The 72,089-nt window shown below is 47.7% G+C and overlaps 1 protein-coding gene and 2 pseudogenes across 1 annotated transcript; all 3 read left to right on the top strand.

Moving 5' to 3' along the window:
• The first annotated feature begins 23,410 nt into the window (after positions 1-23,410).
• On the top strand, positions 23,411-24,702 carry LOC147967213 (ethylene receptor 2 pseudogene; annotated as a pseudogene).
• Positions 24,703-27,238: 2,536 nt separating this feature from the next.
• Positions 27,239-65,136, top strand: LOC147967212 (uncharacterized; annotated as a pseudogene).
• Positions 65,137-66,200: 1,064 nt separating this feature from the next.
• Positions 66,201-67,467, top strand: LOC147967211 (uncharacterized). Its single transcript, XM_087531070.1, has 5 exons — positions 66,201-66,523; positions 66,612-66,785; positions 66,874-66,984; positions 67,069-67,133; positions 67,244-67,467. Exons 1-5 carry the CDS (start codon positions 66,201-66,203, stop codon positions 67,465-67,467), a joined length of 897 nt encoding a protein of 298 aa, XP_087387196.1.
• The last annotated feature ends 4,622 nt before the right edge of the window (positions 67,468-72,089 follow it).

Raw genomic sequence — 72,089 nt, 5'->3', positions numbered from 1 at the left:
GGATCAACTTGTGTGTTTCTGGGGTGCCTCTGCCTCAGTATATAAAGGAGCCAAGGGGGGAGGGGGGCGCCGGCCAGGAGGAGGGCGCAGGAGGAGTCCTACTCCTTCCGGGAGTAGGACTCCCCCCCAATCCTATTCCAACTAGGATTCCCAAGGGGGAAAGAGGGAGAGGGGTGGCCGGCCACCTCTCCTAGTCCTAATAGGACTAGGGGAAGGGGGGAGGTGCGCAGCCCTTATGGGCAGCCCTTTCATCTTTCCACTAAGGCCCAATAAGGCCCATATGGCTCCCGGGGGGTTCCGGTAACCTCCCGGTAATCCGGTAAAATCCCGATTTCACCCGGAACACTTCCGATATCCAAATATAGGCTTCCAATATATCAATCTTTACGTCTCGACCATTTTGAGACTCCTCGTCATGTCCGTGATCACATCCGGGACTCCGAACAACCTTCGGTACAACAAAATGCATAAACTCATAATATAACTGTCATCGTAACCTTAAGCGTGCGGACCCTACGGGTTCGAGAACAATGTAGACATGACCGAGACACGTCTCCGGTCAATAACCAATAGCGGGACCTGGATGCCCATATTGGCTCCTACATATTCTACGAAGATCTTTATCGGTCAGACCGCATAACAACATACGTTGTTCCCTTTGTCATCGGTATGTTACTTGCCCGAGATTCGATCGTCGGTATCCAATACCTAGTTCAATCTCGTTACCGGCAAGTCTCTTTACTCGTTCCGTAATACATCATCTCACAACTAACATATTAGTTGTAATGCTTGCAAGGCTTATGTGATGTGTATTACCGAGAGGGCCCAGAGATACCTCTCCGACAATCGGAGTGACAAATCCTAATCTCAAAATACGCCAACCCAGCATCTACCTTTGGAGACACCTGTAATGCTCCTTTATAATCACCCAGTTACGTTGTGACGTTTGGTAGCACCCAAAGTGTTCCTCCGGCAAACGGGAGTTGCATAATCTCATAGTCATAGGAACATGTATAAGTCATGAAGAAAGCAATAGCAACATACTAAACGATCGGGTGCTAAGCTAATGGAATGGGTCATGTCAATCAGATCATTCAACTAATGATGTGACCTCGTTAATCAAATAACAACTCATTGTTCATGGTCAGGAAACATAACCATCTTTGATTAATGAGCTAGTCAAGTAGAGGCATACTAGTGACACTTTGTTTGTCTATGTATTCACACATGTATTATGTTTCCGGTTAATACAATTCTAGCATGAATAATAAACATTTATCATGATTATAAGGAAATAAATAATAACTTTATTATTGCCTCTAGGGCATATTTCCTTCACCGTGAGCATATAAAATGGATGCGAAACCGCAATTGCATGAGTTCTATGCTCTCTTTGGATCAAAGGAGGCCACGACGGAGAAACTGTGAAGGGTTCGTGACGAACAGGAAGAACACCGACGAACTCGAGAAAACCCTAATGTGGATCTGAGATGAGAGGAGGCGAGAACTTACAGCGTCGAGGCTCTTGCGAAGGGTCGCCGCCGTTTCTCTGGACTGGCTCAGGTCGATGCAGCGGCCGGGGTTGAGGAAGACAAGGTGCGTGGCGGCGAAGCTCGAGCGGCAGAGGGTGCGAGAGGAAGAAGACGAGGAGAAGAAGAATGAGGACCTGGTCGTGCCCATTTATAAGGAAGGACTTAAAGCGGGCGCGAGAAACGAGGAGGTTAAAAAATGGTTATCCAGCTAACCAGATGCCTCGATTTTCGGGATGGTCATTAAAGATAAAGATCCGTTGAGATACGGCGGAGCGAGATATTAATGAAATAAGAAGATGACGTCATGGCGGGTTATCATGAATCCAGAAGATGACGTCATGGCGGGTTATAATTTTCTTTGTGTAGATAAGGCGGAAGATTTTCTGAGGCATTGATGATTGACATGAACCGGTCCAAATCAATCTGGGGCCTAATGTTGGGGATATAACTATTGGTGTAACCCACCCAGGAGGGGCCGGGTTACACCGGACGAATCATTGCATAAAGCCTAGGTCACACTCCGAAGATGGCGGTTCAAGTAAGGGCCAAAGGCCCAATGGCGACTTAAGGCCCGTAGTGATAACCCGCCGTCATGGCATGACTTGTATCGTAAGGAAAGATTAACTAGTCGCCGAGCCGGACACTGTTTATGAGCCGGCCGGGACTCTGTGAGCCGCCTGGTGTCGACCCGTGTATATAAGGGGGCGGCCCAGCGGCGGCTCAGGGCAGGCACTAGTAGAAAACGGACCATTAGTACCGGTTTGTAAGGGCCTTTAGTGCCGGTTATGGAACCGGCACTAAAGTTTCGGCACTAAAGGCCCCCCCTTTAGTATCGGTTCGGCACGAACCGGCGCTAAAGTGCCACCACGTGGCGTGAGCTCGCGCCCTGGTACGGGGGACCTTTAGTACCGGTTGGTGTTACCAACCGGTACTAAAGGTTTTTTTTATTTTTTTTTAAAAAATTTTGGAAAACTTTTTTGTTTTTTTTTATTTTTTCTGAATTATTTGATGATTTAGTCTCTAATCACCTCTCTTAACTGCTCAAGTGTGGATCACTCATTCCAAATCATCTAACTTCCCGACCGGTCACCCATCCCTCTCACTACTCCAGCCCGAGCACGCTTAACTTTCAGATTCTATTCTCCTTCGTTTCCGAGTCTGCACTTGTTGTTTTCCTAACAATAGTAAGATGTCAATCCTATTAACCTTCAGGAATTTTGCTTGAGCATGAAGTGACACATTTCACTGTTTGAGTTTGAAACTATTGTTTTAAAAACAATAATTATTTAGTAACACTAATATTTCTTGAATAATTAGTTTGACCATTGTTTGACCACAGTTTGACCAGATTTGACCAAAATTGAAATAACTAAAATAATTATTTAGTAACACTAATATTCTAGAATAATTAGTTTGACCATTGTTTGACCACAGTTTGCCCACTGTTTGAATATTTTTCAATTTTTTCCACTCTAGATCTTAAAAGCCCCATAACTTTTTTTCTATTAGGTTTTTGAGGATTTTGCAAATGTTTAACGGGGTTCCCCCAGTTAAATTCGGATGTAACTTTTCGAGTAGATGATTTTTCATATAAAAAACTTTTTCATCCGAGTTAGTATGCAAAAGTTATGCCCATTTTTACAAATTTCAGAGAGATTTTGCAAATAAAGTCAAAATTCACATTTGCAAATTTTCCCAACAACTAGACCACATATCACATGAGAAACTTATTTTCTTTTATTTTTTTGACATTTCTATTATTTTCTTTTATTTTTTTAAAACTGAAAAGGCGATCCAAGGGGGGGGGTAGAGTTTGAAAATGGGACCTTTAGTACCGGTTCGTGGCACGAACCGGTACTATAGGTTAGACCCCTTTAGTACCGGTTCGTGGCACGAACCGGTACTAAAGGTTAGACCTTTAGTACCGGTTCGTGCCACGAACCGGTACTAAAGGTGATCGTGGGGCCCCGGCCTGACGCCAGCCTGCCACCACCCCTTTAGTACCGGTTCGTGCCGCGAACCGGTACTAAAGGTTCAACACGAACCGGCATTAATGCAAATCCGTTCGAACCGGCACTAATGGTACCATTAGTACCGGCTCAAATACAAACCGGCACTAATGTGCTTCATGTTTGACCCTTTTTCTACTAGTGAGGTAACATCAAATCGAGGACTAGGTCAAGCGGATTCGCTCCCTGGTCTTCGAAACCTTAGTAAACACCCTCAACTGGACTAGGCTTTTACCTTCACCGTAAGGGGCCGAACCAGTATAAACCCTCATGTCCTTTGTCCCGATTAACCCCTTCTTGCTTCCTAGTTGCGATGGCTCTACGACTAAGTCCTTCTGCTAGGACATCTGCCGTGACAATTCCACGACACTACTCGCTCCTGTAGTTGCTTGCTTTAGCAGGGAACTAGTGCTGCCTGAAGATGATACACTAACAACTTTATTTTGTGTTGATGGATTAGCTTTAGCTGCTGTCACAACTAGATATGGATATCTTCCTTTAGATGCAATCAAAATTCACAAAGAAGATGGCAGAACACCTGTAACTCACGGCAAGATGAGCGACGGCGGCGGAACGGGTCGAGCCGCGGCGGCGGAACGGGTCGAGCGATGGGTGATGAGGGCAGCACGCCGGGGCAGATGCACGGCGAGTCAACGACGATGGAATTTGCGGCGCCTGTGTGAGGAAGCCGGCGAGGCGGCGGCCCTGCTTGCCTCGCGTTCCTCTGTTTCGATCGAAACTGATCGCTAGGTTCGATCGAACCTGTTGACCGGGCAGAAAAGACCAAAGGGCAAAATCGTCCAAAATATTGTGACGTGTAGGCCCATACCAGAAAATTGAGAAAAAAACCCAGTTTGTGCCATTTTATCCAGCAATGAAGGAAAAGCGTGTCATTTAATCAAACAAAAAGAAAAGTGTGCTATTTCCTCAGGGTACGAGGAAAGACATGCTATTTTATCAAATTGCTCAAAAAAAAAAAAAACAATCGTCCCAAGCCCCACTCTCTCCCACACAGATCCAGATCTGGATCGAGATCCCCTCCCCTCCCCTCCACCGCCGGCCTCCCCTTCCTCCACCGGTGGATTAGATGCATTGCAGGGGCAACCACCGACGCTGGCCACACACCACCAACACCACCGTCTCCCTTCCTTCCTGAGAAATTGGATCCCCCCACACCCCGTGCTTCTTCTCCACGGATCCGCGCTTCTTCTCCATGGATCCACGACGGAGGAGCAGATTCGCCCGATTCCGGTCCGCCTCGCCACGACCATGACCACCGCGTCCTCGGCCTCGCAGGACACGAGGAGGAGAGGAGGGAGCAGGGCGACCTCCGACGGCGATCTGACCATCCTCCTGGGTCTCACCGGCACCCCCCTGGAGGCCGCCAGCCCGCCGTCAGTGCGGGGCCCATGGCACCACTTCCTCGTGCTCCTCCTCAACATCTGGTTGGGGAGCCTTTGCTTCTCCCCGTTCCACAATGTTTTGGAATTTTTGCCCATGATATTTATTCATATGTTGTACTATTTGGCACAGGCTCATATGTTCATAAGAGTTATCTGTGATGTTGCTTGCACGGTTAAAAAAATCATATCATTTGTTGGCACTTTGTCTATGTGTTTTAATATTGTGTGTTTTGATTTTGTGATTTGGGTGCATTGTTTCCTGATTAACATGAATTTAGTTAATACATCACCTTAATTTGGATGAATTACTGACCATGGTGAGCAAGATCTAAACAAGCAAGGCACTTATTAATTTGGCACTGTTAATTAAGAAAATTTGATGAAGCACACACTGTTCATTTCAGCAGCACTCTCTGCCTTTGCATGTGAATTAATGGATCTGGCACCCTTTTTATACAAATCAATGGATATGGCACTTAGTGTTATGAATCTTATGAACAAGTTAACGTCACTCATGTGTATGATATGCATGCATACTTGGAACATTATGATATGTATGCATACTTGAATGGTAGTAACTTGAATGCATCAATATCAGTGCTATAGAGTTGTTATCCGAGCTAGTTCTGTTTACTCTTAATATAGGTCTATTAGTCACCAATACTTACCTGCTATGCTATAGTGGACCTAATTAATGGTAGTCATCGGCGGCGGCGGCGTTGGGTTGTGGCAGCTAATTAAGTCATGGAGATGGAGATGAGCCAGAGCCACCCACAGTGCTTCAACCTTTCTTCTCTGGCGGCGGTGGCGTTGCTCGGCCTCGACTACAAACCGACGAGGTGAGCTCCTACTCCTCTCTGTGGGTGGCTCTGGTTCATGGTGGTGAGAGTGAACTCACTTCACAGATTCTTTCAATCTTCAATTGTTTTGGTTTTTGAGTATTTGGGCCAGCATATATAAAGGATATGGTCGCTTACTTAAATATGTGTGTTTACTCAAAACTGTCAAAATATCTAGAAAGAGAGTGAACTCACTTCACAGATTCTTTCAATCTTCAATTGTTTTGGTTTTTGCATTACAGATTCTTTCAATTATATCGCTCTGATTGATCATGTACTGCTACTAATTGATCCTCTATTGATGCTGATTCTTTAGACTAGCCCATGTCTTGGAAATCTGGGCTGATTCCAGATTCTCCAAGTGCTAGCCAGCTCCAAACGCAAAGCGTCTTCATTTGGAAGATGCAACATTCTACCAGAATCCATTCTCCTACTCTTTTTCTTGTACTGTATGTCAGCCATTCTTCACACATTGCTCAACATGTTATTGTGCTGGGCAGAGTTAATTTTACCTTGGATGTGTATATATCACCTCATTTCATTAAATTTTTCCTGGTTAACATAATGATTGGCTGCATCCTGTACCACAACACCCTGTCTGGTTATTCGCCGTATAATTGTCACACAACTGGTTTCAACTAAAATACTCGCACTGCCAATGTTGGGTGCAGATCATAGATATAATTTCTGCATTGAAGGGCTTAGCAGACATGATTTCAGCGTATCGTTGGCTTATCTTTTTGCGTGGGATGCCTGGCATATCTGATGGGTGCCAAACGAATATATCCCAGTTGTCATGAAGGAACTGGCGCAAGGCTGCATCTGTTTCTGGATCTAGGTTAGCTCTGATGACCGCCGTTTTATTTGGGTCTGTCGGATGTACCTAGAATTTGACGGTTTCGTCCGCGGGTTTGAACGAGGTGGACTATTGCCTTTTCGCGAGGACAACGTCGTCGCTGTCCACCGAGGAATGCAACGCAGTTAATTCTTCAGCAGCTAGCGCTTCGGATAGTGCTTTGAGGGCCAGTGTCGTAGTCTTGTTTTCGGCCCGGAGAGAAATGTCCGGATTGCTTGTTAAGGTGATAACCCCTTTCGGACCTGGCATCTTAAGCTTCCGATATCCATAATGTGGTATTGCGTGGAAACAAGTGAAGGCGTTACGGCCCAGGAGGGCGTGAGAGCCACTTTTGAAGGGCACTATATGAAAGAGCAGCTCTTCGGAACGATAGTTGTCAGGAGTGCCGAACACTACGTCAGTAGTACGGAGCCGCTGCAGCGCGCCTCTTTTCACGGGATAATTCCTCTGAAGGTGGTGGAGCTCGGCTCGATGCGGCATCTGTCAAACTGCATTTTGTCCAACGTATCTTCGTATATTAGGTTGAGCCCACTCCCCCATCCATTAATACTTTATTAAGTCAGAAACCATCCAAAATTGGGCCTAAGACTAGGGCCGTGGAGACCCTTGTTATACTGACTTTGGGCCGGTCCTCCTTGTTAAACATGATTGGGGTATCTGCCCAGGCTACTGCGGGTTGCGCATGATATATACCTGTTCGAGCTCCCGGAGCGCTCGTTTTCTTTGGTTGTTAGACGCGTAGGTCTCGTAGATCATGCAGATCGTGTTGTCTATGGTGGACGATGTACGTCCCTTATCGAGTAAGGAGCTTTTCAGGACGTCGATGCCGCTCTTGGCTACCTGTCGAACTACCCAACATGCCCGAAGGCTGTGCGTGGGTTTTGCATTGGGCAAGGCCAGGTGAATGGGGCATGGCCCATCCATCAGGTCACTGAAAACCGATCCGTGACCCGGTGGGTACTTCTTTTTCTTTTCGAATGGCTCACCCCGTTGGTAAGAACTTCGCTTGTCCCGAACTGGCCTCAGTGAGCTGACAGAGACTGAGTGCAGCTGATACTGTTGTGCCTGCCAGGCGTCTTCCATTGCGCAATACTTTCCGACTATGTCATATAGTTCGTGGAAGTTCCGGATCTGTCGGCGCCTGATAGCGTTGAGTAATCCTTCACTGTTGCAATTGTGTTGGAAGATAGCCATGACTTCGGAGTCGTGACAGTTCGGTATTTTAATCATGGCCGTCAAGAATCTTATCCAGAACTACCGAACCATCTCCTCCTTCGATTGCTTGACGAGTGTTAGATCCCAAACGTCCAATATCACTAAGTTGTCTGGGATGAATTCGACATGGGCGGCGGGTGGGATTAAAATTTTCATCCCAAACGGACCGGGATCCGGCTCCCTTTGCCTGCTATCCTGGGCCGCCATGGGGCAATCCGAGCTCGCCTGTGACGCCCCAGATTCAATCATACACTAATCATACATGCAAACGTGTACGATTAAGATCAGGGACTCACGGAAAGATATCACAACACAACTCTAAAAATAAAATAAGTCATACAAGCATCATAATACAAGCCAGGGGCCTCGAGGGCTCGAATACAAGTGCTCGATCATAGACGAGTCAGCGGAAGCAACAATATCTGAGTACAGACATAAGTTAAACAAGTTTGTCTTAAGAAGGCTAGCACAAACAGGGATACAGATCGAAAGAGGCGCAGGCCTCCTGCCTGGGGTCCTCCTAAACTACTCCTGGTCGTCGCCGGCAGCCTGCACGTAGTAGTAGGCACCTCCAGAGTAATAGGAGTCGTTGCCGATGGTGGCATCTGGCTCCTGGGCTCCAGCATCTGGTTGCGACAACCGGGTAGAAGGAAAAGGGGGATAGCTAATCCTGTCGAAGACTACGCTTCTGACCACCTCCATCTTGCAGCATGTAGAAGAGAGTAGATGGTAAGTTCACCAAGTAGCATCGCATAGCAATATCCTACCCGGCGATCCCCTCCTCGTCGCCCTGTTAGAGAGCGATCACCGGGTTGTATCTGACACTTGGAAGGGTGTGTTTTATTAAGTATCCGGTTCTAGTTGTCATAAGGTCAAGGTACAACTTCGGGTCGTCCTGTTACCGAAGATCATGGCTATTCGAATAGATTAACTTCCCTGCAGGGGTGCACCACATAACCCAACACGCTTGATCCCATTCGGCCGGGCACACTTTCCTGGGTCATGCCCGGCCTTGGAAGATCAACACGTCACAACCCTACCTAGGCACAACAGAGCGGTGAGCACGCCGGTCTAATCCTAAGCGCACAGGGGTCTAGGCCCATCGCCCATAGCACACCTGCACGTTGCGTACGCGGCCGGAAGCAGAACTAGCCCCTTTAATACAAGAGCAGGCTTACGTTCCAATCCGGCGCGCGCCGCTCAGTCGCTGACGTCACGAAGGCTTCGGCTGATACCACGACGCCGAGTGCCCATATCTTTCCAACGTAGTTGGTTAGTGCGTATAGGCCAAATGGCCAGACTCAGATCAAATACCCAGAACTCGTTAAGCATGTTATTTAGTAACCGCGAACGCCGACCAGGGCCAGGCCCACCTCTCTCCTAGGTAGTCTCAACCTGCCCCGTCGCTCCGCCACAAAGATCCACACAGAGGGCCGTCAGGACAAAGGTCCTTTCAGCCCCCAATCCTTGAATCACTCGCGGGTACTCACGACATGTATCATGTATAAGTATATAATATATACCCGTGATCACCTCCCGAGTGATCACGGCCCGATAGTATAGCATGGCAGACGGGCAAGAATGTAGGGCCACTGATGGAATACTAGCATCCTATACTAAGCAGGTAGGATTGCAGGTAAAGGTAACAACAGTAGTAGCAAGGACAGGCTATGCATCAGGATAGGATAAACGGAAAGCAGTAACATGCTACACTACTCTAATGCAAGCAGTATAGAGAAGAATAGGCGATATCTGGTGATCAAGGGGGGGCTTGCCTGGTTGCTCAGACAAGAAGAAGGGGTCATCGTCGACGTAGTCGATCACAGCGGCATCGGCAGCGATCTCGGGGTCTACCGGAGAGAAGAGGGGAAAGAAACAGTAAATACATAGCAAGCAAGTGCATAACAAGACATAACATGGCAAAGCGCAGCGCTAGGAGTGTTCTAATGCAGTGCTACACGATACTGGCGAAGGGGGATAACATCCGGAAAGTTTTCCCGGAGTTAGCCATTTTCGGACAAATGAACCGGAGGGGGAAAGTTGCATGTTCTCTATGCTAGGGATGTGTGGTGGACGAACGGAGTGCGTAACCGGATTCGTCTCGTCATTCTAAGCAGCTTTCATGTAGAAAGTATTTTCATCTGAGCTACGGTTTATTTTATATGATTTTCTAAAGTTTTAAATCATTTTCAGGATTTATTTAATTATTTTAATTCAACATTATCCAGAACAGTGCTTGTTGACGTCATCATGACGTCAGCATGATGTCAGCAGTCAACAGAGGTTGACTGGTCAACCTGACACGTGGGTCCCACATGTCATACTTGTTTATTCTAATTTAGGATTTAACTAATCTAATTACTATTTAATTAGTTAAACAATAGTTAATTAGGTTAACTAATCAGGATTAATTAAGTTAATTAATTTAGTTAATTAATTAATTAATATTTATTATTATATATATATATATATTTTCGTTCAGGGGCTAGGCCCACTTGTCATAGGCCCATGGGGCCAACAGGGTTAACGGGCGCGAGGTGTGGGCGTGGGCACCCGTGCACCCGAACGGGGCGACAGGGGCGCCGGCGGTGGCCGTAGCCCGGCGCAGCGGGGCGAGGCCGTGGCCTCGGCGAGGCTCGTGGGCCGGTGCGGGAGGAGCGGTGCGGGGCGGCGGTGAGCGCTGCCACGCGTCGGGCCGCGACGTCAGCGGCGGGCGATGCCGCGGAAAGCAGCAGCGGCAGTGCAGCAGCGGGGCGCGCGTGGGGAAGGGCGCGTACGGCGAGGGCGAGGGTAGCGGGGTAGGGGCACAATCATGTGCGCGGGGGCGGGGGGGCATGCCCAGGGAGCGACAGGCGTGAGCCGGGCAAGCCTAGTGCGCGGTCGGCGCGCCGTGGCCATGCGCGGGCATCGGGACGGCCGCGGTGAGCGCGAGGACGCGGGCCGGATCCGGTGACGGGAAAAAGGGGGAAAAAGGGGGGCGCTCACGAGGGGAATGTAGGGCACAGGGCAGTGGGCTTGGGGAAGTTCGGGGTGGCCGGCGATGGAGAGGCGGGGAGGCGAGGCGACGACGACGAGGTCGGGGCGGGGATGAGGACGCGGTCCAGCGGCGTCGTGGCTCCGACGAGGAGGGTTCCGAGCGGCGATGGCGTCGGAGCCGAGCCCGAGTTCCAGATCGGGGCAGAGGGGACGAGGCAGCGCGGACGGGCGTCGGGGTCGGCTCGGGGGCGAGGTGAGGCAGTGGCGGCGAGGTCCGACAACGGCGACAAGGTGGCGGGGCGCGAGGAAGGAGCTGCGAGGCATCCGGCGAGGGGAGGGTCTTCGGACGGCGGATGGCGGGTCGGGCGCGGGGGCGCCCAGATCGAGCGGGGGAGGAGGGGGACGTGCGAGAGAGAGGGGATCCAGAGAGAGGAGTGGGGCGTGTGGGAGGGGAGTGGTGGTTGCTGTGGGTTAGGATTTCGTGGATGGGGAATAAGGGGAGTGGGGTGGCCGGTGGGCCTTTTGGGCTGGTGGCCTATGGGCTAGCCAGGCCATTCGGCCCAGGGGGAAGGGGGTTTCTTCCTTTTTCTCTTTTGTTTCAGTTTTTTTGTTTTTATTTATTTTCTGTTAATTAGTTTTCTATTTTATTTTCTATACATATTTGTTTTATAAAATATATAAGTAGTACCCAAATTAATGTTTCAAAATACCCCGATGCCACAAAAAGTTTGGTGACAAAATAAAACTGTTTAGTATTTTATTAATTGTAAAAGGCATGTAATTAATTGTTTTTGCTACTGTCATAATTATTTTAGAGCCTTTAAACACTTCTTCAGACTTTGGTTTCGCCACCACAATTACCTATGATTTATCCGACACATTTAGGACATTTTTGTTTTAGCGTTTCAAATTTTTTGTTGTTTGCTTGATTTTGAATTTGAATTGTTTTCGAACTAACGCAAGATTAGCAACAGTAATCGAGGTGACGTGGCATCATTAACAGGGAATTACTGTAGTCTGATTATTCGGGCGTCACAATTCTCCTCCACTATAAGAAATCTCGTCCTGAGATTTAAGAGGGGAGTAAGGCGGAAAGTTTTGGTTACGAAATTCTAACGAATCTTTTCGGTCTTGGTTGCTCTTCTCGAAGAGGTCGATCCATACCGTTGATGTCTCCATTCCTATTCATCAATGCATCATGATGAAGTTGTCATCCTTCCTTCAGGATCTTCACTATACTTACGAAAAGGTGAGAAGGGAAAACCCTATAAGGACGGATTCTAACAAGATCAAGCATCAGACGGTTAACTCAGGGGAAGAAGCATAAGCATCTCTTGAATTGAAACTTAAGAAGATGTCGAGAGCAAAGTAAGAAGGTACCATGAGAAGTTTCAGACGGATAGGCAAGCGTTCGATGCCTAATCAGAAGGTGAAAGGGGTTCAGAGCAACGAGAATAAGTATTGCGTCTGATACTTGAATAGATCACTTGGCAGGTGGCCCGTGAGTTACAAAAGAAGTCAAGCGCGAGGAATAACTTTGGAAACCGGGGGCGTACAGGAGAGTCGGGTTTCGATCCTATGTAACTGTGGGTTATGGGCCCACCATGTGGTTAAAAGTAGGAAAAGCGTTGATATCTTGTACGGTCATGATGGCAAGACATGTCAGAGGGTAGCCTATTAGTTATGTTGGCAACAATGTCGATACCAAGGGTGAGGGACGAAGAGAACCATTTTCCTGCTCGTTGAATGAGGCGGACCATTAGGCAAAGTTCTCGTCCATCGGTGGCTACCGAAATGTCATCAATTATAGTAATAGGGTCTTACTGGCAGAGTTGTACCACGAGGTGCTTACCTAAGCAGGGAATTACCACTGCTCAGTTAAGTAGATTATAAGAAAGTTTGAACAAAACAACGGAAAAGGAAAATGTGTTTAAACACATATATCAGGGGTATATCCTTCCCAAAGTCAAGCAGAGGATGATATCCATGATAGGATCTAAAGTAGAAAACCCTTTAGGTAAGGGGAGAGAAATTTCATGACATTACCTATACAACGGTGTTTGGATAATTGAGAAAGAAACATTTAGCATTGGGCTTCAAATGTTCTTGTTGAAAATCGGAGTACCATAGACATCCTTTGAGATAGCATTGATATGGTCATCAAGTGAAGATCAGAATTAGGATACAGGAAGGATCCATCAGGAACAACTTGTAGAATAAGTCTTACAATTTCCTCATGGAAGAATGGATAACCTTGCTGAAAAGGAAACTATAACAACAGGTCCTCCGGCTAGGGGTGCTGGGCATGACATCACCTTACCGGGTCATATAAAGACCAATGTTATAACTCTTGGAAATATGTTCCAACCATCATATCTGACTGAGATTCAGATCTCATCGGTGTAAGGATACCTCAGACTCGGGATGCCTGAGAAGAGAGGTGCAACACAAATTGTCGAGATGACATTGTAAGATTCTCAGGAATTGAACAGTGGGAGCGAGTTCCGAAACGAGAGTTCATCCTTAAACTAAGGAGAGGATGAGGTGGGTGGCTAATGGACTCAGCAACAACTCATCGAGATTTCCAAAAAGATGGATTTCCACAATTATGTGATCAAGGAGAGATCATTTGTCAGATCAAATGATATAATGATTTATGCTCGAGGAAAACATACACAATCAAATATTGGTTGAAAAGTGCACCCATAATATGGGCTTAGGTAGCATGATCAATGTTAGAATGGTGATTCAATAACCAATAGTCTAAGAATGAAATATCGACCATTAACTTCAAAGCAATAGGGTTGCTAGAAGTTTTGAAGTCGCACATCATAGTTCGATTGTCGGTTTTCCGGTTAGAAATAACACGGGGACCAAGGAATGAACGGATATGGCACAAGGTATCACCTGCATCAAGAATTCTTAAGAGGTTGTGAAATCCTCACGACATTCTTGACATAAAAGATGGCAATACTTCAAGGTAAAGAAGAACAAATGCTGGATAGCAAGGATCCCAAGGTATAACACAAAACACGAACAAGTTTGTGTTGAACGGAAGACAATCGAGTGGTCGATGATAACACAAATCATCGAGGGCAAGGATGGTATTTCTCATCATGAATTCAATTGATATCCTTGAGGAGCTCGGAATGTGGATGATGATCATGACACATTTGTCGAGAGGTTTCATGAAGATATAATCGCTCATCGACGACATCAAGAAAAAGGAAGGATGGAGCGAAAAGTTATTGAAACCACGGATACGACACAAACTCGGAACCAAGATTGTTGTTCAAGGTGAAATGATATGACGAGGAAAGTCGACGTAAGCTTAGCTCATCGTCGATAATTGTGCTTCGGAAAGAAGGACCAGATAGCACAGTTAAAAAGTTGCACGATAATGATATAGCCGATAAGGCTAGGAATGACTTGAAGGATTATTAAACTCGTAAGCAACGTAAATTACTTAGAGTTATTGAATCGGAGTGCGGAATTGATTCACTCATCAGTGTTCTCGGTTGACGACAACCTAGAACCCAGAAAAATAGGAATTGGTGAGAAATAACAGTTGATGAAGAACCCATAAGAAGTTATGCAGTTCCATGATATTCTCGTGGTACCAGAGGGTATACTCAAGGGTAGAGCGGAATAGAGGTTGGAGAAGTGAAATCATTTCCAGAGGCAAACACTTAATCTTGTCCAAGAAATGGGATCAAAGAAGAACAATATGGTCGAAACAACGATTGCAAAAGACCAAATCTCAGATGTAAGATGAACTTTACCAAGGGGACAATTTATTTTAAGAGAAGCTTTCATGATAAGATCTACATCGTGTCCATGGGCATGAACACAAGTTCAAGGTCGACTCCCACTTCTCCAATGCATAACCTATCATTCACTCCTCATTTTCGATGGAGTTGTAGTGTTGAAATTTTATCTGGCAAATCACCAGGAGAATGTGACTCGTGAAAACTTTTCGGGTTCACACGGTTTTAGAGAAGGTATAGGTTCAACCCATCGGGGCATCTTAGAAACATATACCACAAGCTTCAAGAGTAAATATCACCAGCTCGAAAGCAGAGCAAGGTTGAGAAAGTAGAGGATACAATTTACCAAAGGCATTATGTATCCGAGGGAAGGCTCACAAGGTTATTGAATATGAAGGACGTCGTCGGATAAAATCCATTAAAGGATCTGCCGGTCCATAACAGAGCTGATGTGAGCATCGGCACACAACCAGAGGAAGTAACAATGCAAAGGCATTGGATTATAGAAACAATTGACTAATCCAGAGCTGAAATGCAAAGGAATTATGATTTTCAAATCAAGGGATCAAAAGCAATGTTCTGATTAGGGATGGATAAGTTGAATAGTCTTAGGGGTACAATCGACGGCAATTGGATTGGTTGAGAACCAGCTCATGTTTAAAATGACGTCTGAGCTGGAAAGATAATTTAAAAGGATCAACTGATGATTGCGTGCATTCGCACTCATGTTGAATCAATAGGATCAAAATGACGATGCCTAAGGATACTAACGAATATCGCCAGACATATGGAAAGCATCCATAATGCAAGCAGACAAGTATTGCAGAGCAATAAGCTACTAAGGATTTTTGGAGGATCGAATAGTATTTCGAAGACCATTGTGAAACACATGAACAACTGGGGGATGAGCGGATACTCGAAAAGGGCGAGAAATTATGCGTAAGGGTATTCATGTGGCAAAGAACTGCAAGGCGGTAGGTACCAAATATTCTAGGAACAATAAAGAGGAGTTCAGGGTATCTTGTAATAACAAGATCAACTGGGAATAAAAGTAAGAACGACAAGTGTATGTATTTATCTATAGGGATATTTCGGTGGTAGAGAATTGCAAAAGCAACGGGCACAAAGTCTCAAAAGAGTATCAGAGAGTAACTTCGAAATCTTCTGGTGCAGGCGGCGATCATCTGGACTGAAGGGGCTCTCCGGGAGAAAGTGTTTTCGAGAACCTAAAGTTAGATTTTTTTGAAAATCATTTAACCCGAATAGAAGAGAGATTAGAATCCCAGAGTATAGACGAGGAATAAAAGATCCTAATACCATCCAATGGCGACGTGGGCCCGTAAGCCCACAGCCATGTTAGTAAAAGTTTAGCGATGACTAGACTCAACTTCGGCGAAAGAGTTGGAAAGGGGGATTCCTACAAGCAGTTGGCTCTGATATCAACTTGTGACGCCCCCGATTCAATCGTACATTAATCATACACGCAAACGTGTACAATCAAGCTCAGGGACTCACGGGAAGATATCACAACACAACTCTAAAAATAAAATAAGTCATACAAGCATCATAATACAAGCCAGGGGCCTCGAGGGCTCGAATACAAGTGCTCGATTATAGACGAGTCAGTGGAAGCAACAATATCTGAGTACAGACATAAGTTAAACAAGTTTGCCTTAAGAAGGCTAGCACAAACAGGGATACAGATCGAAAGAGGCGCAGGCCTCCTGCCTAGGATCCTCCTAAACTACTCCTAGTCGTCGCCGACAGCCTGCACGTAGTAGTAGGCACCTCCAGAGTAGTAGGAGTCGTCGTCAATGGTGGCGTCTGGCTCCTGGGCTCCAGCATCTGGTTGCGACAACCAGGTAGAAGGAAAGGGGGGGGGAAGAGGGGGGAAAAGCAACTGTGAGTACTCATCCAAAGTACTCGCAAGCAAGGATCTACACTACATATGTATGGGTATATGTGTAAAGGGCCATATCAGTGGACTGAACTGCAGAATGCCAGAATGAGAGGGGGATAGCTAATCCTGTCGAAGACTACGCTTCTGGCCACCTCCATCTTGCAGCATGTAGAAGAGAGTAGATGGTAAGTTCACCAAGTAGCATCGCATAGCAATATCCTACCCGGCGATCCCCTCCTCGTCGCCCTGTTAGAGAGCGATCACCGGGTTGTATCTGACACTTGGAAGGGTGTGTTTTATTAAGTATCCGGTTCTAGTTGTCATAAGGTCAAGGTACAACTCCGGGTCGTCCTGTTACCGAAGATCACGGCTATTCGAATAGATTAACTTCCCTGCAGGGGTGCACCACATAACCCAACACGCTTGATCCCATTCGGCCGGGCACACTTTCCTGGGTCATGCCAGGCCTTGGAAGATCAACACGTCGCAGCCCTACCTAGACACAACAGAGCGGTCAGCACGCCGGTCTAATCCTAAGCGCACTGGGGTCTGGGCCCATCGCCCATAGCACACCTGCACATTGCGTACGCGGCCGGAAGCAGAACTAGCCCCCTTAATACAAGAGCAGGCTTACGTTCCAATCCGGCGCGCGCCGCTCAGTCGCTGACGTAACGAAGGCTTCAGCTGATACCACGACGCTGAGTGCCCATATCTTTCCCACGTAGTTGGTTAGTGCGTATAGGACAAATGGCCAGACTCAGATCAAATACCCAGAACTCGTTAAGCGTGTTATTTAGTAACCGTGAACGCTGACCAGGGCCAGGCCCACCTCTCTCCTAGGTAGTCTCAACCTGCCCCGTCGCTCCGCCACAAAGATCCACACAGAGGGCCGTCAGGACAAAGGTCCTTTCAGCCCCCAATCCGTGAATCACTCGCGGGTACTCTTCGAGCAGACCCGACTTTAGCCACGACATGTATCATGTATAAGTATATAATATATACCCATGATCACCTCCCGAGTGATCACGGTCCGATAGTATAGCATGGCAGACGGACAAGAATGTAGGGCCACTGATGGAATACTAGCATCCTATACTAAGCAGGTAGGATTGCAGGTAAAGGTAACAACAGTAGTAGCAAGGACAGGCTATGCATCAGGATAGGATAAACGGAAAGCAGTAACATGCTACACTACTCTAATGCAAGCAGTATAGAGAAGAATAGGCGATATCTGGTGATCAAGGGGGGGCTTGCCTGGTTGCTCAGACAAGAAGAAGGGTTCGTCGTCGACGTACTCGATCACAGCGGCATCGGTAGCGATCTCGGGGTCTACCGGAGAGAAGAGGGGAAAGAAACAGTAAATACATAGCAAGCAAGTGCATAACAAGACATAACATGGCAAAGCGCAGCGCTAGGAGTGTTCTAATGCAGTGCTACACGATACTGGCGAAGGGGGATAACATCCGGAAAGTTTTCCCGAAGTTAGCCATTTTCGGACAGATGAACCGGAGGGGGAAAGTTGCATGTTCGCTATGCTAGGGATGTGGTGTGGATGAACGGAGGGCGTAACCGGATTCGTCTTGTCGTTCTAAGCAGCTTTCATGTAGAAAGTATTTTCATCTGAGCTACGGTTTATTTTATATGATTTTCTAAAGTTTTAAATCATTTTCAGGATTTATTTAATTATTTTAATTCAACATTATCCAGAAGAGTGCTTGCTGACGTCATCATGATGTCAGCAGTCAATAGAGGTTGACTGGTCAACCTGACACGTGGGTCCCACATGTCATACTCTATTTATTCTAATTTAGGATTTAACTAATCTAATTACTATTTAATTAGTGAAACAATAGTTAATTAGGTTAACTAATCAGGATTAATTAAGTTAATTAATTAACTAATTAATTAAAAAAATTATTATTTTTATATTTTTTTCGTTCAGGGGCTAGGCCCACTTGTCATAGGCCCATGGGGCCAACAGGGTTAACGGGCGCGGGGTGTGGGCGTGGGCACCCGTGCACCCGAACGGGGCAACAGGGGGCGCCGGAGGTGGCCGTAGCCCGGCGCGGTGGGGCGAGGCCGTGGCCTCGGCGAGGCTCGTGGGCCGGTGCAGGGCGGCGGTGAGCGCTGCGGCGCGTCGGGCTGCGACGGCAGCGGCGGGCGATGCCGCGGAAAGCAACAGCGGCAGTGCAGCAGCAGGGCGCGCACGGGGAAGGGCGCGTACGACGAGGGCGAAGGTAGCGGGGCAGGGGCACGATCATGTGCGCGCGGGGGGGGGGGGGGGGGGCATGCCCAGGGAGCGACAGGCGCGAGCCGGGCAAGCCCAATGCGCGGCCGGCTCGCCGTGGCCATGCGCGGGCATCGGGACGGCCGCGGTGAGCGCGAGGACGCGGGCCGGATCTGGTGACGGGGAAAAAGGGAAAAAGGGGGGGTGCTCATGAGGGGAACGTAGGGCACATGGCAGTGGGCTTGGGGAAGTTCGGGGTGGCCGGCGATGGAGAGGCGGGGAGGCGAGGCGACGCGGAGCGGCTCCGGTGAGCGGCGTCCGACGACGAGGTCGGGGCGGGGATGAGGACGCGGTCCGTCGGCGTCGTGGCTCCGGCGAGGAGGGCTCCGAGCGGCGATGGCGTCGGAGCCGAGCCCGAGTTCCAGATCGAGGCAGAGGGGACGAGGCAGCGCGGACGTGCGTCGGGGTCGGCTTGGGGGCGAGGTGAGGCAGCGGCGGCGAGGTCTGACAACGGCGACAAGGTGGCGGGGCGCGAGGGAGGAGCTGCGAGGCATCCGGCGAGGGGAGGGTTTCCGGGCGGCGGATGGCGGGTCGGGCGTGGGGGCGCCTAGATCGAGCGGGGAAGGAGGGGGACGTGCGAGAGAGAGGGAATCCAGAGAGAGGAGTGGGGCGCGTGGGGGGGGAGTGGTGGTTGCTGTGGGTTAGGGTTTCGGGGATGGGGGATAAGGGGAGTGGGGTGGCCGGTGGGCCTTTTGGGCTGGTGGCCTGCTGGCTAGCCAGGCCATTCGGCCCAGGGGGAGGGGGGTTTCTTCCTTTTTCTCTTTTGTTTCAGTTTTTTGTTTTTATTTATTTTGTGTTAATTAGTTTTCTATTTTATTTTCTATACATATTTGTTTTATAAAATATATAAGTAGTATCTAAATTAATGTTTTAAAATACTCCGATGCCATAAAAAGTTTGGTGACAAAATAAAACTGTTTAGTATTTTATTAATTGTAAAAGGCATGTAATTAATTGTTTTTGATACTGTCATAATTATTTTAGAGCCTTTAAACACTTCTTTAGAGTTTGCTTTCGCCACTACAATTACCTATGATTTATCCGAGGACATTTTTGTTTTAGCGTTTCCAATTTTTTGTTGTTTGCTTGATTTTGAATTTGAATTTAAATCGTTTTCGAACTAACGCAAGATTAGCAACAGTAATTGAGGTGACGTGGCATCATTAACAGGGAATTACTGTAGTCTGATTATCCGGGCGTCACATCGCCATCGGGGCGTTTTCTGGCCTAATCCAGGCGGCGGGGTGCTCCTCGGGATCTTCCGTGATCGGCGCTTTCGGAGCCCGAAGCTCGGGTGCGGCCGTTGGTTTTCCTGAGGGCTCCTCTGTGGACGCGACTAAATCTGGCGGGATATAGATTTCCCTATCATCCAGATCCCAATCTGGTCATAGATCGAGATTGGTCCGTGATTCCACCCCATAGCTTGGATCCAATCTAAGACCGCGTTTAAAGACGTCAGGTCGGCTGGATCCATATCTTCGGCGTCTCTAGGGTCAACCCTGAGACGGTTTGTCTTGGAGGTAACCGAAGTCGCCCCAGAGTCTGGATGAATGAGTTCGGGTGATGAGATGAGGTTAGGACCAAGCGACGGCAAAGGGTTTGATGCCAAAGCATGTCGACATTCAATCGCAGAGCCAGCATGTCATGTTCGCCGGCATTGAGGTGTGTTTGCAAGCATGACAAAAGGCGCGCGGTGACAACTATGATACGTACGTGTGTCGCCCGTAACTTGTACTATTAAAATTTCCATTGATATTTTAGTTATAAAATAGAACACTCTCTAAGGTGGAATATATATACAGATACCCAGTACTTTTTAGGTGGAAGAAAAATGGAAAGACCACTTTGATTGTCGAAAATTGGAAGACCTGAATATATATGCGGTTCCCATTTCCTATTAGCAATATGCATGTAGCGGTAAGACCTTATCAGTCCCCGATTCAGTCCATATATTTAATCCTACAAGTAGGCTAAATCTTACTATTGTTTTTATTATTCGACTCAATGTAGTGTTGGAAAGGAGTGGCCAGAAAGGTTCCCGGCCGGTACGTACGTGTGCATCTACAGACTAAATGGGTTTGGTTTCATGGCAAAGGGTGACAACATCTAATCGTGCCATGTGTTCACCGGCAAGGAGCACACCACAAGTTCATAAGGCTGTAAAAACTATGTGAAGCGAGATGTGGCCTTGGATGAGCAATATTAATTATTGTGTAATTTTTATTGTTTCTTCATGAATATCAAAACATATGCATGTGCACATTTTACTGTGGCCCAATTAATTTGAGCGGGGGGGTGTATAACACCACACTATTAAAGAACAGTTGCACAAAATAGTGCAATTAAAAATATTAAAAAAGTATTATAGATATTAGAAGAAATTGAGAGTTCTACAGTACCACAGTTAAGTACAACCACACAAAAACACAATTACATCAAATGCAAACTAAAATATTTAAAAAGGTGAAAGTTCAACCAGAACAAAGAAAAGTGCAATTGCACAACAAGAGTGTTTTTTTAGGGCAACAAGAGTGTTGTTGTAATAAACACAAACTAAAATAGTAAACAAATATAAATGAAAATCTCGCGTCCGGAACTTTAAACATTTATGGTTTTGAAATTTCTGTATTTTAAATGACGTGTTTCAGTTATATTTAAAAAGAGCTTAGTAATAATTTATCATATACTTTATGTATGCGTCATTATAGGGCCAACAACACACGCAGAACGCTTCATGTTTAGTTGTACTCCCTCCGTCCCATAATATAAGAGTGCAGTGTCAAAAACGTTCTTATATTATGGGACGGAGGGAGTAGAAAGGGAAAAAGTCAATATATGCCAGTATATATGAGTGAGGATTAGGGAAAATACACAAGAGCTCCTGATCGCTCCACCCCTATATGATTATTAAATTTTAAAATACCAAACTTAAAAAAAAACTGGAATCTTGTGATATCAAATTTGGCTGCCCTATCCACCCCGTCCGAAGTTTCGCAAAAAATACCAGAAAATATATCCATGGGGAAGAAACTCAATATAAACTACGATCCATCCAAACAGTTTCTTTGTATATATAGGAATTTGTTGTCTTTTTACTGAGAATACCACGAATGTAATTTTTTCATGAAACTTCACACGGTAGTATATTGCGCACCTAGGATTGATATGCCAAAATCCCAGGTTTATTTTGGATGTTCCAATATATTTATGAATTTAGTGCTCATATTGGGGGGAAGGGGGGGGGGGTATTCAAAAGTCCTTACGATAGTAGAACAACTGCTGATCCAAACTTTGAAAAAGATATGATAGTATGTGTTACATTCGGCCAGACGAGAAGTATAAAAAAGAAAAGACCTCATATTTTTTCAAGGCATGAATGAAAAAGCGAATATCCATTTATGAGCCCAGCTCATCTGCACCCGTTCAAGGAAAAAAATCACAAAAAATAAAAATAAAAAAAACTTCAAAAAGAATTGCGTGATACATAATTTGATACGTGAGGTGCGCTCCAAATTTTAAATCATTTGGACAGCCTCAGCGGAAAGACAAATTGGGGACAGAATAATACATTTTTTACAGGCCCCGAATTTGTCACTTTTTTTTTTGCTGAGAGCTATTCATATGTGAAATAATCGGAAATTTGGAGTCATGAGCTATTGGAGTAGTATAATATTGTGTAGGTGGAAGAAAATGGTGAGACCTCCTCCTCTCCTCTGTCATTTTTGGTAGGTCCGTCAGTTGGAGGAAGGAAAATGTGTGTGCGCTGCTCCGCTCCTCTCCTCCTGTTGCAAAACCAAACCAAAAACCAGGTCCCTGCTGCTGCTTTGTTTGCCGTGGTTTTCTCCCTTCTTCTTCTTGTTGCTCTTTGGATCCACCGCCCGCTAATGCCGCCTAGCCGCCCCGATTCCATCCATCACCACCGCGCAATCAAGCGCGCACCAAGGCGGCGGTAGCGCTCGTGCCACAGAGGCCGGAGATTCGCCTCACGGCCTCCCTCCCGGCCTCCTCCTCCTCCGCTTAAGGGATGTAATTTGTGACTGGACGGACGGACGCCGCAGGTCCGTAGCTATTATTTCTTCTATTATTATTACTTATTATTATATATACTGCTGTCCTATATACACTAGTAGTATAAGTTGGTACTAGCTTTTATTTTATTTACTCGGATTGGATTTCGTTCCTGATTGAATTCACCAACGAAATTAAATTAGCTTCCTTCCTTCCTTCCTTTTCGGATGTCATATCCTATCCTATCCTATCCTATCCTAGTATAGCAGAAAGAAAGAAAGAAAGAAAGAAAGAAATCAATTTTGGTCAGAGGATTCGATCTCTTCTTTCATCCCCTCTTCTCTTCTGTCCTAGTACATCTTGTTGCTTTTCTGTTTCTTACTTACTTCCTCCGTCCCATAATATAAGAACGTTTTTGACACTAGTGTAGTGTTCAAAACGTTCTTATATTTTGGGACAGAGAGAGTACTTGTTATTGGGAGGGAGGGAGGGAAAAAGAAAGAAAGATTTGCGATTGATTCATTCATTCATTTGATTGATTGATTGATACTAACTGCTTGATGATTTGATGACTGACTGCAGAGCAGAGGCAAACCCCAATTCATGCCTTCCTTCCTTCTTTCCTTCATTGAGTCAGTCAGCCAGTCAGCAGGAATCAACCAATTGAATTGATACCAGAGTCAGTTGCTGTACAAAATCAACATATTAGTCTGAATCTGAATCTAGTCTCAAGAAAATGCGGTGTTCAGTCTGAATGAATGAACCCTGGCATGTATGGTATGGTAGAGCCCATGGCAGCAAGAGCAATGCGGCCCTTCCCATGCTGGCTCATCTCGCTGCTGCTGCCGCCGCTGCCGCTGTCGCGGGCGTCAGCAGCCACCGGCGATTTCAGCCACTGCGGCGGCTGCGACGACGCCGACGAGGGCAGCCTGTGGAGCACCGACAACATCCTGCAGTGCCAGAAAGTCAGCGACTTCCTCATCGGCACCGCCTACTTCTCCATCCCGCTCGAGCTGCTCTACTTCACCACCTGCTCCGACCTCTTCCCCCTCAAGTGGATCGTCCTGCAGTTCGGCGCCTTCATCGTCCTCTGCGGCCTCACCCACCTCATCAACGTCTTCACCTACGAGCCCCACTCCTTCCACCTCGTCCTCGCCCTCACCGTCGCCAAGTTCCTCACCGCCCTTGTCTCCTTCGCCACCGCCATCACGCTGCTCACCCTCATACCGCAGCTGCTCAGGGTCAAGGTCAGGGAGAACTTCCTCAGGATCAAGGCAAGGGAGCTGGACCAGGAGGTGGGCAAGATGAAGAGGCAGGAGGAGGCCAGCTGGCACGTGCGCATGCTCACCCAGGAGATCCGCAAGTCGCTCGACAGGCACACCATCCTCTACACCACCATGGTCGAGCTCTCCAAGACCCTGCACCTGCAGAACTGTGCCGTGTGGATGCCCAACGAGGCCAGGACCGACATGATCCTCACGCATCATCTCAGAGAAAGGGAGATAACCGAGACGCACAGCGGCTCCATTCCTATCTGTGACCCGGACGTGGTCGAAATAAAGGCGACGAGGGGCGCCAAGGTCCTCGGGGAAGGGCACAACTGCCATTCAGCCTCCACTCCTTGATTAAGGAAGCGGTCAGCGTTGTAAGGTGTCTGTGTGGCTTCAAGGGGGTTGATTTCGAGTTTCAAGTGGAGAATTATTTGCCCGAAAGGGTCGTTGGCGACGAGAAGAGGGTTTTCCATATTGTCTTGCACATGGTAGGCACTCTGATAAATCAATGCCGTGCGGGCTGCCTCTCTTTGTATGTGAATAGTTACAACGAGATGGATGAGAGGCATAATAATCAGGACTGGATGCTGCTGCGAAGAGCAAACTTTTCTGCCGGATATGTGTGTGTCAAGTTTGAGATTAGGATTAAATCTTCATAGCTTTGAAATTATTGTCTGGCACGATGAATGAAAATCAACCAATAGTTCAGCTCTAAAAATCACGAAAGATCGATGAAGAAGCTAGTAGGAAGCAGCAGGGAACTGTAGCAATTACTGCACAAATGTGTGCTTGCAAGTTGCAACTCATCAGATGCAAGTACATGTGGTAGCTCGCGCAAGCGACCACACGTGTCCCCCCGCTCCCCTGCTGGCGTACATGTGGGACAGCCCAACTTGCTCATAAACCTTCGCTAACCGGTTTTTCTTTTCTTTTCCTTTATCTACTCCCTCCGTTCCTAAATATAAGACCTTTTAGAGATTCCACTATGGACTATATACGGATGTATATAGACATACTCTAGAGTGTAGATTCATTCATTTTGCTCCGTATGTAGTTCATAGTGGAATCCTTAAAAGGTCATATATTTTGGAACGGAGGGAGTATTAGTTTTCAGATTTTCTATTTTTCCTTATTTTACTTTCCAAATTTCGACAACATTTTCTGAAATCAAGGGACATTTTTTTCAAACAGGTGAACATTGTTTGAATTCAAACATTTATTTTCAGAAAAGGGTGAACATTATTTGAATTCAAAATTTGTTCACAGAATTCAAAAACATTCAGACTTATTGAAGTAGAGCAAAATTTAATTCATGAACATTTTCTAAATTGTGATTTTTTTTGAACTGACAAAAATGTCAGAAATTTTTGAATATTTTTTGAATCCAAGAAAAGTTTTTGAAATCATAAATTTTTTTCAAATTTAGTACATGTTTTTGAAAATCGTAAACATTTTTTTATTTGCAAATATTATTATAAAATTCGTGAACATTTTATCAAATTTTATGAACATGTTTAGAACTTGTGTACATATATTGGATATTTCCAACATTTTCTAAAAGTTCATGAACATTATTTTCCAACTGTGAACATGTTTTTAATACACAAACAGTTTTTTAAAATCACGAATAGTTTTTGAATCCGTGAACATTTATCATTTCCCGAACATTTTTGAAAATCAAGTACATTTTATGAATTCACGAACAATATTTTCACAATTCGCAACTTTTCAAAATCCTGAATTATTTTTTAAAAAGAAAAAACTAAAATCGGAAAAAGAAATCAAAAAGAAAAAACAATGGACTTCCCGCCCCGCACATGGGCCAGCCCATGATTGCGTGGGGAGGGGGGGGGGGGTATGCGTTTGGAAGATACCCGGCATGCTGGTTGCCACATAGGAGCTCCTGGTGTGCGAACCAACCTGTGGTTGAGATGGTTAGGCGGACAGTGGTATCCTCAACCCACCGGGGTTTAAATCCTGGTACTCGCATTATTCTTGGATTTATTTCAGGATTTCCGGCATGCGCTTTCAATGGGAGGAGACGTTCTCGTCGATGATGAGGCGCCTACGGTGGCTTCGTAATATGCCGGCTCAGTCTCTCGGAGGTGCTCATACGGGTAGGGTGTGCGTGTGTGTGTTTATAGGGGTGAGTGTGTGTGCGCGTGTATATGAGCACTTGTGCCTATACTGATGCTTAAAAAAAGGTGCTCCTGGGGTATGTTGCCCCAAGTAGAGCTTACAACGAGCGACCAGAGGCTAGTTGGTAAGGGCATCTCCAACATGGACCCTCAACCTGCGCATTCATATAGACCGCGCGGTCCGGTTGCCATCCAATGCAGGCCCTGTCCAGACGTTTAAAAACCGGAAGCAAATCGGGAGGGACGGGGCTTTGCAGAAGTTTGGACCACTACCGCGCACACATTCGGCAACCTTGGCCCACCCAAATCCCTCTCCCTCGCCGACGCCCTTTCTAGCCAAAGCATCACCGCCGCACTAATGCCGGTATAGAGCAGGCACGACCACTTACTGGAGCAGACATTGAAGTGGCGGGCTCGCCGAGAGCGCCTCTCGTTGCACATCTACTGCACACGTCTTCTCTCTGGATTGAACTGACATGTGTCTTACCGCCTCCTCCATTGAACCAACACATGTGATGAGAAACCTACTACGACACCCCGAGTGCCACATGTCCGTTCCTGTGCCGGACAACATTAAACACCTTTCCGATTGGCGCCTCGCATCCGCTCGCTATTTAAACAAGGCCAAACGCCAGCCAAAAACAACACCACATGTGCGCTCTCCATCTCCTCCCCGCACCACACTCGCCATATCCTACGGCTCCGAACCCCTGCGGGGTGGACTCTCCCGCGAACAGAAGTAGGAGCTCTCTCGCAGTGCTGCCCGCTGGGTGGCCTGGTAAGCGAGCTGGATACAGGTTGGCTTGCCAGCAAGCTCTCCAAGGCCAGAGCTCGCGCCACCGCCATCCAGGCCTTCCTCACCCATTCAGGTTGGCCAACTCCATAGCTGGCCAGATCCAGAAAGAAGCCATGTTCATTGAGGTTGAGGCGGCAGAGGAGGAATTTGACTGTGGCACTAGCGACGACGTTACCAACTTCGCGTCGGCCACGTCGATGAAGATGGCACGTCCGCTGCCAATGACGAGGAAAAGTAGACCATGGGAAGACGCCTCTTGGCTCCCAGTAAGGCCACTGCCACCGTCTTCGTGGAGGCGGAGGCTATTCTTCCCCTCCTGTTGAAGCATTTAGCTCTGGGGCTCATGACGGTCTGGTGAGCCAACTGCCGGACATAGGGAAGACATGTCGTGGGAAACAGATCCGCAACGGCCGGCAATAGACTAGGTTAGACTAACATAGCCTAGTCTGCTATAGTTTAGTTGAAATATGTCTGAAATGTAAATGTTTTCGTTTGATTTCTATGAAAATCATCCATTTTGCATGAATTTAGTTCGGTTTGTTGAAATCCTCCTTGAAATGTATGCGCCTACAGTTGGATGGTCAGCTCCCGCATCAGTGTTCGTGGACCGCCTCCCTGGTTCACGGACGGATGTGGTGTCTGGTTTGAGGGTTAACATTGAAGATGACTTAACTCCCATGTTTTAAAATGGGAAACCTACGGTAGTAAAAAACGACTATGTTTGCTAAGTTTCTACCTTCATATTACTACACACAATTTCCTCATTCCTTCCCCCTGACCTATGGACAAGAACCACCAAGAAGCTAGGCGTTGACTAGCTTTGAAGAGGTCTACCTCGAGGCTCGTGTCACATCGATTCCTTTGTAGATGGAATCCACCTTGAATGAAAAAGACGATTCATAATCTGGCATGGAATGTAATCCTAAACCTACCGAATTTGGCCCCTTGGGAGATCGTAGGTCTATGACCAGCCCAACGTAGAGGCCTGGACAGTGGCCTTCATTACGCACTGGCATGATGAATTCCCCTAAAAAGACTTCCATGATGAGTTTCATTTCCCGTTATTAGGTCTCCTACATATCACCCTAAAATGATATGGGATAAATGATATTTCTGTAGGCAATCATGAGAGCTCATGATTCTCCTAGGATCTACAACAATGTCCTTTTTTGAATCCTCCGAACTTCTAAAGTATGCTATCAATCGTCTTTTTCAACTAGACTTATTTTTCAACATCTATCTATATAGAAGTGCGATAACAGGTACTTGTCAACTATCATAGAAGTACCCTAACAACCAAGCATCAATTGCTCATAACTTCTGGGAGCAATGTAGGTTGTCGTGCATATTAATGAAACCCGGGTAACAGTAGTGCAACTTATAAGTGACATATGATAGAGTAGTTTAAGAAGCGGCTAGAAAGCAACTAAGAGTTTTTCCTTTGCAGTGATGCGTCATGCATTGGCTTATATGCATGGAACTGAACTAAACATGGTGAACATAGCTAACTGTAGCATGGCCACCTATTGAGCTTTGCATGTATGTTAAGGGAGGTAGATAGGATTGAGAGGCAACCAGGAAGCAAGGCGCACAATTCTCTCCGAATTGGGTGTCGGCCGGGCTAGAACTACAAGACCTTTTCTAGGCACGAACTCAAACATTATTCTTGTGAGCACGAGTGCAAGGCGATGTGTGCCATAGTGCACATGAAAACGTCAGAGGTGACTAATCGAATCAGTGAGGATGCTACAACTAACGAAACTCTTGAGGTTGAGCACATCACCAGCCACAACGATAACCTAGAGCTAGAGCCAGAGCATATTCTCCTCTTCTAGCTGTTGTGGTATCACCTGGCCATGATCTTAGCGTGGATTACTTTGTTTACGCGTGAAAATTGTGGAACCGCTAGATTAAAGCAGCAAACCGAAGTATAGTAAACGTGTGTTCGGAATTGCTGCTAGAGTTTTTACTCACTTTTTGGTGATATTGTTTTTTAGCCATAATAAGAACTGAAATTCAGAACCGCTAGATTGAAGGAGAAACGTTGTCTTGAGAAAGACTACTCGGGCTGACTCATGACTCACCAAAAAATAAAACCAAGACCACTTCTTCAGAGAGCCGAGGTCTCAGGCGAGCGGCGGCGGAAATACAGGAGAGCCGAGGACGAGGTTCGCTCTCCTCCGCGTCGGGACAGAGGAAGCCAACGGCCAAGGAGCGTCTGGACCTGCGGCGGTGTGGCGCGAGGGAATCCCGTCTTCCTCCGCGTCGGGACAGCAGCCAGTCCTCACCGGCGTCGGCTACGCAGCGCGCGGCGGCGGAGGTTCGTCTCGTCTTCATCGGCATCTCGTCAAGAAGCTCCTCCTTCTTGCTCTGCTTTCCTTCCTTCTAACCCCAGGTTCATTCATGCCCAGGCTGCGCCGCTTTGGTAGGTCGTGAGCGGCGGCGAGGAATTCTTCAGGCACATCTTGGAGCTATGAGCCGCCGCCTTGTCCCCGTCGGCAGACGCATCAACTGCCTCCTCACTGTCATCGGCCATGATTTCCCTGCGCTCGGCGTCTCCCACTTCAACCGCGTCGCAAGGGCCAAGGTGGCGCCCAACAGTATCACGTACACCATCCTCGTCGACTGCTGCTGCCGTGCTGGCCGCTTGGACCTCGGTTTTGCCGCCATGGGCCACATTATTAAGATGGGATTTACAACAGAGGAGAAGAAGACCAGCTATGCAATGGACATCGTACTCCGAATAATGCCCCTGTTTAACTGCGTACCCAACATTTTCTCCTACAGCATTCTTTTCAAGGGTCTCTGCAACGAGAAGAGAAGCCAAGAGGCTCTTGAGCTGATTCAAATTATGGTTGAGGATGGAGGTACCTGCCAACCTGATGTGGTGTCTTATAGCACCGTAGTTGATGGCTTGTTGAAAGACGGTCAGGTGAACAAGGCTTACAGTCTATTTTGCGAAATGCTACAGAGGGGAATTTTCGCCGAATGTTGTGACCTGTAGTTCAATCATCACTGGCATGTGCAAGGCTCATGCGATGGATAAGGCTGAGGAGGTTCTTCAACAGATGTTTGAGAGACGAATTCTGCCAAATGTTGCCACATATACTAGTCTGATACATGGTTATTATTCAATAGGACAGTGCAAAGAGGTGGATCGGATTCTCAATGAAATGTGTAAAAATGGTGTTCTACCAGATATTGTAACTTACAATATACAGATGGATTATCTTTGCAAGAGCCGAAGGTGCGCAGAAGCTAGGAATCTATTAGATTCTTTGATCGGTTTGGGCCAAAAACCAGATGTTACTACCTACAGTATTCTGCTTCATGGGTATGCCATGGAAAAATCGTTTGTTGAGATGCATTGTCTCATTGATTTGATGGTACGAAATGGTATTGCACCAGATCATCATGTCTACAACATACTCATATCTGCATATGCTAAAGAAGAAACGGTTGGTGAGGTAATGCATATATTTACAAAAATGCGGCAGCAAGGATCGAACCCTGATGTTGCGAACTATGGAGCGGTAGTAAACTTACTTTCCAAGATTGGCCGAATGGATGATGCTATGTCCCAATTCAATAAAATGATAGCTGAAGGGTTAGCTCCTGATATCATAGTTTTCACCTCCCTTATTAGTGGTTTCTGTTCTTGTGGCAAATGGGAGAAGGTTCATGAACTATTTTCTGAGATGTTGGATCGCGGCATCTGTCCCAACACAGTGTTCTTCAACACAATTATGGACCGCCTTTGCAAAAATGAAAGGGTTATGGAAGCCCAAGATCTCTTCGACCTGATGGTACACATGGGTGTGAAGCCTGATGTGTGTACTTATAACACACTGTTAGGTGGATACTTGTTCGATGGTAAGATGGATGAAGTGAGGAAGTTACTTGACAATATGGTCTCAATTGGCTTGAAACCAGATGTTATCACATATAGCATACTGATTGATGGTTACTCTAAGAATGGAAGGATAGATGATGCATTGGTTGTTTCCAGGGAAATGTTGGCCGGGAACGTTAAGCCTTGTGTTATCACTTTTAATATTATGATTGGTGCATTGCTTAAAGGTGGCAGGAAGGAAGAGGCTAAAGATTTGTTTGATGGCAAATTTTAACATGGTCCCTCTTACCTCCTTTTTTTACATGTGAGGTAAGAAGGTAAGAGTCAATCAAGCCATTCATTGATGAGATCAACGGCTAAGATCTATTTTATACTCTTACCTCTCATGTGAAAAGAGGGGGTAAGAGGGACCATGTTAAAACTGCTCTTGTTTGATGGTATCTGGGCCAAAGGATTAGTGCCCACCGTTGTTACATATAGCTTAATGATACAAAAACTTATAGAAGAAGGTTCTCTACAAGAGTCTGATGATCTATTCCTTTCTATGGAGAAGAATGGGTGTGCTGCCGACTCCCATATGCTAAATGCTATAGTTAGAAGCTTACTTCAGAAAGGGGAGGTGCCCATGGCTGGGACTTATCTGTCTAAAATTGATGAGAGGAGCTTCACCCTTGAAGCTTCCACAGCTAGCTTGTTGGCTGCACTTGCTTCAGGGGGGAAAGGCCAGGAATATAAGGAGTTACTCCCCAAAAAATACCACTATTTTCTGGAACAGGGCACTGATTGAAACCTTTTCTAGAGATTTTGCCTAGGTGAACTTTTCTTTTCTAGAGCAGGGCCGTGATTGAAACGTCATATTTTACAAGAGTATTCATTGAAGTCCCTGGGTAAGTTATAGACTTTATTTGTTCCATTAAATGAATAAAGGTCATAAAAATTTCTTTTTTTTATATAGAGAGTACTTGAAAGATATATAAACAAGGCTGGCTCTTTTTAATGAATAAGAATCAAATTTTGCATCTGTACGTCCATATTTTTTCCTTCAAAACTTTGGGCACTTTTACTAGGATTGTCCGTGTTTAATACTTCCGATTGACAGGAGGCAAGGTTACTATGTTTTGCAGAAATTCATATTTTTCTAATTGTATTATCGTACAGCTGCAGATGAGAAAATTTTGTGGTTCCAATAAAATTCGTTTTGATGTGGTTTTTCTCATATCACTTAGTATGAGTTTTAGAACGATAGTACTTGTTCTATGTCAGTGATAAACTGGGTGTGTCGTCTCATGTAAGTAGACTGCCAACCAATGTACTCCCTCCGTAAAGAAATATAAGAGTGTTTAGATCACTATTATATTTCTTTACGGAGGGAGTATTAGTTGCTATTTTTACTGAAACAACACACAGGTTCTTCTAACTCCAAACCTTTTTGTTGGCTACATGTTTTCTGAAGGAAAATTGGAGATTTACTTTCTTGGGAGTCTTGCTAGTTGCTCTTACCATGGATTGTAATAAGTAGGCGCTGAGAATGAATTTCTCATAGGTTCCGTAAGTTCCAAGTACTGTATAGTTTTTTTGTTTTGTTTTGAGAAAGTGGAAAAGCTTTGCGTCTCGTTGTATTGAAAGGCAGGAACAAAGTTATGTACATGCCTAAGCAGGCAGGTACAGAACAAGAAGCAGAGCAAGGGAAAGGAAAAGGAAAAGGGGGCCGGCAGGATGTACAGTACTTCTTGCTCTTACAAATATGTTACCCCTTGTGTGACCATGTTCACCTATGTTCTTTGCTAATGTACTGGGCAGACACGTTATGAGGTACAGCCGAAGGATGCTCTTCTTCAAGGTTCAGATATGCTTCTGAATCGGGTTATGATGGTGATGAATGCTCAGGATAAAAGTGCCGTTCAGTTTTCGCTTGCTGTGTGATCTTTCACTTTGCAGGTTGCATCAAAATTCTTAGCGCATTTGGTGATAATGTTACTGTTATAGTTGTGTCACAGGTTTCCCCCGGAAGCCAGTAGCTGTTGGACAAAAATGGTGTGGGGGTGGGTTTCCTGCTGATGCTATTAATATGGATCGGAGGGAGTAATATATTTTCGGATGATCCAGAGATAAGAATTTGTATCTTTTAACTGCATAAATCTAGCATCCTGAGCGACATATGAGAAAGAAAGTACATATCATGTGAGCTACCTTGGTTATGATGGTGATGAATTTCTCTTGTTGGTGGTGTTCCTGATTCTTGAGTCCAGGGAGTAGCGACCACAATCAATGCATGGTAGGTCAAACTGTCAAAAATATTGATAACTGATAAGAGTATATGATCTGTTTAGTTTGAGAAACTGTTCATAACAGAGCTTCCTTGGTTTCTAGCCTGCCAACAACGACCAAAGGAGGACAACAAAATGAAAAAGAGAAATTCCTAAGATGTGCATGATCAAGTTCACAAGATAAATAATGGTCACCCAAAAATGCGGCACTTGGAGAAGAAAACTTGAGCACACAAGACAGGAGAGCTGTAAATATAGGGAGTTAATTAATTAAAATGGGCTTGCTCTTGTTGAGGAGAAAGAATTAGCTAGTATGTACCCGGATCAGCAGTACTAGCTTAGCTAGCAGATTGCAAAATCCAGAGCAGGGCAGCTAAGGGTGTGTGCTGACTGCTCTCTCCAGGTCCGCCTTTGTGGCTTCAAGAGTGCCGTGCAGTCTTCATTATAAGCTCGATAGATAACCGGACGTCGACCCGTTGGCTGGGCAGTTGAGTTAGCTGCCAGCCTGCCCATGTTTGAGTCTCGGCTCTAGCGCGCGGTGCTCACGGAATTTTCTCCTATAAAAAAAAACCAACAGTTAGCCTTGGGTTGGTCTCATTTTTTTATTACGAACTCGACACTTACATGTGACGGTCGTGAGACTGCGGGGGCATTCTCGATTCCAAAATCAAAACGAATAGTACCACTTAGACTAGTATAGAATATTTATTCGTTCATTGTTGGTCTGAAACAAATCTCAAGCTTTTCTAACTTGAGCATGGATTCTGCTTCAAACATCATCTCTATTCCGAACCCACGGTACATGCTGTAAGCAAAATTCCTCAACCACAGGAGTCCCATTTCAGCTCAATGAGGTGTCCTTCAGACATTCTTTCTTATATTAGTATCTAAACGAGGAGAGCAGGTAAGCCTACGAGGATGCAGAGGTCTTCATGCTTGACCCTCATGCCCATCCAATAGCTTTCATGCACTCCTTTGTATCTTCAGTGGCATTTGATCATCACTAAGATCGATATTCAGCTTCTTTAGATTCTTTAGCTGGCCAAAATCACGAAGAAATTAAATTAGCTGCTAAAAGGCTCGGACCTGTTTCAACATCTATACTACTTGCGTCTCCCCAATTCCTTCTTCAGGAAATTTAGCGAAGTCACAAATGCTTGAACTCATCTGAGAAGGGATCCCCCGCAACAATCTAGATACTTGAAATGACCGGGCATGAGAATGCGAATCTCTTGAAAAGAATTGCTTTCCTCTGTAGCTTGGAGGGAGAATCGATGAACCGTGCTTCGTATCTGATCAATAATTGGACCGGAACAGTATGGTGTAACAAATTTCTCTTCGATTGGCTTGGATATGATGAATTCCATGATTGTATCATGAACTTGACAACTTTTAACATTACCGTACTAGTCTGTCTTCATAGGTTGGATCAAACTTCTATTGACGAGCTCACTAAAAACACCTCTATCCTAACTCATGTACTATATATTTTCCTGCTACACGGAAATGTCCTTCAGGAATGAAACTCCTTATGGGGTCCTTCATCTTAATAGTAGATCCTTTTGTGAACATACTGAGGTATAAAAGACATGTTTGTAGATGAGGATGAAGATCACAGTAACAAAAGTGACAAAATCATCATCATATTTTCTGCACTGCCAACAAACTAGATATGGCTAAGATCACCAAAGGTAAGCCATAACACTTTTCCAATATTTGATCAAATCTTCTTCAAGGTGTGTATGGCAGCCGTCTTCAGAGTTGAATGATCATCGATGAAATAGTTGTCTTGAATGCATCTTATCAAGTAGTCTTAGGTTGTAAATAGGGCCATTGAATGATGACCCCCATGAATCAGCGACATTTTCACATGTGGTTGTGGTGATAATTTTGCAACAAGGCCCACAACTGGTCATGGGGAATGGTATGCTTAATGACATCACATGTTTCTTTTTGGCATATACAATTAATGACAATTAAGTAGTTGCACATGGATTTATGAGTGATATTAGTGTTGTTTTGATGTGAGTAGAAAATACCGAAAATAAAATAACGAATACTCACTATTAGAAAACAGGGCTTTGGTTGGGGCCTGGCCAGCCCATTAGTCCCGGTTCAGTCACGAACCGGGACCCATGGGGGGCATACGTCCCGGTTCGTGCGCCCACGGGGCCAGCCGGGCCTCGGGAGGCATTTGTCCCAGTTCGTGTGGACCCATTTGTCCCGGTTCTAGGCACGAACCGGGACCAATGGCCCTCGCTCCTGGCCCACAGCCATTGGTCTCGGTTCGTGCCTAGAACCGGGACAGAAGGTGGGCCTTTAGTCCCGGTTCCAGCCATGAACCGACACCAATGAGTTGCCTATATATACCCCATCGCCGCAGCAGAGCACTCCACAGTGCTTTGTTTTTTTTGGCCGGCGAGGGGAGAGCTTTGTGGTGCCCTAGCTCACCTCCTATGCACATGAGGTGTTCGATGAAATGCCCGAGCCACACTAGTTAAGTTTTCTCCTCTCGAAGCTCGACCTCCAAGCTCCATTTTCCCCGAGATTTGTCTAGGTTTAGCGGTTCGTCACGTCCCGTTCCCGTCTTCACCACCGTCGATCGCGCGCGCCGATCTCGTCGCCGGCACCACCGTGGTGAGCCTCTTGTTCTTATCTTCTTTCTGAAAGAAAAGAATTCTTACTTTAGATAGATACTTCTCTAATTTTCTTACTTTTATTATTGCTTGTTATTATATAGTGCGATGGTTTTGGTATCCGCCCCGTCGGCCCTCGTCCTGTCTGTGATTCGGATGTGGTATATATTATCTTTTATAACTATTTGGTTCATTTATTGTTTATGACAATTATGCCGACCAACGTGACATAGATTTTATTTATCTAGGAGGTGTGTGAACCGGAACTTCCAACCGACCCTATTGTTGAGAGGTTAAATTTAGTTGAAGAAGAAAACAATTACTTGAAGGAAAATATAAAAAAAATTGAGGAGGAGAAGATGATATTGGAGTTGCATGTTGCGGATGTCGTCAATGATCACAAGATCAAGATGGGCGCAATGCGTTTGAATATTAGGAAGATTAGAAAATATGTCATTCATACCGAGGCTTGGTGTCATTATGCTGTTGGATCAATTGTTACCTTGGTTGTGATTATGATCGCATTTGTTGTTGCATTGAAATATTTTACATAGTTTCAATTAATGTATGGTTTAATTAGATGCTCTGGAGAGCTATATGTTGTTCAATGAGAACTATGTATGTACTTTGGTTTTAATGTGATGATGAACTTCTATTAATTTGGTCACTTATCTATCCATGATATTCTGTAATGGTTTTTGATACACTTAATTATATATAATGCACGCAGATGAACCGGCAATGGATGTACGGTGACAGACACACCTCCAAATACATTAAGGGCGTGCATAATTTTCTCAAAGTGGCTGAGGCAAACAAGCGGAATGGTTTTATGTGCTGTCCATGCCCTGGATGTGGGAATACGAAGTCTTACTCTGACCGGAAAATCCTTCACACCCACCTCCTTTATAAGGGTTTCATGCCACACTATAATGTTTGGACCAAGCACGGAGAAATAGGGGTTATGATGGAAGATAGCGAAGAAGAAGAGGATGATGACAACTATGTGCCCCCGGAATATGGTGATGCTGCAACGGTGGAAGCTGCTGAAGATTAAGAGGAACCAGACGATATTGTGCCCGATGATGATCTCCGCCGGGTCATTGTTGATGTAAGGAGTCAGTGCGAAAGTGAAAAGGAGAAGCTGAAGTTCAATTGCATGTTAGAGGATCATGTACCCCAATTGTGAAGATGGCAACACAAAGCTCGGTACCGTACTGGAATTGCTGCAGTGGAAGGCAGAGAATGCTGTGCCTGACAAAGGTTTTGATAAGCTACGGAAACTATTGAAGAAGAAGCTTCCAAAGGATAACGAATTTCCCGACAGTACGTACGCAACAAAGAAGGTCGTGTACCCTCTAGGATTGGAGGTGCAGAAGATACATGCATGCCCTAATGACTGCATCCTCTACCGCGGTGCGTATGAGGATTTGAACGCATGCCAGGTATGCGGTGCATTGCGGTATAAGATCAGACGAGATGACCCTGATGATGTTGACGGCGAGCCCCCCAGGAAGAGGGTTCCTGCGAAGGTGATGTGGTATGCTCCTATAATACCACAGTTGAAACATCTGTTCAGAAACGAAGACATGCCAAGTTGATGCGATGGTACAGAGAGGACCATAAGAAAGACGGGAAGTTGAGAGCACCCGCTGACGGGTCGCAGCGGAGAAAAAATGAGAGAAAGTACCGGGCTGAGTTTGCAGGTGACCCAAGGAACGTATGGTTTGGTTTAAGCGCGAATGACATTAATCCTTTCGGGGAGCAGAGCAGCAATCACAGCACCTGGCCTGTGACTCTATGTATGTATAACCTTCCTCCTTGGATGTGCATGAAGCGGAAGTTCATTATGATGCCAGTTCTCATCCAAGGCCCTAAGCAACCCGGCAATGACATTGATGTGTACCTAAGGCCATTAGTTGAAGAACTTTTACAGCTGTGTATTGGAAAAGGTGTACGTGTGTGAGATGAGCACAAATAGGAGGAATTTGACCTGCATGCGTTGCTGTTTGTAACCATCAACGATTGACCTGCTCTTAGTAACCTTTCAGAACAGACAAACAAGGGATACCACACATGCACACACTGTTTAGCTAACACCGAAAATATATACCTGGACAAATGCAGGAAGAATGCATACCTGGGCCATCGTCGATTTCTTCCGACCAACCATCAATGTCGAAAGAAAGGCAAGCATTTCATGAAGGAAATATGCCCTAGAGGCAATAATAAAGTTATTATTTATTTCCTTATATCATGATAAATGTTTATTATTCATGCTAGAATTGTATTAACCGGAAACATAATACTTGTGTGAATACATAGAGAAACAGAGTGTCACTAGTATGCCTCTACTTGACTAGCTCGTTGATCAAAGATGGTTATGTTTCCTAGCCATTGACATGAATTGTCATTTGATTAACGGGATCACATCATTAGGAGAATGATGTGATTGACTTGACCCATTCCGTTAGCTTAGCACACGATCGTTTGGTATTCTGCTATTGCTTTCTTCATGACTTATACATGTTCCTATGACTATGAGATTATGCAACTCCCGTTTACCGGGGGAACACTCTGTGTGCTACCAAACGTCACAACATAACTGGGTGATTATAAAGGTGCTCTATAGGTGTCTCCAAAGGTACTTGTTGGGTTGGCGTATTTCGAGATTAGGATTTGTCACTCTGATTGTCGGAGAGGTATCTCTGGGCCCACTCGGTAATGCACATCACTATAAGCCTTGCAAGCCTTGAAACTAATGAGTTAGTTGCGGGATGATGTATTACAGAATGAGTAAAGAGACTTGCCGGTAACGAGATTGAACTGGGTATTGAGTGTTGGGGAACGCAATAATTTCAAAAAATTTCCTACGCACACGCAAGATCATGGTGATGTACAGCAACGAGAGGGGAGAGTATTGTCTACGTACCCACGCAGACCGACTGCGGAAGCGATCACACAACGTAGAGGAAGTAGTCGTACGTCTTCCCGATCCGACCGATCCAAGCACCGTTACTCCGGCACCTCCGAGTTCTTAGCACACGTACAGCTCGATGACGATCCCCGGGCTCCGATCCAGCAAAGCTTCGGGGAAGAGTTCCGTCAGCACGACGGCGTGGTGAAGATCTTGATGTTCTACCGACGCAGGGCTTCGCCTAAGCACTACAACGATATTATCGAGGTGGAATATGGTGGCAGGGGGCACCGCACACGGCTATGGAACGATCACGGGGATCAATTGTGTCTATGGGGTGCCCCTGCCCCTGTATATAAAGGATGGAGGAGGAGGAGGCCGGCCAAGGCTAGGCGCGGCCAGGATGTGGAGTCCAACTAGGACTCCAAGTCCTAGTAGGAGTCCACCAAGAGGGGAGGAAGGGAGAAGGAAGTGGAGGAGTAGGAAAGGTGGCCGGCCCCCTTTTCCCTAGTCCAATTCGGACTAGAGGGGAGGGGGGGCGCAGCAGGCCCTTTCTCCTCTTCCCACTAAAGCCCATCAAGGCCCAATACTTCTCCCAGCGAATTCCCGTAACTCTCCGGTACTCCGAAAAATACCCGAATCACTCGGAACCTTTCCGAAGTCCGAATATAGTCGTCCAATATATCGATCTTTACGTCTCGACCATTTCGAGACTCCTCGTCATGTCCCCGATCTCATCTAGGACTCCGAACTCCTTCGGTACATCAAAACTCATAATATAATTGTCATCGAAACCTTAAGCGTGCGGACCCTACGGTTCGAGAACAATGTAGACATGACCGAGACACGTCTCCGGTCAATAACCAATAGCGGGACCTGGATGCCCATATTGGCTGCTACATATTCTACGAAGATCTTTATCGGTCAGACCGCATAACAACATACGTTGTTCCCTTTGTCATCGGTATGTTACTTGCCCGAGATTCGATCGTCGGTATCCAATACCTAGTTCAATCTCGTCACCGGCAAGTCTCTTTACTCGTTCTGTAATGCATTATCCCGCAACTAACTCATTAGTTGCAATGCTTGCAAGGCTTATGTGATGTGCATTACCGAGAGGGCCCAGAGATACCTCTCCGACATTCGGAGTGACAAATCCTAATCTCGAAATACGCCAACCCAACATCTACCATTGGAGACACCTGTAGAGCTCCTTTATAATCACCCATTTACGTTGTGACGTTTGGTAGCACACAAAGTGTTCCTCCGGCAAACGGGAGTTGCATAATCTCATAGTCATAGGAACATGTATAAGTCATGAAGAAAGCAATAGCAACATACTAAACGATCGGGTGCTAAGCTAATGGAATGGGTCATGTCAATCAGATCATTCAACTAATGATGTGATCCCGTTAATCAAATAACAACTCTTTGTCCATGGTTAGGAAACATAACCATCTTTGATTAACGAGCTAGTCAAGTAGAGGCATACTAGTGACACTCTGTTTGTCTATGTATTCACACATGTATTATGTTCCCGGTTAATACAATTCTAGCATGAATAATAAACATTTATCATGATATAAGGAAATAAATAATAACTTTATTATTGCCTCTAGGGCATATTTCCTTCAGTCTCCCACTTGCACTAGAGTCAATAATCTAGTTCACATCGCCATGTGATTTAACAGCAATAGTTCACATCACCATGTGATTAACACCCATAGTTCACATCATCATGTGACCAACACTCAAAGGGTTTACTAGAGTCAGTAATCTAGTTCACATTGCTATGTGATTAACACCCAAATAGTGATCATGTTTTTCTTGTGAGAGAATTTTAGTCAACGGGTCTGCCACATTCAGATCCACATGTATTTTGCAAATTTCTATGTCAACAATGCTCTGCATGGAGCTACTCTAGCTAATTGCTCCCACTTTCAATATGTATCTAGACCGAGACTTGGAGTCATCTAGATTAGTGTCAAAAACTTGCATCGACGTAACCCTTTACGACGAACCTTTTTGTCACGTCCATAATCGAGAAACATACCCTTATTTCACTAAGGATAATTCTGACCGCTGTCCAGTGATCTACTCCTAGATCACTATTGTACTCCCTTGCCAAATCAGTGCAGGGTATACAATAGATCTGGTATACAGCATGACATACTTTATAGAACCTATGGCCAAGGCATAGGGAATGACTTTCATTCCCTTTCTATCTTCTGTCGTGGTCGGGCTTTGAGTCTTACTCAACTTCACACCTTGTAATACAGGCAAGAACTCTTTCTTTGACTGCTCCATTTTGAACTACTTCAAAATCTTGTCAAGGTATGTACTCATTGAAAAAACTTATCAAGCGTCTTGATCTATCTCTATAGATCTTGAAGCTCAATATGTAAGCAGCTTCACCGAAGTTTTTCTTTGAAAAACTCCTTTCAAACACTCCTTTATGCTTTACAGAATAATTCTACATTATTTCCGATCAACAATATGTCATTCACATATACTTATCAGAAATGTTGTAGTGCTCCCACTCACTTTCTTGTAAATACAGGCTTCACCGCAAGTCTGTATAAAACTATATGCTTTGATCAACTCATCAAAGCGTATATTCCAATTCCGAGATGCTTGCACCAGTCCACAGATGGATCGCTGGAGCTTGCACATTTTGTTAGCACCTTTCGGATTGACAAAACCTTCTGATTGCATCATATACAACTCTTCTTTAATAAATCCATTAAGGAATGCAGTTTTGTTTATCCATTTGCCAGATTTCATAAAATGCGGCAATTACTAACATGATTCTGACAGACTCTAGCATAGATACGAGTGAGAAACTCTCATCGTAGTCAACACCTTGAACTTGTCGAAAACCTTTTGCGACAATTCTAGCTTTGTAGATAGTAACACTACTATCAGCGTCCGTCTTCCTCTTGAAGATCCATTTATTCTCAATTGCTTGCTGATCATCGGGCAAGTCAACCAAAGTCCAAACGTTGTTCTCATACATGGATCATATCTCAGATTTCATGGCCTCAAACCATTTCGCGGAATCTGGGCTCATCATCGCTTCCTCATAGTTCGCAAGTTCGTCATGGTCTAGTAACATGACTTCCAGAACAGGATTACCGTACCACTCTGGTGCGGATCTAACTCTGGATTACCTACGAGATTCGGTAGTAACTTGATCTGAAGTTACATGATCATCATCATTAGCTTCCTCACTAATTGGTGTAGTAGTCACAAGAACAGGTTTTGTGATGAACTACTTTCCAATAAGGGAGAAGGTACAATTACCTTATCAAGTTTTCTACTTTCCTCCCACTCACTTCTTTCGAGAGAAACTCCTTCTCTGGAAAGGATCCATTCTTAGCAATGAATGTCTTGCCTTCGGATCTGTGATAGAAGGTGTACCCAACAGTTTCCTTTGGGTATCCTATGAAGACATATTTCTCCGATTTGGGTTTGAGCTTATTAGGATGAAACTTTTTCATATAAGCATCACAACCCCAAACTTTAAGAAACGACAACTTTGGTTTCTTGCCAAACCATAGTTCATAAGGCGTCATCTCAACGGATTTTGATGGTGCTCTATTTAACGTGAATGCAACTGTCTCTAATGCATAACCCCAAAACGATAGTGGTAGATCAGTAAGATACATCATAGATTGCACTATATCCAATAAATTACGGTTATGACGTTCGGACACGCCATTATGCTGTGGTGTTCCAGGTGGTGTGAGTAGTGAAACTATTTCACATTGTTTTAACTGAAGACCAAACTCGTAACTCAAATATTTTACCTCTGCGATCATATCGTAGAAACTTTTATTTTCTTGTCACGATGATTTTCCACTTCACTCTGAAATTCTTTGAACTGTTCAAATGTTTCAGACTTATGTTTCATCAAGTAGATATCCCCATATCTGCTCAAATCATCTTGTGAAGGTCAGAAAATAATGATACCTGCTGTAAGCCTTAATATTCATCGGACCACATACATCAGTATGTATGATTTCCAACAAATCTGTTGCTTGCTTCATTGTTCCGGAGAACGGCGTTTTAGTCATCTTGCCCATAAGGCATGGTTCACAAGCATCAAGTGATTCATAATCAAGTGATTCCAAAATCCCATCAGCATGGAGTTTCTTCATGCGCTTTACACCAATATGACCTAAACGGCAGTGCCACAAATAAGTTGCACTATCATTATTAACTTCGCATCTTTGGTTTCAATATTATGAATATGTGTATCATTAAGATCGAGATCCAATGAACTATTTTCATTGGGTGTGTAACCATATAAGGTTTTATTCATGTAAACAGAACAACAATTTATTCTTTCACTTAAATGAATAACCGTATTACAATAAACATGATCAAATCATATTCATGCTCAACGCAAACACCAAATAACACTTATTTAGGTTCAACACTAATCCCGAAAGTGTAGGGAGTGTGCAATGATGATCATATCAATCTTGGAACCACTTCCAACACACATCGTCACTTCACCCTTAACTAGTCTCTGTTCATTCTGCAACTCCCGTTTCGAGTTACTACTCTTAGCAACTGAACTAGCATCAAATACTGAGGGATTGCTATAAACACTAGTAAAGTACACATCAATAACATGTATATCAAATATACTTATGTTCATTTTGCCATCCTTCTTATCCGCCAATCACTTGGGGTAGTTCCGCTTCCAGTGACCAGTCCCTTTGCAGTAGAAGCACTTAGTCTCAGGCTTAGGATCAGACTTGGGCTTCTTCACTTGAGCAGCAACTTGCTTGCCGTTCTTCTTGAAGTTCCCCTTCTTCCCTTTGACCTTTTCTTGAAACTAGTGGTCTTGTCAACCATCAACACTTGATGTTTTTCTTGATTTCTACCTTCGTTGATTTCAGCATCACGAAGAGCTTGGGAGTTGTTTCCGTTATCCCTTGCATATTATAGTTCATCACGAAGTTCTACTAACTTGGTGATGGTGACTAGAGAATTCTGTCAATCACTATCTTATCTGGAAGATTAACTCCCACTTGATTCAAGCGATTGTAGTACCCAGACAATCTGAGCACATGCTCACTAGTTGAGCGATTCTCCTCCATCTTTTAGCTATAGAACTTGTTGGAGACTTCATATCTCTCAACTCGGGTATTTGCTTGAAATATTAACTTCAACTCCTGGAACATCTCATATGGTCCATGACGTTCAAAACGTCTTTGAAGTCCCGATTCTAAGCCATTAAGCATGGTGCACTAAACTATCAAGTAGTCATCATATTGAGCTAGCCAAACGTTCATAACGTCTGCATCTGCTCCTGCAATAGGTCTGTCACCTAGCGGTGCATCAAGGACATAATTCTTTTGTGCAGCAATGAGGATAAACCTCAGATCACGGATCCAATCCGCATCATTGCTACTAACATCTTTCAACACAATTTTCTCTAGGAACATATCAAAATAAACACAGGGAAGCAACAACGCGAGCTATTGATCTACAACATAATTTGCAAAAATACTACCAGGACTAAGTTCATGATAAATTTAAGTTCAATTAATCATATTACTTAAGAACTCCCACTTAGATAGACATCCCTCTAATCCTCTAAGTGATCACGTGATCCAAATCAACTAAACCATGTCCGATCATCACGTGAGATGGAGTAGTTTCATTGGTGAACATCACTATGTTGATCATATCTACTATATGATTCACGCTCGACCTTTCGGTCTCCGTGTTCCGAGGCCATATCTGTATATGCTTGGCTCGTCAAGTATAACCTGAGTATTCCGCGTGTGCAACTGTTTTGCACCCATTGTATTTGAACGTAGAGCCTATCACACCCGATCATCACGTGGTGTCTCAGCACGAAGAACTTTCGCAACGGTGCATACTCAGGGAGAACACTTCTTGATAATTAGTGAGAGATTATCTTAAAATGCTACCGTCAATCTAAGAAAAAATAAGATGTATAAAAGATAAACATCATATGCAATCAAAATATGTGACATGATATGGCCATCATCATCTTGCTTTTTGATCTCCATCTCCAAAGTACTGTCATGATCTATATCGTCACCGGCATGACACCATGATCTCCATCATCTTGATCTATATCAATGTGTTGTCACGTGGTCGTCTCGCCAACACTTGCTCTTGCAACAATTGCTATCGCATAGCGATAAAGTAAAGCAATTATTGGGCTCTTGCATCTTATGCAATAGACAGACAACCATAAGGCTTTTGCCAGTTGCCGATAACTTCAACAAAACATGATCATCTCATACAACAACTTATATCTCATCACGTCTTGACCATATCACATCACAACATGCCCTGCAAAAACAAGTTAGACGTCCTCTACTTTGTTGTTGCAAGTTTTACGTGGCTGCTACGGGCTTAAGCAAGAACCAATCTCACCTACGCATCAAAACCACAACGATAGTTTGTCAAATAGACCCCGTTTTAACCTTCGCAAGGACCGGGCGTAGCCACACTTGGTTCAACTAAAGTTGGAGAAACAGTCACCCGCAAGTCACCTTTGTGCAAAGCACGTCGGGGAAACCGGTCTCGCGTAAGCGTACGCGTAATGTCGGTCCGGGCCGCTTCATCCAACAATACTGCTGAACCAAAGTATGACATGCTGGTAGGCAGTATGACTTATATCGCCCACAACTCACTTGTGTTCTACTCGTGCATATAACATCAAACCATAAAACCTAGGCTCGGATGCCACTGTTGGGGAACGCAGTAATTTCAAAAAATTTCCTACGCACACGCAAGATCATGGTGATGTATAGCAACGAGAGGGGAGAGTATTGTCTACGTACCCACGCAGACCGACTGCGGAAGCGATCACACAACGTAGAGGAAGTTGTCGTACGTCTTCCCGATCCGACCGATCCAAGCACCGTTACTCCGGCACCTCCGAGTTCTTAGCACACGTATAGCTCGATGACGATCCCCGGGCTCCGATCCAGCAAAGCTTCGGGGAAGAGTTCCGTCAGCACGACGGCGTGGTGACGATCTTGATGTTCTACCGACGCAGGGCTTCGCCTAAGCACTACAACGATATTATCGAGGTGGAATATGGTGGCAGGGGGCACCTCACACGGCTATGGAACGATCACGGGGATCAATTGTGTCTATGGGGTGCCCCCTGCCCCTGTATATAAAGGATGGAGGAGGAGGAGGCCGGCCAAGGCTAGGCGCGGCCAGGATGTGGAGTCCTACTAGGACTCCACCAAGAGGGGAGGAAGGGAGAAGGAAGTGGAGGAGTAGGAAAGGTGGCCGGCCCCCTTTTCCCTAGTCCAATTCGGACTAGAGGGGAGGGGGGGCGCAGCAGGCCCTTTCTCCTCTTCCCACTAAAGCCCATCAAGGCCCAATACTTCTCCCAGCGAATTCCGTAACTCTCCGGTACTCCGAAAAATACCCGAATCACTCGGAACCTTTCCGAAGTCCGAATATAGTCGTCCAATATATCGATCTTTACGTCTCGACCATTTCGAGACTCCTCGTCATGTCCCCGATCTCATCTGGGACTCCGAACTCCTTCGGTACATCAAAACTCATAATATAATTGTCATCGAAACCTTAAGCGTGCGGACCCTACGGTTCGAGAACAATGTAGACATGACCGAGACACGTCTCCGGTCAATAACCAATAGCGGGACCTGGATGCCCATATTGGCTCCTACATATTCTACGAAGATCTTTATCGGTCAGACCGCATAACAACATACGTTGTTCCCTTTGTCATCGGTATGTTACTTGCCCGAGATTCGATCGTCGGTATCCAATACCTAGTTCAATCTCGTCACCGGCAAGTCTCTTTACTCGTTCTGTAATACATCATCCCGCAACTAACTCATTAGTTGCAATGCTTGCAAGGCTTATGTGATGTGCATTACCGAGAGGGCCCAGAGATACCTCTCCGACATTCGGAGTGACAAATCCTAATCTCGAAATACGCCAACCCAACATCTACCATTGGAGACACCTGTAGAGCTCCTTTATAATCACCCATTTACGTTGTGACGTTTGGTAGCACACAAAGTGTTCCTCCGGCAAACGGGAGTTGCATAATCTCATAGTCATAGGAACATGTATAAGTCATGAAGAAAGCAATAGCAACATACTAAACGATCGGGTGCTAAGCTAATGGAATGGGTCATGTCAATCAGATCATTCAACTAATGATGTGATCCCGTTAATCAAATAACAACTCTTTGTCCATGGTTAGGAAACATAACCATCTTTGATTAACGAGCTAGTCAAGTAGAGGCATACTAGTGACACTCTGTTTGTCTATGTATTCACACATGTATTATGTTTCCGGTTAATACAATTCTAGCATGAATAATAAACATTTATCATGATATAAGGAAATAAATAATAACTTTATTATTGCCTCTAGGGCATATTTCCTTCATTGAGATACCGACGATCGAATCTCGGGCAAGTAACATACCGATGACAAAGGGAACAACGTATGTTGTTATGCGGTTTGACCGATAAAGATCTTCGTAGAATATGTGGGAGCCAATATGAGCATCCAGGTTCCGCTATTGGTTATTGAACGGAGACGTGTCTCGGTCATGTCTACATAGTTCTCGAACCCGTAGGGTCCGCACGCTTAACGTTTCGATGACGGTTATATTATGAGTTTATGAGTTTTGATGTACCGAAGGTTGTTCGGAGTCCCGGATGTGATCACGGACATGACGAGGAGTCTTGAAATGGTCGAGACATGAAGATTGAAATATTGGAAGCCTATGTTTGGATATCGGAAGTGTTCCGGGTGAAATCGAGATTTTACCGGAGTTCCGGGAGGTTACCGGAACCCCCCCGGGAGGTCAATGGGCCATAGTGGGCCTTAGTGGGAATAGAGGGCAACAAGGTAGGTGTAGGGCGCGCCCCCCCAAGGCCCAAACCGAATTGGTTTAGGGCAAGGGGGCCGGCCCCCTCTCCTCCACCTCTTTCCCCCCAAGTCCTAATCCAACTAGGAAAGGGGGGGGGGGAGTCCTACTCCCGGTGGGAGTAGGACTCCTCCTGGCGCGCCCTCCCTGGCCGGCCGCCTCCTCCTCCCCTGCTCCTTTATATACGGGGGCAAAGGGGGCACCCTAGAGATACAACAATTGATCGTTTGATCTTTTAGCCGTGTGCTGTCGGGGGACTAATCCACGAACACCTATGGGACCGGTGGACCGAGTCCCTTTCGGTTCGGCGGGGGCGGAGGTCGTGCAAAGAGCGGATCGAGGCGAAGCACGCGAGCAGTTTACCCAGGTTCGGGCCGCACGGATGCGTAAAACCCTACTCCTGCTTTGTGGTTTGTATTGATTTCTTGCTCGGGAGCGCGGAGTGCTACAGTACACACCCGCAGCTAACAAGACCGAGCGTGAGTGTTCGAACCCCCCTCTACGTTGCACACAGGCCTCCTTTTATATGCTCAAGGGGTTACCGACAGGTGGCAACGGAGGTAAAGGGAAAAAATGGAAAGGTGCTGTGGTAGGCACAGCTACCTGCTACAGTGTATCATACCTAACCCTGACGGCAGGGGACAAGGGCCTTAAATGCCCGTTTGTGTCACCTAAACAGTGCGAAAAGGGACCGCCAGGGACGCCACCGTACGCCACGATGGCGATCTTGTCAGCGCCGCTTGCCACCGCACGCCGCTGGCTGCACAGCCTCCCGCCACGTACGCCTGGAAGGGCCCCAGAGCGACACGTTGGTGGATGTGCTGGAGCGCGGGCCCAGGGAGGTGGCTTGCCGCGGCAAGCGCCTTGCCGCTGTCGTTGTCTTGTCGCGTCCAGGAGCTTGTCGCTCACCGGGCCTTGCCGGGACGCGTGGCGCGCCGCGGCAAATTCCTTGCAATGCCTTGGGTGGCCTTCCCGGCAAGCTCCTCTTGCCGGGGTCTTGGGATGCTTTTGTTAGCCTTCCCGGCAAGCTCCTCTTGCCGGGGTCTTGACTTGGATACTTTGTTCTTGAACGGCTCCAAAGGAACCACGGAGGACCTTGGCGGTCACCCGGCAAGCCTTGCCGTGGGATGCTGCGACTGCCCGTGCACAAGTTCGGGATACTAGGGTACCCCTACTCTTGTACACCGACAGGAGCCCCTGGGCCTGGGCCGTACACGGTGCCGAGCGCTGTTGGGCCAGGCCCAAAACAGGGCACGGGCACGCACGGCCTAGGTTACGCCATATCTTTCTCCGTATCCACCGCGCCCTCCCCGAACGGCACGCGTTGAATGCGGCATCGTGGGAGAGATCGTGGGGGTTTCTTTATTCGGAAATGCGGAACGTCCGCCCCCTCCCTTTTTATAAGCAGGGGAAACGGGGGCAGTTCGCACATTCGCCCGTTGCTGCTTCCAATCTCAGAAATCTCCGCCGCTCCCTCGTCTTCCCAAAGTCGAAAGAGAGCAGCGCTCCGCCCCCCCATCGCCACCAGCGCCACCAACGCCGTCCATCTCCTCCACCACTTCCGCCATGGCTCCAAAAGCCGACAAGGGGAAGGTCGTGAAGTTGACCGAGGCACAGCGGCTCGCGGCGCTGCGGAAGGAGCGCGCAGTTTTCCCCCCCAAGCTTGCCGCGAAGGAGCTGAGGGAGAACTACTACCTCTTCTGGTCGGCGGAGACACGAGCGCATCCGCGCACAAAGGTACTCCTCGCCGCCGCTTGGAAGAAGGCCCCAAACGGATACCCCTTCTTCGCTCTGTTCTTCTACTGCGGGCTCTGCCCGCCTTTCTCTGAATTCTTCTGTGACATTATGAATACCTATGGATTCCACCTCCTTGACTTCACCCCCAATGCCGTTCTGACCATGGCAGTTTTCGCACATCTCTGCGAAAACTTTGTCGGAGTCCATCCCAACGTAGCCCTCTTCCGCCACTTCTTCATACCCCGAGTAGAGAGAGGAGAGCCTCTATCCGGCGGAATTGCCTGGATCTCAAGGGCCGGCAAGAAGGAAACCTATCTGGAGGGAGAGTTCCGCGGCAAGTGGGAGAAGTGGAGAGCAGATTGGTGCTGGATTGACGAGGAGAATCCGCAGCCATTCACCACCCGGCGCCAAACCCCAGTAGCACGCGGCAGCGATTGGAGTGACGTGGCCCCGGAAGATGACAGGCTGAAGATTGCCGTCACCAGGATCCTGCGCCTCAGGCTTGCCGGGCTTACTGTAGGCGCCGTTGGCGCAGACTTCCTTCGCCGCCGCGTCGCCCCCCTGCAGGAACGGGGGAGGCCCACTTGGGAGTTCAAGAACGCGGCAGACATTATGAGGCTGCGGCCGGGCCTCAACTACAACTTCACAGTCCTGGAGCTCAACGCAATGCTGCAGGAGCTGTTCAAATATGACCCCCAACATCCCGAGGTGTTCAGGTTGCCGGGGGGCATCGTTCCGTTGTGCAACAATTCTGCGCTCGATCGCATCTGTGCAATGATGCCGGAGTGCGACTCGCACGGGATTGTGCCAACTTGGCAGGAGCCTGCAGACGAGGTCATTCAGCAGTTCTTCGACGACTTGGTGGAGGTGCCAATCCGCCCCGACGAGAAGGACGGCCTCACCCGCGACACCACTGATGCGGAGATGGCGCTCATTGCCACCAGGCTGGAAGAGGCAGCGGCAGCGGCAGCCGCGGGCGAGTTCGGATTCACTGTGGAGGAGGCTGATGCAGCGGAAGCGGAAAGTCGTGCCGAGCGAGGGGAGCCCGCCGGCAAGAAGGAGCTTGCCGGGCGTGACGCCGAGCCGAGCGAGCCCGCCAAGGACACGAGCGGCTCGTTGGAAATCAACTCTTCTTCCTCCTCATCTTAGAGCAGCTTGCCGCAAGCAGAGCCTCCATCCCCACCAAGAAGGCGTCTCCGCAAGGCCGGTGACGTGGCGGAGCGGCAAGCGGGTCAACAGTCTCCGCGCCGCGTGACACGCTCTACCACGGCAAACACCGTTGCCGCGGGAGCGCCTCATGCTGCGACGGCAACTGGAGCGGAGTCTAGCCGGACCACCGCTTCAGTCCCTGCCGCTACTCACGCCGCGCCGACAGCCGGAGCGGGGTCGTCTCAGACCACCGCCACCGCTCCCGCCAAGCGGCCAAGGGAAGCTACCCCTCCGCCTCCTCACGCCGGGCGCGCGCCGGACTTCGACTTCTCCGCGTTCAGCTCCGACAAGGAAGAAGAAGAAGAGTAAGCTTTCTTGCTGTACTTATAGTTCTTCAATTCTTGCTGTTTTGTCTTGTTTCTCACTTGCTTTTCCCTGAACCTGTTCCTCTTCAGGACTCTGGCCCAGAGAGCGGCGAAGAGAGCTAAGGTCCCGGTGATCGTCATCGAGGACGAGCCCACTGCGACAGCAGGTGGCGCACCGAGACAACCTTGCCGGACCCGGCGACTTTTCTCCAGGGCAGCCCCCAGCGTAAGTGTATGATTTACTTTCTACTGCGAGGCGTGCTTGGGTACTTGTCTTTGCTGATATCTGCTTGTTGACTTGTGTAGGAGCCGAGCTGCCCCACCAGGAGCCAAGGGAGAATCCCCCGACAAGGGAGAATTCTCCGGTAAGGGAGGGCTTCCCGGTAAGGGAGAAGTCTCCGGCAAGGGAGGGATTCCCAGTAAGGGAGAAGTCTCCGGCAAGGGAGGGTTCTCCGGCAGGGGACAGCACCAGCGGCCCCCCGACGACGGAGACCACAACTGCAGAACCTGGTGCAGGTACTCCTCTTGCTTCAAAACTTCCCTTGGGTTCTTCTTCTTTTGATCTTCTTTTCGTTGGATTTTCGCTTGATTCTTCTCCCCTTTCCGGCTGTCAGACCCATCTGCTACAGAGCCAATGGAGACCGAGGTCGTCGCCGACGAAGCAGCCGGTGGTGGCGATGCCGCCGGCGCAGAGGCCGCCAAGGCTGACACCGCGGCAACTGGCGAGGGGTCCGGCGATCGCACTGACGGCCCTGAGGCCGCAGGAGCGCCAGGCGCTACACCGACCGCCGACCCATCCGCCGCCGCCACAGCGCCAGGCTCCGGAGAGCCCTAGCCAGGCGTATACCTGAAGGCCGGCGATGACGTCTTCATCAACCTCCCCTGGGCGTCAAGCTCCAGGGCGCCGGTCGAGGGGGAGATCTTCGACGGGGAAGTGCTCGCCTCCGCCGGGCTGACGCTGGTTGACGCGCCAAGCAGCAGCAGCAACGAGCCCGTAGAAGAGCGGCTGCTGCGAAAGTTGATGTCGCTCTACCGTGCGCGGCAAGCCAAGCTGGAATCCCGCGAGGCGCTAGTCGCGAAGGCGGGAGCCGATATCGAGAAGCGCACGGAAGAGCTCGGGGGTTTCCATCGGGAAGCCCTTCGGTCCCTGGCGGAGGAGCGGGAGCAGCTCGCTGAAGCGCAGAAGGCTTTCCTCCTCGAGAAGGCTGAAGTCGAAGAGCGCCAGCGACTTGCCGCTGTGAAGCTAGCCGCGGAGGAGGGCGAGCTGGCGCAGCGGAAGGTCAATCTTGACGCCCATGAGGAGGAGCTTGCCTCGCGCGAGGAGAAACTTGGCGGAGCCCTCAAGCAAGCGGAGGACGCTGCCGCCGCCGCCGAGGCCGCCAAGGAGGAGTTGAAGACGAAGGTGGCGCGGCTGGAGGACGATCTCTCCGAGAAGGGCAAGGAGCTCAGCGCCGCCAAGGTCTCCAACGTGGATCTTGAGTTGAAGCTAACCACTTTGACCAAGACTCTGGACAGCGCCAAGAAGCGGGAGGCGGCCTTGAAGGAGGAAATCTAGGCCGACAAGGCGCTGCTGGAGAGTGCTGCCGCCGCCCAGAACGCCTTCAGGGAGACCGTGACGCACTGGACGGAGAGTCTTGTGAACGCCGCCACGGACATCGACAAGGAGCTGGCGCAACTGGGGATGGAGGATCTCGGGTATCCCTCCGACGACAACCTCCAACCCAGCGCCAAGCTCGTTCTGTTCTTCAAGGGCGTGGCGACGGCCCTTCAGCAACTCCGGGAGAGGATCCCCAAGCAACTGGCTGACGAGTCGCGCAAGATCTGCGCGGGGGCCCTCCAGAAAGTATTGATGAAGGTGGCCTTCCGCAATCCGGGCCTCCGCCTCACCAACATCCTCAGGACCTTGCCGCCAGAGGCTGATCTGGAGGAGCTCAAAGCCCTTGTCGCACCCATTGTGGAGAAGGTGAGCGGGATCAAGAGGGTTGAAGGCGATCGCGTAGATTAGGCCGCCCATTTCTTCTTTCCTTGTCGCTGTTTATCTTGTCATGAAAACAATCTGTTAGAGCTGCGACAAGCCATTTTTGTAATATAACTCTATTTTGGGTAGCCATTGCAATGTTATTCCCTTTACTTGACTCTTTGCTTTGTATGCTTTTACCCTACGCTTTTAGGGAACTTGCCGGTGCAGGCACCTTGGCCACGAGCGCTGAGTGCGGAACATCAGCAGCCTGCTGGCGGTGCCGCTACCGGCAAGAAACCTTGTCGCGACTAGTTGCAGCTCACTTAAGTTGTCGAGCGGACTCGAAACAAAGTAAGGGCGCTAGCAGCTCACTTAATTTGTTGAGCGGACTCGAAACAAAGTAAGGGCGCTAGCAGCTCACTTAAGTTGTTGAGCGGACTCAAAACAAAGTAAGGGCGCAACTAGCTACGAGTTGGTTCCTCCGCGCACAGGTTTTCCATACAAAGTGAGGTCGTTCAAGGGAGATAACTTAAAAATTAAAAAAAATTGATTGCTCAAACTTTGGCAACTTAGCTTTTCTGTTGTTTGCTTCCCGGCAAGGCGAAACTTTCTTGAACGACGCCTGGTCCATACCATCATCTTCTCCTCTCCCCCCCGGCAAACTTGTGGGCGAGGGGAACCTTCCTTTCAAAAGAAAGAAGAGACAATACAGATATGGAGCTTTACGGCTCGTTATTGCTTACCATGGAGTAGGTGCTGCACAAAGTGTCAGATCATATATGCCAAAAAATAGAAAGCATAAAAATGACAAAATGTGCGGAGCACATGAGCTTTACTTATGCACGGGGTCTGCGCCCGGCTTTGTACAAAGGATTACATGCAACAGTGGCAAGACTTGTACAAAAGGTGGTTGCCAGAACAGGTTCCGGCAACCGCGCCTTACGGGTAAAACTTACGAAGATGCTCAATATTCCAGGAGTTGCTCACCGGAAAGCCATCTTCGGTCTCAAGGCGGACAGCGCCAGGCCTAGTGACTCATTTCACCCGGTAAGGGCCTTCCCACTTCGGCGTCAACTTGTTGGAATTCTTGGCGGACTGAACACGCCGAAGAACAAGGTCGCCTTCCTCGAAACTTCTGGCATTAACTTTGCGGCTATGGTAGCGGCGCAAAGCTTGCTGGTAGCGAGCAGCTCGCACAGCAGCCTGAAGACGGTCTTCCTCAAGGAGCAGCGCGTCATCTTGTCGCAGCTGCTCTTGCTCAAGCTCATCATAAGCGAGCACTCGAGGTGACCCGTATACGAGTTCCGTGGGGATAACTGCCTCTGCTCCATAGACTAGAGCGAAAGGTGTCTGGCCAGTGGCTCGATTTGGTGTCGTCCTGATCGACCAAAGAACCACCGGCAGCTCCTCGATCCAGTTTCTTCCGCACTTGTGCAGCCTGTCGAAAGTTCTGGTCTTGAGCCCGCGCAGCACTTCAGCATTTGCCCTCTCCGCTTGACCGTTGCTTCTCGGGTGAGCAACAGAAGCGAAGCAGACCTTGGCGCCAAGATCTTGGACGTACTGCATGAAGGTGCGGCTCGTGAATTGTGTACCGTTGTCGGTGATTATCCTGTTAGGGATCCTGAAGCGGCAAACAATCGACCTAAAGAACTTGACGGCTGACTGTGCGGTCACCTTCCTCACTGGTTCCACTTCCGGCCACTTTGTGAACTTGTCGATTGCAACGTACAAGTACTCAAAGCCCCTGACAACTTGGGGAAAGGGGACGAGGATGTCAAACCCCCAGACCGAAAATGGCCAGGATAAAGGGATCGTCTGGAGAGCTTGAGCAGGTTGGTGTATCTACTTGGAATGGAACTGACACGCTTCACACTTGGTTACTTGTGCAGTTGCATCCTGGAGGGCTGTTGGCCAGAAGAAACCTTGCCGGAATGCTTTGCCGACAAGTGCTCTTGCGCCAATGTGGTGACCACATATGCCTCCATGTATCTCTGCCAACAGCTTTTGTCCATCTTCCCGGTGAATACACTTCAATTTCACACCGTTCAGTCTTCTTTTGTACAGTGTCTTGTCGACAAACTGGTACATACTTGACTGCCGGGCTACTCTCTCCGCTTCTTCTTGTTCTTCGGGAAGTTCTCCTGTCTGAAGGAAACGGACAATCTGCTGTGCCCATGCTGGAGCTTGTGGCTCGACAATAAGGACTAAAGGCAAATCTGCTGCTATGGGAACATCCGCTTCTACGGCAAGAACCTGCGGCTCTGCCGGAGCTTGACGTTCCCCGACAAGCTTGCCAGAGCAAAACTTGTCGGGAGCTTCTGCTTCAACGGAACAAACCCTAGGGCTTGCTAGAGCATCTTGCTCCTCAGCGCTCTTGGTGTTAGTCTCAGCTGCTGCGGGAACATCCGCTTCTACGGCGAGAAGCTGCATCTCTGCCGGAGCTTGATGTTCCCCGACAAGCTTGCCGGAGCAAAACTTATCGGGAGCTTCTGCTTCAATGGAACAAACCCTAGGGCTTGCCGGAGCAGACCGCTCCTCAGCGCCTTCGGCGTTGATCTTAGGGATCTTCTTGGCGGCGGCTTCGGGAAGCTCTGCCGGCAAGTAGTCACCAGAAATCAACTTCCTCTTCTTACTCTGTCCAGTTGATGGCGTTACAGATGGTTGAGTCAGCTTGAGCACAAAGATCCCTGGTTCCACAGGTAGCTTAAGTGCGGCGCACTTTGACAGGCCATCGGCAATGGCGTTCTGAGCTCTTGGAACATGCTCCATTTGTAGGCCGTCAAAGTGCTCTTCTAGCTTTCTCACTTCGTCGACGTAAGCTTCCATCAACGGACTCTGATAATTCTTGTTTACTTGGTGGATGACAAGCTGTGAGTCACCCCTGACAATGAGCTTCTTGATTCCAAGGTCTGCCGCGATCCTGAGACCGGCAAGCAAGCCTTCATACTCTGCAGTATTGTTTGTTGCTTGCTCCTTGGGAAAGTGCATCTGGACTACGTACTTGAGGTGCTCTTCGGTGGGTGCGACAAGCAGCACGCCAGCGCCGGCGCCTTGCAGCGAAAAGGCACCATCAAAGTACATCAGCCACTCTTTGCTTACTTCCTTGTCGGGGATGCTTGTTTCTGGAATTTCTTCATCTGGTGTTGGCGTCCATTCTGCTATAAATTCTGCCAATGCTCTGCTCTGGATAGTTGAAGTACTTTCAAACTTGAGGCCAAAGCTTGACAGTTCCAGTGCCCACTCAACAATCCTGCCTGTCGCTTCTGGATTCTGTAATATCCTCTTCAGCGGAAAGCGAGTGACAACTGTGATCTCATGTGCTTGGAAGTAATGGCGCAGCTTTCTCGAGGCCATGAGGAGGCCGAAAAGCAATTTCTGCACGCCAGAGTACCTTGACCTAGCCCCCTGCAAAAGGGAACTGACAAAGTAAACTGGGCGCTGCACCACCTTCTTCTGTATCTCCTCTCGCATCTGCGCAGATCCATCTTTGTCGGGACCAGAGCTTGTCGGGGAAGCCCCCTGCTTGTCGCTGGATGTGCTTGCCGTGGTTGCAGGCTCGTCATCTGCCTCCCTCTCTGCTACTAACGCAGCACTAACCACTTGATTGGTTGCCGCTATATACAGCAGCAACTTCTCTTGTGGCTTAGGTGCGACAAGTATTGGAGGGGAGGACAGGTATCTCTTCAAATCTTGCAGCGCAGCCTCCGCTTCCGGAGTCCATCTCATTGGGCCTGCCTTTTTCAATAATTTGAAAAACGGCAGGGCGCGCTCAGCAGACCGAGAGATAAACCTGCTGAGAGCAGCCACACAACCGGCAAGTCTTTGTACATCCTTGACGCGCTTTGGTGCTTCAATCTGCTCAATGGCCTTGATCTTGTCGGGATTGGCTTCAATTCCCCGCTGAGACACGAAGAACCCGAGAAGCTTGCCGGAAGGAACTCCAAACACACACTTCTCTGGGTTGAGCTTGAGGCTGATCTTGCGCAGATTTGCAAAGGTTTCGTCCAAATCTTGAATCAGAGTTGCCCTGTCCTTGCTCTTGACCACTATATCATCCATGTAGGCTTCCACATTTCTGTGTATTTGCGGCTCAAGGGCGACATGGACTACTCTTGCAAATTTTGAACCAGCATTTTTTAATCCGAAAGGCATTCGTACGAAACAGTACGTGCCACATGGAGTAATAAATGCGGTCTTCTGCTCATCCTCTTCTGCCATGAAGATCTGATGATATCCTGAATATGCGTCAAGAAATGAAAGCAAATCACATCCGGCTGTGGAGTCAATAATCTGGTCAATGCGCGGCAAAGGAAATGGGTCTTTGGGACAAGCTTTGTTAACATCGATAAAATCGATACAAAGTCTCCATTTCCCGTTTGCCTTGCGCACGACTACATGATTGGCCAACCACTTAGGATGGAGCACTCCTCTGACAAGGCCTGCTGCTTCCAATTTCTTGATTTCTTCTACAATAAATTCTTGGTACTCCACTGCTTGTTTCCTAACCTTCTGCTTGACGGACCGCGCATGAGGACAAACGGCAAGGTGGTGCTCAATCACTTTCCTGGGAACACCGGGGATGTCAGACGGTTGCCACGCAAACACGTCGACATTCGCCCGCAGGAAAGCAATGAGCGCGCTTTCCTATTTAGGGTCGAGAGTGGCACTGATGGTGAAGGTACCACCAGTGCTGTCCTCCTTGGCGGACACCTTTTTCGTCTTTGGCGGAGCTGCCATCGTCTTCTTACACTTGCCGGTGGAGCTCGATGGTGCGTCCTCGACGGCAGCGCAGCACTCCGAAGAGGTGCGCTTGCCGGAGTGGGCATCAGAACTCTTGCCGGACTTGGTCTTCTTCCCCCCGGGAGCTTCAGCGGCAAGTGACTCGCGTTCTGCTGCGGCTGCTACTTCCCGGTAGATCTTGTCGGCACAGATAAGAGCATCTTTCTTGTCGCCGGGGACAGAGATGACGCTTATCGGGCCTGGCATCTTCATCATGTTATATGCGTAGTGAGAGGCTGCCATAAACTTGGCGAGTGCTGGACGGCCAAGTATCCCATTGTAAGGCAATGGAATATCGGCAACGTCAAATGTGACCCTCTCAGTCCTGAAGTTCAGCTCGCTGCCAAATGTTACGGGCAGCGTGACTTCCCCTTCGGCTTGCTCCTTCCCGGGTTGATTCCTTGGAATGTGCGGGTCTCTTCGAGCTCGCTGTCAGGGATCTGGAGTTTCTGGAGTACAGCGGAGGAGATCAGGTTCATGCCGGCCCCGCCGTCAACTAACATCTTAGTGACCTTGAGGTTGCGGATAGTTGGTGAAACCAACATCGGCAAGCACCCGACCGCAGTTGTGCGATCAGGGTGGTCCTCAATGTCAAAGATGATAGGCGTGCTGGACCATTTCAGAAGCTTGCGTGACTCGATAGGTGGCTCCGCTGCATTGACTTCCCGCACCCACTGCTTGAGCTGGCGGTGCGAAGTATGCAGAGAAGCACCACCGTCAATGCACAAGACCTCTGTGGCTTTCTGGAACTCCTGCTCACTGGTCTCAACATCATCCATGTCTTCGTCGTCGTCGTCTTCATCGTTGTCGCGGCCGCGGGGAGGTCTGTCTCCTTGCCGCTGCTTGGCCTTGCCGCGGCGTCCTCCCCGGCCAGCGCGCTTCTTACCGGATTCTCCAGCACCTCCTTGGGCCCTCTCCTTGTCGCGTCGCTCGTACTCAGCCTTTTGCTGCTGGACAAGCTGCTCGACCTTCTTGCAGCTCTGGAGGTCATGGCCCTTGGTGCGGTGAATCTTGCAGTACTGCTTGTCGGTGCCGTCCTGCTTGTCGGCGATTGCCACAGCCTGGCAGTTGGTGCACGCGGCAACCTCCTTGCCGGAGCTACCAACTTTGGCCTTCTTGGCGCCACCTTCGTTGCCGGACTGCTCAACGACTAGCACCTCTTTGACTTTCTTCTTCCTGTTCCGCCGCCGGTTTTTCTTTGCCGGGGCAGCATCCTCACTGTCAGATCCTTCTGCTCCGGTCTTCTCTCCGGGGAGTTTCCTCCCTTCCTCAGCACGTGCACACTTGTCGGCCAGGGCATACAGCTCACTGACGTCTCTGATCCTGGACATCGCCATCTCCTCCCGCATCCTGCGGTTACGCACGTTCTGATGGAACGCGCTGATGACCGCGGCGGGATGGACGTCTGGGATGTTATACTGTACACGGCTGAACCTCTGAATGTACTTGCGTAGGGGCTCTCCTTCCTTCTGGGCGAGCAGATGAAGGTCACTCTCTTGGCCATGAGGTTTGTGGCCGCCTGTAAAGGCGCCGACAAACTGATGGCATAGATCAGCCCAGGAGGATATGGAGTTGTCCGGCAAGTGCATGAGCCAAGACCTGACGTTGGGCTTGAGCACCAGCGGGAAGTAGTTGGCAAGGATCTTGTCGTCCCGCCCCCCGGCAGCCTGCACCGCGATGGTGTAGATGCTGAGGAACTCCGACGGATGCGTCTTGCCGTCGTACTTCTCTGGTACATCTAGTTTGAAATTCTTCGTGCTGGGCCACTGGACTTGCCGCAGCTCACGAGTGAACGCAGGGCAACCTACCGCGTACGGCAAGTCGCCTGGTTCCCCTGGCGCATGCATGTCAACAGAGGGCCCAGCGCGCTGGTCTGATTGACGTCGCGCTTCCCTTCGGTGCTCGATGCGAGTACGAGCATCTTCTTGTTGTCGTTCTTGAAGAACTTGGCGCTGATCGCGATGAGCTCGCGGATCTGACGACGCGGTGGAGTCGCTGTCGAGGTGGATCCGGCGAGTCGGCGATCTCGGCCTTCGGGGCGGAGAGTGCACAGTAGTTGCACCCCCACCAGTCTTGTCGTCTCCGGCTCGTGCCTGGCTGGCTTGCCGCGGCTGCGACGTGCTCGGTTGCCGTGGAGTGTCGCCGTTGGCGAAGCCGATGAGACTCTGGATGGTTGCCCTCCAATCGTCGATCTTGTCTGCCGTTGGAGGGTAGTCTAGGAGCAGCTGAGCTCGCGCCAAAGCTTCTGCTGCAGTGGCGGGCGGTGGTGGCGAACGGTGCGAGGAGCGGGATATGCTCGGACTTCTAACCACGTTAGAAGGAGCAATATCCTGTCCAGGCGACCGTGCCTCGCTCGTGCCAGCATGTTGGCGTGCATGGTGGTCCTGAGCGCTCCGAGATCCACCAGCCCGATCTTGGTCTAGCAAACGCATGGTACCGTGAGTACCATGACGCTACCGGTCCCGCGCCTCCTGAGACAGGCGCGGTGCATGTACGGACGCCGAGGTCTTGGAGTGCGCCCGGTCGTTGTGGGAGCCGGCTACGCCGCCGATGGGCAGCGCAGCCTCGCCCTTGGACCTGGCAGCACCGTGAGCTCCCTCGTCTACGCCTGTTCTTCCGCCGGCGCCCGCCCCATCAGCCGTTTGTCCCGGCGGTGGTGGGTAAGGCGCGGATGGAGCAGCCGCCTCCGTAACCTTCTTCTTCGGCGGCATGTTGATGAAGATGATGAAGATCTAGCTCGCGAGAACGCCGGATCTGGTTCACACAACTTCGACGCCCCCTACCTGGCGCGCCAAAGATGTCGGGGGACTAATCCACGAACACCTATGGGACCGGCGGACCGAGTCCCTTTCGGTTCGGCGGGGGCGGAGGTCGTGCAAAGAGCGGATCGAGGCGAAGCACGCGAGCAGTTTACCCAGGTTCGGGCCGCACGGATGCGTAAAACCCTACTCCTGCTTTGTGGTTTGTATTGATTTCTTGCTCGGGAGCGCGGAGTGCTACAGTACACACCCGCAGCTAACAAGACCGAGCGTGAGTGTTCGAACCCCCCTCTACGTTGCACACAGGCCTCCTTTTATATGCTCAAGGGGTTACCGACAGGTGGCAACGGAGGTAAAGGGAAAAAATGGAAAGGTGCTGTGGTAGGCACAGCTACCTGCTACAGTGTATCATACCTAACCCTAACGGCAGGGGACAAGGGCCTTAAATGCCCGTTTGTGTCGCCTAAACAGTGCGAAAAGGGACCGCCAGGGACGCCACCGTACGCCACGATGGCGATCTTGTCAGCGCCGCTTGCCACCGCACGCCGCTGGCTGCACAGCCTCCCGCCACGTACGCCTGGAAGGGCCCCAGAGCGACACGTTGGTGGATGTGCTGGAGCGCGGGCCCAGGGAGGTGGCTTGCCGCGGCAAGCGCCTTGCCGCTGTCGTTGTCTTGTCGCGTCCGGGAGCTTGTCGCTCACCGGGCCTTGCCGAGACGCGTGGCGCGCCGCGGCAAATTCCTTGCAATGCCTTGGGTGGCCTTCCCGGCAAGCTCCTCTTGCCGGGGTCTTGGGATGCTTTTGTTAGCCTTCCCGGCAAGCTCCTCTTGCCGGGGTCTTGACTTGGATACTTTGTTCTTGAACGGCTCCAAAGGAACCACGGAGGACCTTGGCGGTCACCCGGCAAGCCTTGCCGCGGGATGCTGCGACTGCCCGTGCACAAGTTCGGGATACTAGGGTACCCCTACTCTTGTACACCGACATGTGCGGTGCCCCCTCCACCATAATCCACCTCGATAATACTGTAGCGGTGCTTAGGCGAAGCCCTGCGTCGGTAGAACATCAACATCGTCACCACGCCGTTGTGCTGACGAAACTCTCCCTCAACACTCGGCTGGATCAGAGTTCGAGGGACGTCATCGAGCTGAACGTGTGCAGAACTCGGAGGTGCCGTACGTTCGGTACTTGATCGGTCGGATCGTGAAGACGTACGACTACATCAACCGCATTGTGTTAACGCTTCCGCTTTCGGTCTACGAGGGTACGTGGACACACTCTCCCCTCTCGTTGCTATGCATCACCATGATCTTGCGTGTGCGTAGGATTTTTTTTGAAATTACTACGTTCCCCAACAGTGGCATCCGAGCCTGGTTTTATGCGTTGATGTTATGCACGAGTAGAACACAAGTGAGTTGTGGGCGATATAAGTCATACTGCTTACCAGCATGTCATACTTTGGTTCAGCGGTATTGTGAGATGAAGCGGCCTAGACCAACATTACGCGTACGCTTACGCGAGGCTGGTTTCACCGCTGCGAGCACTCGTTGCTTAAAGGTGACTGGCGGGTGTCTGTCTCTCTCACTTTAGTTGAATCGAGTGTGGCTACGCCCGGTCCTTGCGAAGGTTAAAACAACATCAACTTGACAAACTATCGTTGTGGTTTTGATGCGTACGTAAGAACGGTTCTTGCTAAAGCCCGTAGCAGCCACGTAAAACTTGCAACAACAAAGTAGAGGACGTCTAACTTGTTTTTGCAGGGCATGATGTGATGTGATATGGTCAAGGCGTGATGCTATATTTTATTGTATGAGATGATCATGTTTTGTAACCGAGTTATCGGCAACTGGCAGGAGCCATATGGTTGTAGCTTTATTGTATGCAATGCAATCGCGATGTAATGCTATACTTTATCACTAAGCGGTAGCGATAGTCGTGGAAGCATAAGATTGGCGAGACGACAACGATGCTACGATGGAGATCAAGGTGTCGCGCTGGTGAAGATGGTGATCATGACGGTGCTTCGGAGATGGAGATCACAAGCACAAGATGATGATGGCCATATCATATCACTTATATTGATTGCATGTGATGTTTATCTTTTATGCATCTTATTCTGCTTAGAACGACGGTAGCATTATAAGATGATCTCTCACTAAATTATCAAAGTTTAAGTGTTCTCCCTGAGTATGCACCGTTGCGAAAGTTCTTCGTGCTGGGACACCACGTGATGATCGGGGGCTCTACGTTCAAATACAACGGGTGCAAAATAGTTGCACACGCGGAATACTCAGGTTAAACTTGACGAGCCTAGCATATAACAGATATGGCCTCGGAACACTGAGACCGAAAGGTCGAGCGTGAATCATATAGTAGATATGATCAACATAGTGATGTTCACCATTGAAACTACTCCGTCTCACGTGATGATCGGACATGGTTTAGTTGATTTGGATCACGTGATCACTTAGAGGATTAGAGAGATGTCTATCTAAGTGGGAGTTCTTAAGTAATATGATTAAATTGAACTTAAGTTTATCATGAACTTAGTACCTGATAGTATCTTGCTTGTCTATGTTGTTGTAGATAGATGGCCCGTGCTGTTGTTCCGTTAAATTTTAATGCGTTCCTTGAGAAAGCAAAGTTGAAAGATGATGGTAGCAATTACATGGACTGGGTCCGTAACTTGAGGATTATCCTCATGGCTACACAGAAGAATTACGTCCTGGAAGCACCGCTGGGTGCCAGGCCTGCTGCAGGAGCAACACCAGATGTTATGAACGTCTGGCAGAGCAAAGCTGATGACTACTCGATAGTTCAGTGTGCCATGCTTTACGGCTTAGAACCGGGTCTTCAACGACGTTTTGAACGTCATGGAGCATATGAGATGTTCCAGGAGTTGAAGTTAATATTTCAAGCAAATGCCCGGATTGAGAGATATGAAGTCTCCAATAAGTTCTATAGCTGCAAGATGGAGGAGAATAGTTCTGTCAGTGAGCATATACTCAAAATGTCTAGGTATAATAATCACTTGATTCAGCTGGGAGTTAATCTTCCGGATGATAGCGTCATTGACAGAATTCTCCAATCACTGCCACCAAGCTACAAGAGCTTCGTGATGAACTATAATATGCAAGGGATGGAAAAGACTATTCCCGAGCTCTTCGCGATGCTAAAGGCTGCGGAGGTAGAAATCAAAAAGGAGCATCAAGTGTTGATGGTTAACAAAACCACCAGTTTCAAGGAAAAGGGCAAAGGGAAGAAGAAGGGGAACTTCAAGAAGAACTGCAAGCTAGTTGCTGCTCAGGAGAAGAAACCTAAGTCTGGACCTAAGCCTGAGACTGAGTGCTTCTACTGCAAGCAGACTGGTCACTGGAAGCGGAACTGCGCCAAGTATTTGGCGGATAAGAAGGATGGCAAGGTGAACAAAGGTATATATGATATACATGTTATTGATGTGTACCTTACTAATGCTCGCAGTAGCACCTGGGTATTTGATACTGGTTCTGTTGCTAATATTTGCAACTCGAAACAGGGGCTACGAATTAAGTGAAGATTGGCTAAGGACGAGGTGACGATGCGCGTGGGAAATGGTTCCAAAGTCGATGTGATCGTAGTCGGCACGCTACCTCTACATCTACCTTCGGGATTAGTTTTAGACCTAAATAATTGTTATTTGGTGCCAGCGTTGAGCATGAACATTATATCTGGATCTTGTTTAATGCGAGACGGTTATTCATTTAAATCAGAGAATAATGGTTGTTCTATTTATATGAGTACTATCTTTTATGGTCATGCACCCTTGAAGAGTGGTCTATTTTTGTTGAATCTCGATAGTAGTGATACACATATTCATAATATTGAAACCAAAAGATGCAGAGTTGATAATGATAATGCGACTTATTTGTGGCACTGCCGTTTGGGTCATATCGGTGTAAAGCGCATGAAGAAACTCCATACTGATGGGCTTTTGGAACCTCTTGATTATGAATCACTTGGTACTTGCGAACCGTGCGTCATGGGCAAGATGACTAAAACGCCATTCTCCGGAACTATGGAGCGAGCAACTGATTTGTTGGAAATCATACATACTGATGTATGTGGTCCAATGAATGTTGAGGCTCGCGGCGGGTATCGTTATTTTCTCACCTTCACAGATGATTTGAGCAGATATGGGTATATCTACTTGATGAAGCATAAGTCTGAAACATTTGAAAAGTTCAAAGAATTTCAGAGTGAAGTGGAAAATCATCGTAACAAGAAAATAAAGTTTCTACGATCTGATCGTGGAGGAGAATCTTTGAGTTACGAGTTTGGTCTTCATTTGAAACAATGCGGAATAGTTTCGCAACTCACGCCACTCGGAACACCACAACTGTGGGACATAGCTGAGAATGACCTGATTGCTAAAGGGGTCGAACCAGAGACATTGAACTAGCCAGACCGTTCAAGGACTTGGTTCTTCGTGGTTGGGGGAACTTTGACCCTGAAACAGGGAAGTGCGTTTGGACGGACGAGCAACTTGCAATACCCGTCAAGAAGCTTCAGAAGTATATCGCCGTAGCACTGCAAGGGATGTTCATTCCCAGCAGAGAGAAGGACGAGCTGACTGAGGCCCTCGGGAATCCTGAGCACCCTGGACGAACACGAGGCACGCTAGGCTCCGTTCCGTGGAAGGTTGGGTTTCCCAGCGCAGGCGGTTACAAGACCCGGAAGAGGAAGAGGAAACATGAGCTGAGCAAAATACAGAACCTCAATGCAAGAGTACTAAAGCTAGAGGAAGAAGTTGAGAGCTAGCGAGCTGCCGGCCAACCATCTCAGCGGCACGAAGCTAGCACAGAAGCTACGCCGCCATCTCAGCGGAGAAGCAGCATGGCTTCGACGGAGCTCGATCAGCAGCCTGACTTCACGGCTCCTAGCTACCCCGTGGATGCTATCACGGAGGCTCAACATTGCGAACTTATGACAAAATGGCAAAACCTCACCTTGAAGGCGGCTGTCGGCTCTGTTGCACCTCCTCCACTCGACGGAACTTTTCACTACTGTCTGATTCCACATGGCTATGCTGCTATGTCAGTGGATGAAGTAATGGAGGGGTTTGATGAGCTCGAGCTTGACCACCCTACAGGTGAAGGGGATGCTCAGCTGAGGTGTGCTCTGAGGACTACATGTCTATGGCGGAAGGAGTACATCAAGCTCTGAACTAGACGCCTCCGCCTCCTCCTCCTCCTCCTCCTCTGGCGAGTGATCAAGGCACTCCGCCTCCTCCTTCGCCTCCTCCGGCGTGTGAGGGCACTCCGCCTCCTCCTTCGCCTCCACCGGCACGTCCGAGCAGTCCGCCTCCTCCTCCGCCTCATCAGCAACGGCGGAAGACAGACGCCGCCGCTCCGGCTCCTCCGGCGCGTCGGAGCACTCCGCCTCCTTCTCAGCCTCATAAGCAACGACAGAAGAGAGACGCCGCCGCTCCGGCGGCTAGCAGTACAACAGGAGGAGGGAAGAGGTTTCAATTTGGTCCAAACCTCGCGCCTCTTCTACAGAGACCATATGATATGTCTGATAAGGAAAACGATGCAATATCGGAGGCCCAAGTGAAGTCCCATTTTGCTAAGAAACGTCAACCGCCAAAGCAGATGATAGATCCGGTGATATCGAAGCGCACTATCGATGCCCTGAAGTGACCACGACCGCCTTCGCCGGATTCCAACTATGTCAGTGCTCTTAAACAGACATATCAAAATGCACGGCGGTCGGGAACTACTTCCAGTGATGCAAGGTTAGCAGAATGAAGAAGTGGCGAACAGGCGAACCAATCATGCCCCCCGCTCAAGGTGTCTAGTGATATCGTCGCTAATCTGCCGGGGATGGTGCCGGGGATGGCGCCCGATACCAATCCTGGTGATTACCTCGATGTAGAATTTGAAACAACGGAGGTGGAGGTATTCAGATACCAGTACGGGAAGCCTCTCGTCAAAGATGGAAGTCCTCCTCTAACAACGATGATGCGAAAATTGCATGATTGGTACATGAAAACCTGCAGCGAGTCTGGGAAGGATGTTTTGTCGATCGGTATTAAAGAGGAGCATGATTTCATTGGTGAGGATCTGATTTTTGTTGAATTTGACGAGCTTTTCCAGTTATACAATCAAAAGGCCCTCGACAAATCAATCGTGACTTGCTACTGTCTGTAAGTACTTCTGTAATTAAGTCTCTATATATAGCTCAGCTCTTTCATTGCATGTATATATAATTATCCTCATCACTATATTATGCAGATGGAAGATCGTCAAATGCAGAAAAGCACAAATCTATGACATTGGGTTCATTAACCCAAATGTCATACATGAAGTGACGGTTCAAAATTATGCCACAGACACCGAGGACAACTTGCTACAATCATTGCTTAAAAATCAAAACAAAGACAAAATACTCTTTCCTTACAACTTCAAGTGAGTGTTACTGTCTTGTGCATATTTGGTTTCCCTTATTACTCGAGGTTATAGTAATGTAATTGATGAGTTATGCATGTGTGCGCAGCTATCACTTTATTCTACTAGAGATTAGGCTTGACTGGGTAGTAGTAACCGTCTTAGACTCGAGACAAGAAAAACCCGAGGAGTATGCGGACATGACTCAAATACTCCAGAAGTAAGTTCAATCGATCATTGTCGCACCATATCAGCAACTTTGTTCATTTCCTGATATCAAGTAATTATTTTCTTTGTCTGGCAGGGTTTGGAAAGAGTTCACTGCAATTGCTCTGGGACTACCCAGCGAGCTGCGATTTACACACCCGAACATAAGTACTACTTCCTAGTTCCGCGCATCTCCCATTGATTCTAGCTAGTTTCATCAATACCATTTAGCATGCTTGCTTATCAGTTTGATTGACCTCTATTTCTCATATAGTGCTTGTGCCAGGAAGAAGGGACTGATTTATGTGGATACTACGTTTGCGAGTTCATCTACAACGCGACGACCTCTAATAAGCGGGGGTACTCTGAAAAACAATATGAAGTGCATAAGAAAAATATTCACAATTTTATTTTATTACCATCATTTGTGTTGAGTTTCATTCATATACATGTATTGACCCTCTTCTTCAATTTAGATCTGGTAGATACAGAATGAACTCCTACCACAAGATCGCATACGAGCAATTCAAGAGGAATTGGCGGGATTCTTTCTTGACCACGTCATCAATAAAGCTGGAGAATACCATGTGGAAATTGATATGAGATGTTAGGGATTGTAATATACGAAAACTTGTTGTTCGACCAATCTCTAGGAGAAAGAGAGGTCGATCACTTCTATCTGTATATGTTCATGACGATCTTGTGTAATTAATGGTTCCTTCATTTTGCTTACTACCTAGCATGTCAAGTTCTCTCTATACGTATAGTAGCTAGCATCGACCAAGCATGGAGATAAGAGAGGTCACTTCTCTCTATTAGCTAGCTAACACAATTATGAAACCCCTAAATTAACCCTCCAAAACCCCCTAAACCCCCCTTTCAAAAAAAAACCCTGCTCCTGCCAGCTGCTGACGTGTGGATGCCTTTTGGTCCCGGTTTGTGTTACCAACCGGGACCAAAGGTACTCCTGCCTGGGTGCCCCGCAGCGGCCACGTGGAGCCCTGTTTTTCCCGGTTCGTAAGCGAACCAGGACTAAAGGTTTTGGGCTTTAGTCCCGACCGTTTAGTCCCAGTTCCAGAACCGGGGCTAAAGGGCCTCTAGAACCGGGATAAATGGGCCGTTTTCTACTAGTATTTCCCGCATTTATTATTACTACTTGAACCGCTCGACTACTAATTTTTTTGTTGATGATATGACTTGCTAATAGAGCATTCATAGTCTAATCGCCTTTTCTTCATAGCCGGTTTAGCAAGATTCATGAAGTGTTGTACGACTTTCTCAGGTATTTTCTCCTTCGGTGGTGGGGGCAGTTTCGGTGCAAAATGGGCCTTCACTTTGGCATCCACGGTCCCTTTGTTTTCCTCCTCCGTCAGATTGTAAGCTAACTCTATTTGGCAGGAGGCTCTAGTTTCTTCTTTGGTGCTCTCTTCCACTTTGGAGTCGGCTCACGTGGCAGAGATCGATATCGTGGACTCGCGCTGGTCTCCGCCTCGGGGTTGGGTGGATTCGGCTGACGCGGCGGAGATCGATATGGCAGACTCGCGATGCGCTCCATCTCAGGGTGGGTTGGAGTCCGTTGACGTGACGAACTTCGAGGAGGAGTCGATGGCCTTGCACCGAGTTTGGAAACACGATGCATTCCTTTCTCCAAACAATGAGACCATGTATGACTTCTCGCAGTGTCTGCTCCCCTTCACCTCCAGGAAAGTCAAGCTCTAGTGAGTCATATCCCGGCAGAATTTCATCCACCCTGATACGAGCATAGCCAGGTGGAATTAGATTGCCACAGAAGGTTTCTCGAGGTGCATTCGGTAAAGCCCAAGCGTCCGCCTACTTCATGGATATGTTCTTCATTTTCATGTGCAGCTCACAAGTTGTCGTCTCTTGGATATCATCCATGGGGTAGAGAGCCAGCAGTGCATCATCGGCCGGGACCCCCATGGAACCCACGCTGCTTTTCGACATAGATGGGATGGTACTATCCAATGCTGGATCTGGTTCCTCCTGTCGCTGAGACGCCCTTTGCTGGCTAAGTGTGTCGATCTGCTCCTGTTGCCACATGAAAGCGCGTTCCAACTCCGCGTTCTTTGATTCTACCCTTTGAAGCCTGTCTGCATCTTGCTTCTTCTTTCTCGCACGGCTTCTGTAAGTGTCGTTCCAGTCCGCAAACCCCTCAACCCACGGAACAATGCCTTTGCCTCATGTTCGTCCCGGGTGTTCAGGATTCTTGAGGGTGCCTGTAAGCTCATCGTTCTCTCTCTCGGGATGGAACGCCCCCGTTCGAGCCTCTTCTATTGCTTCAAGTAAAGCGTCTGAGGCTTCTTTAAGACTTGCTTGTTCAATAATCTCCCCTGTCTTTGGGTCCAACTTTCCCCCATGCGCATAAAACCAAGTCCTGCACCTATCGGGCCAACTCACTGTTTTTGGAGTGACCCTGTAGCAATCATCTTTTCCTCAGATTCTTCCCGCTTATGCAACACAGTCTTGTAGCCACCTGGCCCCAGAACATGGTGAAACTTATTTTTCTTAGCATTTATCTTGTTTTTCCTCGACCGTTCCTTAGGTGATTCTGATTCCTTGAACTCCACAAAAAAGTCCCAGTGATTTTTTACCTTCTCTAGTGGTCCAATGAATTCTGGAGTCTTCTTTTCTGCCTTGAGGTAGTCGGCCCATAATCTTTTCTTCCAAGTCTGGAATTGTGTGGCCATATTCTTAAGAGCAAAACTCCTGACTTTCTCCCATTCGCGATCTGTGAAACCCTCAGGTAGGGTGAAATGTGACATGACCGTATCCCAAAGCAGATTTTTTGCTATTTCATAGACAAAACTAACTCCTCGATCTTCCTTTGGCTTATTCCATTCTTGAACGGTGATCGAGATTTGGTCCCTAACAATAACTCTGCATTGACGTATAAATTTGTCCGCATTCTTTTGAGGAGCAAACGGTTCGCCATCTGCTTTGATTGCATCGATGTTCTACTTTATGCAATCGGGCAACTTTTTGGCCGGGCCTCATACTAACCTTGTAGAAGATTCGCTCGATCCGGAAGGCTAAAAGAAGAAAGATTCATTATATATATACACACACACACACACAAATCAATTAATACATGTAATGATCACTAGAGGCCTTATATATATTTATATATATACCTTGCCGGACTTTGTTAATTGAAGAACATTTCCTTCGTCATCAATGTTTGTGTGCCCTTCGTCTCTTGGTTCTTCCTCAATGCCCTCACCGGAATCGTTCAGATATTGTGAGCCATCATCAGCTAGTTCAATCTCTGGGTTTTGGGAGTGTATCATGTCGAACAAGATATCCTCACCATCATGGTCGTCTCTGCCGCTACCGTCCATAGCTTAACTAATCCAGAAGAAAGATAAAACAATTTAGTATTCAAATTAGAATGCATTCACTAATACATCTCGAATAATCTAGTTAGTGCATCATCGCATACATCTCGAATATTATCACTAATACATCTCGAATAATATCATATAACATCACTAATACAGCTTGAATATTATCGAATAATCCAGTTGACTCGTTGTTCCTGAGGCCCGGGCGGTGGACACCCAAAGAGAAGGAACCATCACAGAATTATAGCTCGGGTGAGATCGCTAAAGAACCTGCCATGTATTGGAGAACCTGACGTCCAACGCATCCATGTAGCGACGGACGTGCTCATCCTCCTCCTTGACACGTCGACGTATCACCTCCTCGCGGGCCGGCTGCCTCCGCACCGATTGTGGCCCACACGACCGCCACCAAAGAAGCTCCAGGTCGACGACGGGAGCCCGATTCCTCACCAAGCTGCGCACCCCAGAAGGTAGCACCTCCCAGTGCCAGCCCGGCGGAGCCTAGTCCCGGACATGGCGCCTCTCAAGCAGGTTGTCGCCGCCGAGTCGACGACGAGGATGCGGGCCGGGCATCGTCGACGTCGAGAACAAATTCTTATAAAAAAAATTCCTATGCAGTAATTATCATTTTATTATGATACTCATATTTCATAAACTTTTACAACTTTATAGTAGATGGGAAAATTTGAAAAACTCTCTATGACGCAGAGACATCACACACATACATCATTCTACATATACATCAATACATCTAACATATACATCTAACATTCTACCTACACATCTAACATTCATCACATACATACATGCAAAAATTAGTTATGTGTTCATCTACATACAAAAATTAGTTATGTGTTTATCATATACATACATACATAACATTCATCATAAACATACATACATAATAAACTCTACACACAAATTCCTACTCATTCTACATATACATCTAACATTCATCTACATATACATACATACAAAAATTCCTACTCATCTACAAACAAAAAAAAGATGAACAAAAATGAAAAAAAAGATGGCCGGAGAGCTCACCGCGGGGAGGGGATCGGCTCGGTCGTCGGGGTGGGCGGCGTGGAGGAGCAACGCGAGCTCGTCGGGGCGGGGGAGGACTTGGGGCACCGACGCGGGCTCGGATGACGACGGCGGCGGCGTGGGAGGCGTCGGCGAGGTGTGAGGCATCGACGGGGCGCGTGGAGGAGAGCGGCGCCGGCGGGCTCAGGCGGAGCGTGGAGGCCGCCGGCAGCGGCGGCGGGAGCTAACGTCGACGGTGCAGTTGGGCAGCCTAATGGCGTCGCGTCGAGGCCGGCGGCGGAGCGGACGATGGAGAGGACGAAAAGGACTTGGGGTCGGGCGAGGGAGAGTGGGATTTGGGGGAGGGAGAAGGCGGCAGTTTAAATACAAAGAGGCCTTTAGTCCCGGTTGGTGGCATCAACCGGCACTTTAGTCCCGGTTGCCACCACCAACCGGGACTAAAGGTCCGTTTTCAGCGCAGGAACCACCAACCGGGACTAAAGGTGTTTATCACGTTTTCTGTTTTTGTTTTTTGTTTTATTTTTTACTTTTGTTTCTACTAATTAACACGCAATATTTAGAGCTTTTGAGTGAATCTTTTTGCTTTAGGTCACAAAAATTATTAACTTTTTGCTAGTGCTAGTAGTTTTCAAATTTGAATAGTTTAAATTTGAATTCTTTGAAATTTGTGTGAATCACTAGTTGTGAATACATTTAGTTCAAAAAGAGA

The sequence above is a fragment of the Triticum urartu genome, chromosome 6A (genome assembly GCF_056163025.1).
Source record: "Triticum urartu cultivar PI428250 chromosome 6A, HENAU_Tu73, whole genome shotgun sequence".
In the NCBI taxonomy this organism is placed as follows: domain Eukaryota; kingdom Viridiplantae; phylum Streptophyta; class Magnoliopsida; order Poales; family Poaceae; genus Triticum; species Triticum urartu.
The sequence above is the reverse complement of the archived record's forward strand: the minus strand, read 5'-3'. Positions and strand labels throughout refer to the sequence as shown.

What these genes read in the sequence shown, in the direction of transcription:
- LOC147967211 (XM_087531070.1), top strand. Translation starts at nt 66,201, where the DNA reads ATGGTGCCGGGGATGGCGCCCGATACCAATCCTGGTGATTACCTCGAT. An exon ending in ATCGTGACTTGCTACTGTCT is followed by an intron (nt 66,524 to 66,611) that starts GTAAGTACTTCT and finishes TATATTATGCAG; the next exon opens with ATGGAAGATCGTCAAATGCA. An exon ending in ATGACTCAAATACTCCAGAA is followed by an intron (nt 66,985 to 67,068) that starts GTAAGTTCAATC and finishes TTTGTCTGGCAG; the next exon opens with GGTTTGGAAAGAGTTCACTG.